The sequence below is a fragment of the Echiichthys vipera genome (genome assembly GCF_963691815.1).
Source record: "Echiichthys vipera genome assembly, chromosome: 18".
Classification (NCBI taxonomy): Eukaryota; Metazoa; Chordata; class Actinopteri; order Perciformes; family Trachinidae; genus Echiichthys; species Echiichthys vipera.
In genome coordinates, this window is record NC_139843.1 from 9,477,890 (window position 1) to 9,548,510 (window position 70,621).

General features: G+C 39.8%; 1 protein-coding gene across 4 annotated transcripts; it reads left to right on the plus strand.

Moving 5' to 3' along the window:
* Positions 1 to 28,230: 28,230 nt before the first annotated feature.
* Positions 28,231 to 58,107, plus strand: pax2b (paired box 2b; the record flags this gene model as incomplete). 4 transcript variants are annotated; one of them, XM_083933454.1, is made up of 10 exons in its annotated part: positions 28,231 to 28,273; positions 29,800 to 29,965; positions 30,553 to 30,750; positions 33,973 to 34,052; positions 34,147 to 34,266; positions 42,496 to 42,725; positions 45,990 to 46,104; positions 54,402 to 54,503; positions 56,788 to 56,874; positions 57,986 to 58,107. In XM_083933454.1, the coding sequence occupies 10 exons, from the start codon at positions 28,231 to 28,233 to the stop codon at positions 58,105 to 58,107; spliced, it is 1,263 nt and encodes a 420-aa protein (XP_083789580.1). The 4 variants fall into 4 exon arrangements, with proteins under 4 accessions (XP_083789580.1, XP_083789582.1, XP_083789581.1 ...); XM_083933456.1 differs by having other exon boundaries at positions 42,550 to 42,725; XM_083933455.1 differs by having other exon boundaries at positions 57,967 to 58,043.
* Positions 58,108 to 70,621: the final 12,514 nt, after the last annotated feature.

Below are 70,621 nucleotides of genomic sequence, written 5' to 3' on the forward strand. Positions count from 1 at the left end.
GACATTAACAAACCTATCGAGAAATCTAAAAATCTTTAGGAGGTGATAAATTAAAATGGTCTAAATGGGTGCTTAGGAAGATTGCATTCAGTATCAAGAAGCTAATTTAAAAAAAAATCTAAACATTTTACAATTGAAATAAGACATTTATGCGGCGCTAGAGGAGATATACATTCTCTTAGTACTGTTTTCTATTTCACTGTGAGCACATCACACTGTATACCTCACTATCTTGTACTGTAGCTTGAACCACAAACTTACACTCTTACGCTCAGCAGGTTAGTTCAGGTTCATAGAAGAGCACAGTTCAATACCAGTCGGTTACACACAAGGACACCTTCTTTATTTCCTATTGGAGCAGAAATATCTTTATTACATTATCTGGTGCGTCTGGCCAAGCAGAGTCCGTGGAGAGGAGAGCAGAGGGTGAAAGAGGTCATGTAGAACCAGACAGGGACACTGGCATGACTCTGTGACATGTTAGGATCCCCTCCACTGAGCTGTGCCTTGCACAACAACATGAAACAAGGAAATGAGCCACAAACGTTTTCCTGAACCCCCCACCCCCCTAGCTACTCAAACACACATACACACACCTTTCAAACAGAAGAATTTGAAATGTAAGGATAACTCTAAATATGAACTGATCTTATTCTTATCATAATAACAGTCTCAGCTACATTTTGTTCAAGGATAATATAGATATTCTGTAAAGATCTCAGGTGGAAATATGAATTCCATGTCCTGTGCATCCAACTAGACGGTAGCACTATGGCCATGTGTTCATCTTGTTTAGTGCACTGAGCTGACAAGACTCCACTGAAAGGGAATTATATGTCCTCCGCTGGGTCTTCTCTCTAAATGAGAGCCATTGCCCCTATTAGATAAAGGTTAATAGTCATTTGGTGAAGAAAACAGCTGATTTTATGTCTGATCCAGAACACAAACACAACCAAGCAATGGTTACATTTGTCGTCCACTTCATGAGACCCTTTCTGTTCTCGGAAACCCTAAATATTTTAATTTTAAGCGTGTGAAAAGATTTTATGTTCGTTTTGTCTGTGCCCTGCAGGCAGGAATCAATGACATTTGAAATAATTGTTGTTACAGGGGTAATCTCTGGAGGGAGAATGGGGCAAAACTGTAGAGAAGATTTGAGTAAATTACTGTGTCAGCTTCTATTTATTTGCGACCGGATTGCCAGAGGCAGCACTTCGAGATAGCCATTAGGAGTCGGGGCAATAAAGATAGAGCGTGTAGCCATTGTCGAAAAGTTAGTGTGTAATGCAGCAAGTTATCATCAAAGTGCTCCCTGTGGAGAGAGCAGGGTGCACACTAGGGAGAATACATGTGAGGAGAACCAATTATAGCGCCTCAAATCTCTCTTTCTCAGAGGGGGAGGTCATAAATAGGTTGCTATAGTTGTGTAGACGCTGTACTGTATATCACTGCATATGGAGATGCTTGTCTGTCTGTATCATTAAAGGAAACAGCCACCCTTAAACTCATGCTATACTTTTGGAGAGTACAGTAAAAGCTGTAAGCATGAAAAAACAACAACAACAACAACAAAGTTTTAAACGGGGTAGTGTTGTTTTAGAAAACTTTCTTGTGTATTTAGATAGATAGATAACGGTGTGACACAGGCGACCAGTATGTGAACAGTTCAGTTGAGACAACAAAAGGTGAAATTAAGTTTAGGCACCAAAACGACTTGGTTAAAATTAGGTTGTGGTTTGGCTTTAGTACTTCCGGGACATGAACACCATGTTTTGGAACCCATCTATCACCGTGACCGATCTCCCTACACAGATTTTGTTACACTTATACTACGTCACCTGATTTCCTTTATTGCTCTTGAAGTTATTTTGAGTCGACAGTAATAAATATGTGGATTACATGCAAATTACAAGCTTCCATTACAAGAAAAAAATGCACTCTCATATCACATACATATCACAAAACCATTTCATACTAAAGTGAGTAGGGAAGAAGTCTGGGTGGATGGGAGGGTCAAACAAACACCAGGAGATCACTGTTTGTGTCCGCTGACTTTTTTTACATACCTAACATACAGTATAACTTAACTCACAATGCATACGTCAACAGATTTATTTCTAAACCATGTATTTCTGAACCTAAAGAAGTGGTTTGGTTTAGTTGTACAGTACAGTGAAGGTATCTCACAAATAAGCTATGCTTCCCTCAAACATCATTGAGAATGTACTGTATGTTTAATTGTCTAGGAGACAAAGTGTAGCACATACTATTGTTCTCTAGATTTAGATCATAATCTAAAGATCATTTCTGTGCATCATATTTAGTTAAGACCATAGCTAACATTGAGGTCTGAAGACATGTCTTTCTAATTGCTTGGTTTGAATGACCCACGGAAGAGTTTTTACATTCTCTAAGTACTGACAAATTAAATATGGAGAGCTTTAATGATTCAGTTATATCACTATTGTATCTAAGCTTTGAGGACATAAAGCCCCTCCAAAGTGAAGTGAAGAGATTTGGTATAGAGATAAAATGTTAAGAAAATGTACTTTAACAGTTAAATAAATTATGCTTAATATAATTAAAAGAAACAACAACAATAAAAAATGTATAAGCAGGTACTTTTTAGTGCTTGGAGCTGCAATCAAGGAATCTGGCCTGTTTTCAAATGTTTCGGGCCGTGCCCTTTTAATGACCATTCTTATTTTAATATAACTGTTTAAGCATCTCGTTGTCCTGGTAATCAATCACTCTGAATATATCATTATGTAACAGATATCTACTATTTTTCAGGCATATAGTCTCAGAATTATAAATATGTCTCTTGGGATATCCTAATTAAAATGCTAATTTGATGAACAATGTGAAAGTACACAATAAGCTCCAAATTAAATCACATGAAGCTGCTTCAAATAGAAGGCCAAGCATGAACTGGTTAATCCTTTTTTACTCTGTTTAAAATGAATCCTGACCTCTTTAACTACATTTCTGAGGATATTAAGAGAAGTAATGGTAAAACAATGAATATGTAAGAAAGTCATAATCCACAGAAAATACACCTTTTTAATCCCCAGCCACTCAAATATGGTATGATAACTAGTGGAGGCAGTGACTTTTAAATCTGGGACTTAAGAGAGGAGGGGGGAAAGGATCAAACAATGAACAGGAAGTGGAGATGAAAAGGGAGGCTGCATTAATTAGATGACAGCGATGGGCTACAGCAGTGAAGACAAGGCCGGGAGAAAAGGGATTGGAACTGTTTGTAGGGTCTGCCAAACAAATGGTGCAGGTCCCTGCGGGAAAGAGATTATTATGGGCTCTGTGTCTGTCAAACATGTGAACACAATACAAAAAAGGAAGGGAGGTGCGGAGGCAGGGGGGGCCCGAGGCAGTGCTGCCGCCTCTGAGGGCCCACGAGGACCCGGGCTCTCCGCAGCAACACTGGCCCTGCCAAAGAATGTCTGTAATCCGCAGGCTGACTGAGGTGATCCCGTGGCTCTCCCCGGCAATGCAGCAGGCTTCCCTATTGTCAGCAACGCTCAAAGAGGACAGGGAGGAAGCCAGAGAGAGGAGAGGGGGGAGGCGGAGGCGCACAGGGGAGGTGGTGTCCCTTTTTCAGCCCAGCCTTATGAGAGCTCCCTGCCATTGTCCGAAAATTACAATTGCACTTTTCTGATCTTTTGTGCACTCCTGTTGACAGTGGTTATTGACTAAGCGGTTGGACATGGAAAGGATATGACCCCCACCCTTACCCTCCACCCCTCCCTCCCTTCCCACCTCTTTTTTCGTCGTCTTTGGGGGACCTCCATGAACAAGAGAGGAAGCAGGTCTGAGGTTTACATGTAGCATTAGACTTAAAAAGGGTTTGAGGAGGCTTATGCGAAAAAGGAAGACAGAGAGGGGCGGAGGCTTTGGTTCTGACAAAGACGGTGGGAGACACAATGAGCAAGACAGAAAATTAGAAGAAGAAGAAGAAGAAGAAGAAGAAGAAGAAAGACAGACTTTTTTCTCCCTTTCTCCCTTCAAACAGATGCTAAGGCAGATGGTGGTGAATTAGCAGAAAATGGGCAAAGAAGAAATGAGACAGTATATTAGAGGTCGGGGAGGACGGACATGACGAAATAAAGATTAAAGTGCCACTGCAGAGGGGCGGAAATCTCACCCAGGGGTTGTGGGAGGTCTGAGGTGTCATCTTGGAAACATAATGTACAGCAGCTTTGGTGATGAGCGATGTGCTCTGGGCCTTGTGTAGCAAAAGACTCATCACGCCGCAGCAGCAGCAGGACACCGTGTTTCTCAGTGTGGGACTCACAGGGTGAAAAACATCTTATTAATGTGATAATGGGGTTAAATTAGATCGGGTTAACAATGGAGACGGACTCGGCAAACGGATGAGTGAAACTGGGAAAAGAGAACATGTTGCCAGTAAATGCATTAGTGTTAATTTATATACACACACTATAAAGCACACATTATTCAAAGGAAATCACAAGGTAAAATGTCATTTTCATAGTCGTCATCTAACCTCTTTTTTGCCTTGTACTACATTCTATAAATCTAAAAATAGAAAGCAGTCCCAAGCTATTTCTGCAGAGTATCCATTAGGTTGAGAGATTGACAGAAATAAAAATAGTGAAAGCGCAGACTAGGTTAAGACTACACAACATTACAACCAGTAATTCTGGCTGCCTATTAGATTTATCTGTTGCAGGCTGAGGGAAAACATGCACTTTGTCTTCAGACATGAAAACAGCATCTCAAGTGTTACAATTCCAGAGGGGGTAAAGTGGAATTGCTGTTTTTACATTTCTGTATCATTTTTTGCCCATAAGGAATATGGATAACAAATGAAATATTCAGCCCCATTGTCTGATTTATTTCTTTTATTATCTGCAAATATCACCCCAGCAATTTAAAGGATAGCTCGCTTCATTCTGGGCCTTTTCGCTGGGGGCTTGACAGCCTATCAACTTTATATCGCATAAACAGGTCAGGATTGTATGAGCATTCCTATGTGTTATTCTTTAAGGTTTTGGAGCTAGCAGAATTTCTAAATAGAAATTGAAAAAAGGGAAAAAAGAAAGGATCCTTGAGGGGATGCTATAAAGCCCCTTGCCCAAGAAATGATAAATTTGCACTGTGTCCGTTTTTGAAACGGGGGAACAAAATGTTATTAATTTCAAACCAACTGGAGACCTCCGTATCACAGTTTCTCAGACTGTAAGTAATATGACTCTCCTGGAGAGGATGATTGACTGACAGACGCTCCAGCTCGGCTTTTTGTGCGGAGCTGAGTGTTTTGGAGCATCCCTACGCTTCAGTTTGTGTTGAAGCAGTCAAACGATATAATAAGTCCCAGTTCTTGTCTTCTGCCGGTACTCTGACTCCTCTAAAGCTATTTGTGTTTCCTAACTGGCCATAAATGCCCAATTAAAAGCCTGCGTCCAGACTGGAGAAGTAAAGAAATAAGGGATTCCACAAGAAGACCTGGGCAAACCAAGGCCATTTGTATTGGAATTGTATTTGATTATTACAGATACACTTCTAGTCTTGTTCATTAGTTTAGCTGACATATTAGAGACCATTTTAATGAATAACTGCACTGAAAATACTGACCTCTAAAGTACATCTGTTACTTAAAAGTGTTCAAAGTGATTTGTCAAAAATATATATATATATAAATAATATAAATATATAAATATAAATAAATATAATATTTGAAAATGTGTAAGGTTTTATTCCATCTAAAGTAGATTACTTTGTCACATAACATTATTTAACCCTGGTCTTCTAGCAGCTCAAATAAAACATATTTTACAATGTTTTATCATCTTGATGCTTCATGACTTTTCCCAATATGAGGGGATTTGGTTTGAATACATGCCTTGTTGTTGTTTGAGTTTCTCAGGGACCCCAGCTGTAAGACATGGATGGATTTCCGTATACTCTGTATCTGTGAGTGGTGTTGACAGCATTTTTACGCAGCACTATTTCTGTTATTGGAGTATTGTAGCAGTTTGTCCACAAGACGTCTGGCAGAGATCGACTGCATTTGATGACACATTGCAAATGTCTTTTTTATGAATGGCTTCTTGGCATAAGACAGGAATAAAAATGTGTTTTTTGTGCATAACATAGAACATTAAATATGCCTTATTTGGTGAAATAACTGTGCTTCATGGTCATTTCCGTATGTCATCTTCCAGTTTGTGGCAACAATTGCAAAGATACCACTTCAATACTTTGCTACTTATTGTGTTTTAATAAGGAGAGGAAGAAAATAAATAATGCATAGCCTATGTAAGAGGAAAATAGTTGATTTTGCAGATATTATTATAATTTGCACGTATACGCGTTACACCAATGTTAACCAAACACAAGAGTTCATCCACAGTGTTTTTCACTCGTAGAAAACTTATATTTGACACACAAACTTTACATCTTAGAGCCAAATAAAAACAGTTTCATCGTTGCTGAGCAATAACTGAGACAAAGTTATTGGACCTTGATCTGCCTCACAATACCCCAGGATGCATTCAGTAAGAAATGTATCATAAAGTTGGCTTAGATGAAAAGGTTTGCCCTACGACCTTGAGAGAAACACTGCTGCAGGTGGCTTCGCCTCTCTGTTCCTTCCAGGTACTCTGTGCCTCATCTCTGCATTTCCAAACACGCTGCATGGCTAAAGATAGTTATTCCACCTTGAACCGATCTACATCACCTCCCCAGAGAGCACCAGTCCCTCCTGTGAAACCTTACACAGTATAGCATTTCTCACTTCCTAAAAGGGGAATCGAATGGCAGGGGGGAGAATATTCAGCAAGCCTCACTTTAAATCAAGATAAAAGACTGAAATGGAAAATAATAGAGGGAACAAACCCCTGGACGGTTCAGGGCCCCTAATGGAAACACATGGCTGAAGGCTGAGGTGTTGTCAGCAGCCAACACTGTGACATTCCTTTTTGATAATCTGGCCTGCCATAAAATTAGAATAGCAAATACCTCCTGACAAAGATGCATGTTCCTCCTCTATTGTGCTATCATAAAAAAAGAAGAAGAAAAAAACCTTACACTGGTGACTCTGAACGCCACAAACTTCAATTTAAATTTACAGCGCTGCGAAAAGAGAAGTGATATGCACTCAAAAATTTTAATAACCCATTAAGTTACGACTTCAATTCCATTTTATGAATATTTTCCTTGGGGAGCACAGCCATCACCGGAGAAAGATAGAAATTTAAAAAAGATAAATAGTGCCATTAATCTACAACATTTCTCTTCCATTATCCCTGAAAATGAGGAGTTATTTTTGCTCAGATCCTCACGTAATTAGCTCCTTACACTTGATTCACTAGCCAGAAAATGACCATGTTCAGAAAATTAAAAATTTGTCATTAAGTGGAATTTAACATAATATCATTTATCTTTATATATTCTTCAGCTGACAAGCGGCAGCTTTGGATGTTGATCAGGCTTTTGTGTGAGGCAGTGTGCGAGGGCTTGGCATTATGAGAGGAGCAGGACTCTTGATGTGTGCTGGGTTAGCAGGTGAATATTGGTGGTTTTAGCTGCATTCACTCAGAATATTTATCCTACTAATGGTGCTGTCATTTGAAACAGGGACTCGCCATTTGCGGTGAAATGAGAATAGGACTGTAACACCATGTTATAGTGTTATATACTATTATGGAGACAGATATCCAGTTATGCGTCCATTTGGCTCTAAAAAGGCTGTAAGGAGATTTAATAGAGTGCAATCACTTTATTCACACTTTCTTAGATTTGAAAAAAAATATCCAACTGAACATTTTACCTTAAGAAATAAAATGACAATAAACTAAATAATGTTATGTACAATTCCAAAATATGGTCCAAAGCTGGAAAATTGAAGTTGGACCTAATTAAAACCACTTTTTGCTACAAAATCATTAAATATATCCATGGTGTTTGTTTTGACCTGAAGAAAAAAGAATACATTTAGGTTTTATTTGTCAGGAGATCCAACCTGAACACACCAGCCTGGACTCCTGGTCAGTCCTAGTCACCAAATGACGTGGGCGTGTTTAACCAAGAAAAACATTTATATCAAAATAACACTACTCCGTGTCATAAAACGAATCGTACTATGTTGTACAGTATGATGAACAACCACACCCATGAAAGAGAAACAGCAATATATTAGTAATCAGTAATATATAAACATAACTTCAGGTTTGGGCTGTGGCTCAGTAGGTGTAAAAATACCATGAACAAAAAGTACCATCTAGTGGCAATTAGCGCTAACATTAGCAAGCTAGGCTAACCAGCTTCCATTTTCCACAAAAAGTTATATAATATCTTATGAGATATGTAGTAAATGCCATGAAACAGCTTTGTATGATAGCTTACGAAATACAAAAAATATTAAATATTCAATGTGGAATGGCAACCAAATCTATCATTACGTGACCAGTTAAGTTGAGGCAACAAGAAATGGCGGTTAGGGTCAGGCATCAAAATGACTTGGTCAGGATTAGAAGAATGTTTTCCTTTGTTGCTCTGGATGTGATTTCTACAGTAATAAATACGTGGTAACAAATACGTTGAATATTTTTGTATAAACAGTGACTGAGGACAGCCCGCCTCTGATGACAAAAACCAGCTTTAGCCTAGCTTGCTAGCTTCTACTTTACGAGTGAAAAACAAAACGAATAGCAAAATGGGTGCTCTCAAAGGTTGAATGTTATAAAGGGGCAGATTTGTTATGTGGACTAGTTGAAAAATTCCACTTTCGTAGACTATACAGGACTATAGAAGCCATGGAAGTTGACAGCACGTCTCGTAGCAACACTGGCCTTGAAATGTCAGTTGCTGCCATGAGGAACGCCCATCCAGAGACCTGCACTGTTTACAGAAATATGTCAAAAGACAATTCTCATATTTTAAGTATATTCTTATACAAAAAGTGAGGAGAAGTTTAATCCCAGCAGACACTGAGAGCCAAGGATTTACTGCTAGAGAAACTTTCATTAAGGCTCAAGAAGTTAACATTAATTTTAAGCACCAACTGTGAAAATAAATGTTCCAAAATAACAAACAAATCCAATAACGATGCATTTGAAATGATGTAATCAATGACTGAAACATATAGAGACAGATTTGAATGGGACATTCAGTTATCTGCTTCTGGCTGTTGTGTATGTTGTTGTTCTTTTTCTTTCATTTATTTAGTTCAACACAAAAACATGGTGGTCATCATCTCACAGCACAGCAGGCTATCCATTAAGATCTAATTGATCATCAGAAGGAATGGGAGGAAGAAATGGGGTTGATAATGGTGAGGGAAACCATTTTGTCTCCCTCCCATTACAGAGTAACAACATTCTTGTTTAGTTATTATTCTCCTGTGACTATGAAAACAAGAAGTGAGGAGCGACACGCTGCACTTTTCTGTTGAAAAAAACTTTTATTTCTTATAATAAGCCTGCAATCTTACAAACCTATAATACTTTCATGAACGCACATTACATGACAGGAAACAATGCAAGATTCATTCACTATTCCAACTCATACAATCATGTAACACAGCTGAGTTGCTTTGCAATGTGCATGATGTCACGGTACTGAACCAAATTAGGGATACATGTAGTACAATGGAGCCTTCACGTCAAGTGGTTAATGCAGGTTCTCGTCACCCATGCCTGCTCCCCTAAAGCAAAAGCACATTACTGCTAGCTTTAAAACTAATAAACTCATTTCATAATAATATGTGCAGCTGGGCTGGTAATAAATCATTACGGGACTCCTTGTTCCCCTGATACAGTATCGAGGCAATGACCCCAATCAAGTGCTTGCAACAAATATTTGGAATTACAAGGTGGAGATGAATAATTTCACCGGGTTCTGAGATTCTTTGAGGAGATAAACTATATTTGCCTCTGGTTTAAGAAGTGAAAAGTCTAGAATATTCTACAACTCTAAAGAGGAAGTGACTAAACTGTTAATAAGTATACTGTTCTTGGAAGGAGCGATAAAAGTATTAAGTTTAGACATCATCTAAAGAGTTTTAGAAAATGTCTTGATCTCTAGTCACCATTTCAAGCCGTTAAACAGAATATTTAGTAATATTTTGTGAGACATCATCCAAGTTTTTGTGCATACGTTTTCAGAAGATATCATACAAACCTGCTGATGAGAATACGCTGTAGAGGAGCATGCAATAAAATGCTTTATGTGCCATATCAAAGTAGAACACTCCCTTTTTACAACTTACGTGGATTTTATATTACTGTCTACTAAGTCCACTTGCCTTATAGTGGGTCTAAGTCCCCTCGCAGTGGCTGAAGTCCCCTCGTAGTGGTTGAAGTCCCCTCGTAGTGGTTGAAGTCCCCTCATAGTGGTTTAAGTCCACTTGTCTTGTAGTGGTTGCTAGCAGGCAGAATTGATCCACTGCCGGATATTGTTATATATAAGTTTTATCTTTAATTAAATGTAATTTTATGTGTTTCCTTCCAATGCTATTAATGTTTTATGTAAAGCACTTTGAATTACCTTGTTGTTGAATTGTGATATACAAATAAATTTGCCTTGCCTTGCCTTGCCTTGCCTTCTAGTAAAATTGAGATAAAGTAATGGTTGCCATATGGCAAAACCATGCAATCGAGGGTTAACTCAAGGTCCATCAAATTTCTGAAATTAATGCCTCAAATCGCCCCTTCATTTGCAAGATTAAGGGACAGAGTGCTTGAATTAACCTTTAATCATTTTATTAATAATATTTAATGCAAGAGCAGATTGAGATGCATAAGGAACATTTGGGGCTTTTTTTCTTCATTCTTCTTCTTTATCATAAATGTACCTATCCAACGCCAGTTCCACCATAATCTCCACATGAAAACTTTAGGGGGCTTCAAAGGGTTTCATTCCCTATGTAAAGCTGCAAACTCCATGGAGTTAAAAAGCCGGATATTAAAGATGACATCTTACGGGAGCAGGGGGTCTGGTTGACACACATTGGGGAAGCGTGAACGTGGTAGTCAATCACTTGTAATAGCAAAGGAACAAAAGTGCATCCTTAGGACGGGCCAAACTCCAACACACACATTTTTCACCAGCCCCTCCCTCTAAACAAAACCAAGCAACCTTACATGCAACTCACATCCATTCAGCTCCCAGGGGTTCAAACCAATCTCTCTTGTCTCCAGCCAGTCTCTCTGCTTCAACCTGCAACAGCCATCAAAGCCATTAATCCATTCGCCGAAGATGACTATGACTGATTTGGCCGCCAAACAGTCAATTTGTATCTCTCTCACTCTCTGGATGTACAAAATATCATGAAAAAGTGTCAGTGGTAATAGTTCCACCAGAGTGAAATAATAGAGTAATAAGGCAATCAGCGTTTGACCTTGGAGGACAGCTAATTCATCTGCCCATCTGTCTTAATTATTTCCCATGAAATGGATACAAAAGACAAACTGAACATTTCATTTGTTCTCAGATAACATTTTCATTTTTTATCTGCTTGTAAGTGCCCCCATTTTTGACATGATGCAACATTTCTTTGCAATGAATTCTGTGCGGACTGAGTAGTTTAGCGGAGCCGCATTTCAAGGCCATGACCTGCAGAGACAGTGGAGAAATGGGTTCTGATTCAACTTTTCTATAGATATCCTCTGGAAACTTCCCTCTGTCAATTTTACAGCAATATTTGTGAGATCTGGCATTTTTTTTTCATATGGCTACACGCAATTTTTTCACCAAAGGGTCAAACAGATAAAAGGTGACAGTAAAGTTAAGCCACCAAAACCACTTGGTTAAGATTAGGGAAAAGGTATGGCTTAGTACTTCCTATGCAGATTTTATAGTAGGTATACTGGGGCACCTGATTTTCTACTGTGCTCCACCTCTTTGATTTCTACAGTAATAAATACATGCATTACTAATTACAATACATTATTTTTCATAGATATGTGTATGAACCGAACAAGCCTTAAAAAAAACATGGCAAACATAGCATATGAAGCACAGAGGAGCCCTTAAAAAAATTAAAAATAAAAATAAAGACTTTTATATATACTGTATATATTCCCCATATGTATCCAACAACTATTCCTGGCTAGCTTACCGCACATGCTAGTGGTTAGCGACGGAAATGTTTACAGATTTTAGGTTTTATCCTCACTGGAGCTTCTGGCCGTAAATATTATGAGTAAATTGTTAGAACAACTGCATTCTGATGAACTTATCATGAAATACCTTTTAAACTTTTAAACTTTTTGGAAAAAAACCCACTAAAATCCAGACAATCACAGAAAGACTGATTTACTAATAAGAACTTAATTAGGGATTTTTGCCCTTTACCGGATTTATTTTATCTTTGTGAAAAAGTACAAATATCCCAGATAGTTTCTACATTAAAATACGTTAATAGAGCTGCGACAGAATGTTTCCATATTGGGAATAAACACAACAGTTACCGTTTTCTTCTTTGACAAAAATGATCATTTTTAGTTGATGTGAAAACTTCAGAGATGTCCTGCTTTTAACTTTAATAACTGTTATAACCATTGTGGCTCCGCCTGCCCTTCAACACTGAATAACTCATGGCTAAGAACTGTCTACTGTCAGCTACAAAGTGCTGGTGAGCAGCCGCTGGAGGCACTTGTAACTTGTCAGTCTCGGTCGGTCTCCATCAGTGGTAGTTTTTTGAGAGTCTGACAGATGATTCAACATGTAGGTTCAGTGCTGGCTGTCGGTCAGCTGAGGGCAGTCGGTGTTTGACAGCTCTAAATGATGCTGTGGACGGAGAGAGAACAAAGCTTTCCGTGACTGATTTGTCTTTTCCCTCACATCCTCCTATTTATCTCTCCACATGCATGATTTTGGATACCAATAACTACACACTGTAGCTCTTGGCGGTGACATTTGATTTGTCAGTTTTTGTTCCTTTTCCTCTGTTTTAATATCTAGCCAGCTACACTATAGCCTAACCAGTTGTTTTTATGTGAAGAACTGCATTAGACAGAATATGTTTTATGCATTTAAAGATACTTTTTGATTTGATTTGATTTTAGATTTTTTCTGACTGAGAAAATCCAGCTAAGCCTTTTCTCAGATGGTTTTCCCATTTGTATTTATTCTCAAAGGTTACATTTATATCATTATTTATTCTCAGGTAAATGCCTTTGTTTTTCATAGAGAAATTATTAAAAAAATGATTTTGTTTTGGAAGAACAAACACAGTGGATATCAATGGGGACCCAAAAAAAGATTACAAAAGGAAAGGTAAGACTAATATAAACTTGGTGGAAGTCAATGTTGATCCAAATAAAAAATAAAAAATTAAAGGAAAAACGTATTTAACCTGGTGAAAGTTAGTAGGAGGCAGAATAAAGAATACAACAGTAAAGGAAAGACTCATTTACACTTGGTGGAAGTCAATGGGAGCCAAAAAAAACAATAGAAAATTAAAGGAATATATTTTTAGAATCCCAGCTTTAAAAGTGCACATTTCTTGTCATGTAAAATAATGTAACGCATCAAATAGATTTTTTGGTTATACAAGTAGTTGATGATAAGCGATTGGTACTTTTATGTCACAAAAATGTAAAGAAATGCATGTATCTTCTATTTAAAGAGTTAATAGAAAGAGTACTGGCTAATTAAGAAAGCAGTACAAAGCTTTCGCATATTTATCCCAGTTGAAAGCCAATGAGGGAAAAAGCACTCAGCAGTTTGGATACAGACCATAACTGTGAGTGTGATATAACCCCGTGTGATGCTGGGCTTCCAGCAGCCGTGGAGATAAAGCAGCTCATAGTGAGCCATGCGAGAATGCAAAGCAGGCCATCTGATAGCACAGAGCAGAAGGTAGGAAGGAGGCATGTGTCTGGGAGAGGCAGCCGAGGAGCATTTGTCAGGAGACAGTGACAAAAGGGGGTTGAAGGGGCCTTGCTCAACGCTATTCAGAGACAATTTGTAAGCCCGGCTGTTGAAGCCAGGCCAAAGACTTGCGAACAGCTGGAGCCCTGCCGTGATTGATAAATGTGGGCCTCCAAGAACTTCATTTTGATATGAATGAAGACAAAAGCGCGACAACATTCTGCGAGTGTTTAATATTACCGTCATTAAGTGGCGACAGTGGACAAACGCCCTGTCCTCAGCTGGGGATACACAACGCCAAAAGGGAGGTCAGTACCCCCTGGTAATTAACATTTTTACGACAGAACACACTTTTTGTAGCAGATTTGTAATTAATTCAGGTTTCAAGCCGAGTGATTAAAAGAACATTTAATCAGGATTTGAAGGTTTTGAAGCACACCGAGGGAATAATTAAAGAAAAAAAAACTCAATTTCATCTCTTTGATGATAAAACATTATTATGGGATGAGATAGTGCGTGAGCTTTCTTTTATATGTGTTCAATATAACAATAAAATCAGTAAACATGCCACTGGTTTGTCTATCCACCCAAAAATGAGTACGGTCTCTCTTTTTCTCACATTGAAATGTATGCACACTAATCTAATTACACTGCAGGCAGTTTGTCATGCTGATCATGCAGTAACCAAATTTCAACACGTATTGACAGCGCGCCATGAAAAGAGTCTCGCTGCTTCTCTGTCACAGGCTTTTGCAGATGTTGTGACCCATGCTGACATGGGTCATTAAGAGCAAGGGTGACCAGCTATGATCCGTTCACTTACTGGGTTCACTGACTTTTAAACCTACAAGAAACATCTTTATCAACAGCAGATTTTTATTTCACCGCGTTACCACTTTTTCATTCACGGTGAAGTTTTAGAAAAATAATAATAAAAGAAACAGGCAGGCAGGTGAAAGGTAATGTTTTTTTCTTATTGATTATGCGTTGGAAAATAAGCTGTTTGAGCAACACAACACTGGATTTCCCATCGCTTTTGTGGAATTGAGAGTAAACTAAGCACATTCATCCCTGACCTATTTAATGGCTGGATTGTGCCAAAGACCTACACAGGAAAATTGAAAGTTTTCCATCATTAAGTGATATATATGGCTGTGACCAGAGTGCATAAAAATTGGGAATTGTTCTATTCTAATTTAAAATTCCATTTCAGACACTCCTCACAGTGACAAAGGAGAACATCCATCCAGTAATACAGTCGAGATTTTGCTGCCAGGATTCACGATGAATGAGTGAATATTGATGAAGTTGAAAACTCCGTCGGGTCCCTTTTTCTACATCACTTCAGTGGAGGATGGGATGGGGGGGAAGGGCCGACTTAAACTGGGTTTCCATGGAGAGGGCCACCTTTCTCAATATTCAGAATCCCAGTGTTCTGTGCCGAGTCTCAAAAAGGAGATCAATCTCACTTTGAAGCACTGGGGGCTTCATTTGTTTGTGAAGGATGTGAGGTGCTGCCTAAATGACTATGCCAATTCTTCAAAACCCACTTGCAGTTGACACTTGGTGCTTCTGCATTCATTGTTTTTTGGGGGGGCTCAAGTTCACAGACACATGATTGAATCCGGCCCATTTTAAGGATTGCTCGGGATAAAGATCTGAGCACTCGGAAGTCTTATTGTTACTCAAGCAAATCCTGAATATTGCATAAATCAGACAACTGAACTATGAAAGACAGTGAACAAAGAATAGATCTTCAAAAGACAGCCTCGTTGTGTCCTTCGTGAGTCTTTTTTGGAGCTGGACATGGAAGAAAAAAGATAATTAAGGGACAATGTAACAAGTATTGTAACTAACTTGAAGAGGACTTTTAAGATAACCTTTTAGATTGACAGTTATGCAGCACAGAAAATGCACACCCAGAATAAATGTACTAATACGAAATATACAGTAAATACACAGCTTTGATGTTTTTGACCCTCCACCAGTGGAAACGATTTCTGACTTTTGAACTCCAGTTTCAGTCCACAGAAAACTTTGAATATCTCTTATAAAATATTGGAAAGTACATGATTGGTTCACTGTCATATGTTCCCTCATGGTGTAAATTCTGTTGTATATGGCTCGCTGTTTTAAAAAAAAAATCTTTCCATATTGTTCTCTAGTCACTTAGGAACCCCCGATCTATTGCCTCTATGCTTTTACAGTCTTTTTGTCAAAAATATCGATGAAAATTGATTTTTTTCGGAGTTAATGTTTCTGTTGAAACAACAATTCAAGAGGAACTCCAAGGCAATGTGCAGAAAGGCAAGTCAGAGACTCTTTATGAAAAACACACAAGCAAACAAACAAACAAAACTCAGCTCGACTGCCAGGTGCAAAACAATGCTGAATAAAGGAAAGCTTTTGTATCTGCAGGTAAGTCTAGAACTTTTAAACATGTTGGACTTGTACTTATGTTTTCCTGTCTGTAAAACAATCCTTGCATATGAATAAAAAAGGCTTGGGCCTTGACCTTGACCTTGATATGACATTCATAGAACAAAAATGTCTTTACACATGTTGCTTTTTTTTCCACTGGGATCAGCACATTTTCTCCAGCCCAGATTTTGGGAAAATTTTACAGCAATGCAAGTCTGCCAGTGGAGCTCCATATAAATAAGTCCTCTCTCAGTCGCCGGCGCTTAAGTAGCAGCACGTCAAGCCATTCTTCTCACAGTTTTAGCAGTGCAATGGCCCATGTGGTTCCTTCACAGTGTGTTTAGAAGAGGACCCTCCATGTCTGTTCAGTTGTGCCTGGTTTACCAACACTATTGATTGCAGGTGATGTTCTGGACAGAGTCCATCTGACCTCTGGAGGGGCTTAAATACATCATTGTCCAGAGAGGGACCTCCTGAGACTCTGGTTATACTGTGTGCAGTGCTGCGCCTCACTCCCAGACACACTGATAAAGTGGCAACAAAAAAAGTCAACAGGACACATGGATAAGCACTTCTTACTCCTTTACAGGACTCTGCAAAATCTAAAAGTACAGCTTGAGGGGTGATAATCTACTCTTCGCTGAAGCTGTTCACACGTCTTAGATTTTTCTTCTTTCAACCTCTGGACGTTAGAAATGGGATATGAGGCATAACATCCGAGCTGGTTCTTGGAGCCTACGTCGCGATTCTTCAGTCACTCCTCAGACAATCTCGCTTGCTCGTCATAATCACACTGATCTTCTCTTCACGTCGCCTTGCTGTGAACTCTAATTGGCGTTATTAATCAGCAATCATGTTAACACTCTCCCTAATCTGTGTGGCAAGCTTTTGTTCCATACACACCTCAGAGCCATTGATGGAAATCCAATGAGACATAGGTTTACCTGCCATGAAAGTACCTCAGCAGCAGTCGTCAACACATTGTGGGGAGTGAGGGGGGAAGTACACTTAAAATTAATTAACATCAGACCTCTTGTAGCACTTCATTTCTGTAAACAAACATTGTAATATGTGGTAATTAATTAGATATGCCAAGCTTCCTCTCTGCTCCTCTTGTGGATCTTTCTTCTCGTAATTCACTTTCTGGGTAAAATTTGAGGGTTTATCTCTGTTTGGGATGGGAAACTACACAACATGTCAGTCCTCTCAAAGGACGCACCTTATTTTCATTTTGAGCTCGACTAATATATATTATATAATACTGTATATTGTACCAGAGGAAATGCAGAGCTCCTCCTCAGATTATTATTGGAATATTTCAAATTATAAGTTATTATATGACAATATTAAAGGTAATACCAGTGCACATGAGACTAGATCATTCAAGATCATTCAAAAATGTGGAAATGTAATATTGTTGATTTAAACAAACAAATAAATAAATAAAGTTGTTAGATTAGATAGCTATTAAAGGACCCATCCGTATCATTTCATAAAATATAATCATTTAAGTTCAGTTCACATGAATAATGAAAAGAATAAGGTTTTACAGTTGATCAGAATTTTAATTACCCTCAAACTAGAGTCTTGCATTCCCCTCAAAGTTTTAAAAGCTTTATTATTGGATGTTTGTCTTTTTATGATTCTTGTAACTGTTTTTAATTCCCTGTTATTGTTTAGTTTTGTTGTTTCTGTTCTGCTGGTTGTGTTCTAGGTTTCACTTGAAAAAGAGGTGTTCAACTCAATGAGAAATAAAAATAATTTAAAAACTAAAATGTTTACTGAAATAAACAAGTCTTTAAAAGCGCCAAAAAAACATGAATACTATAACGCTTATTATAATACCTCATTTTGAATATGTTGTGTTAGGGCTTGCATTTGAATAATAACCCTCTGTTGAATTTTGGTGTTGAGGTGACCCCTATTCAATAATTTAATCTTTATGAAAAAACAAACACACAAAAAAACTTCTTTGTGAGTGTATTCCTCTCTGACGTTTTTCTCTCTCCAAAAAATAGGGGCCCCACATTCTGTTCTCCTGATTTCCATTTCATATCTGCAACACTCATGCGCCCAGCTCTGCATGAGAGCTGCTCATGGCTGATGATTTTCAAATCGATTTGCAATTCTCACAAACGAAGGGCACAAAAGGCTGAGCAATCAGTCCAAGGCTGGCTGCTTTTGGCCCAGAGAGAGGAGAGATACTCTGTGAGTGGAGGGCAAGCATGGCTGATCTGAATCATGAAGAATAATGTTTAGCCTGGCAGATGATTAGGGATGTTAATTTTTTTGGAGAGGGGTGGGGGCAAAGGGGGCTGGCACTTGGTGATGTCACTTTGGCTATCTGAACAATCTGGCAGGGCCGATCCTGGCGAAACGCTGCTCAATTTGCTGGGGCTCCTGCTCCATTTGCCTGTTAATGAGCACTGTTGTTGGAGGTACCCATGTGTACCATGTCATGAGGCTAGCAGGCAGCACCTTCACCTGACGCTCTGACCACAAAGGAAAATGGCAGCCGCCGTGACAGATGTTTTCACAGTCCTGGGGAGAGAGCCATGGGAGACCTGTACAGTCAGAGGGCCCAGATATAGCACCGGCAACAACTGCTACAACATGTGTCTGCCTCACAGTACATCCAGCATGCACCGGATACAAGGAATCAGCTCTTTTCTTTAGAACAACATCAAAATGACAAGAGTGGGTCCATCAGTGTATGAAATCTTCATACGAGCAACAAAAGCAAATTTTTCTGGTTAGAACAGGAGTGAATACACTGTGTTGGTACAAATATTTAAATATATATAGTAGATATATTTGTAACAGTAGATAATTGGCTGTTTCTCTGTGTGTGATTCAGTGGGAGGAGTCACAGGATGGATGGCCGGGGTAAACTCATTACGTCACAGCATGACAACAGCACTTAATTACTAATGAAAGGGTGAGCTCTCCACAGTCCACTCCTGCTGAATGAATCCAGGATTAAAGGAGCATACCAGTGACATTAATGGGTTTTGCCATTTTACTCCAAATCTTGAGTAGTAATTAAGCCTCTATAGGTAGCAACAGACAGTGGAGACCGATGAGAGAAGGAGATGTCATGCAACAAATGTCCCTGGCTGGAATCAAGCAGGCTGAATAATTCAGATTTTTTTTTTTTATTCGTGTCCTTTAGGCCAGTCGTTCCCAAACTTTTTAGGCCAAATTATCTGCAAAGTAAGTCTGTTTTTGTGGAGCATTAATTTAGGCTTTGTAACATCTTGTGAACTCTCAAACTTGTGTTGCGACCCCTTTGGCGGTGCCGACCCCCAGGTTGGGACCCACTGCTGTCAACAGCCATTGGTTTCCATTAATATCAGTATGGCATGAAAATCAATTGGCAGACTCTTGAAACCAGCTTGAGTTGTGCAATTCATCACTGGGAAGGCTGTCGAGTCAAATATAATGCAGCGAAGGATTCAAAAAAACTGCTGAATGATTTTCATACCATTTGGAAATGAATGGAAATCAATGACTGTCTGAAAAGTAGGAAAATGTGTTAAAAAAAATAATATCAAAAAAGTTTACAGCCATGGTTTGGAAAAGTATCTGCAGCACTTTGAAATACAGTGGTGGAAAAAACAAAAACATTGTCTTGTACAGTACAATTTTGTGGTCATTTCCATTGTATGCTACTTTTCAGTTCTACACCAAGATTTAAAATATAAATATTGTACTTTTCACTCCACTACATGCATTGAACAACATATGTAACAGCAAGTTTTGCTCCGTCCCAACCAGCTACATTAAGATACTGATTACACATTATGAGCATTAATAAAATAATATAATATATATAGTAATATATCAGTATGAATGGGACCATTCTGCATAATGAGCTACTTGGAGTCACAAAATTTGGATATAGGACGTGTGCTGAAGGCAACACACACTCAACAGAACCAACAAGGATTGTGGGGAAACAAGAAGCCTCTTGAGTTGAGATGAAAGTTGAAGTTTGTCGGGTTATTTATTTATGCTGTTGAGTGAAATGTGTCAATCGCTGGGATATATATTGTAACACTGTTACATAGTGCCTCATTAAACAAATCAATAAAAACAGGCACAGACCAAATGTAATGACAAATGCACTGATCTGAGTTAAGTATAAATACTGTGTGATTCAGCAAGGTTTCATGCCTGGTTAAGCATGTACATCTTTTGGCGGCCCGCTAACTGACATTACTTCAGTGCGATATTTCAGAGCGCATCAACATGCTGGTGAAATTAACTCTGATGTGTGAGCAGACCCGGGTCCGGCACTCCAAACTGTCTCGTGATTATATCGAGATAGATAGAGCAAGTCCTGCACAAAACTCCCCACAATCTACAAGCTGTCCTGGCAAATTTAAATACGGGAGAATAGGGAGAATCGTTCTCTAATGTTTGTGCTGATGGAAAATAGGTAATAGATGCAACGCCCCAAGAGTGTTTTTGGAGGCAGTTGGTTTTTCCTGTCTGATTACTAAATCCAGGGTTGATATAAATATGCTGCTTAGAAGCCCCCTCCTTCTCCTTCTCCTCTACAATCCCTCCCTCCCTCTTCTCTTCCATCTGGCAGACAATAGTTTAAAATTCTTAATCCATGAGCAACCATTGAACATTAGTGAATTGCAAATTACAGATGTTTTACTGTCTCTGCCTCTTCTTTTTTTTCTGTTTTGATCTGTGCATCCCACTGTCACTCAGTGTCGCGTACGCATCCCTCGCTCCCCTGCATTCATTAGACACCCCGTGCCATCATGGCACCATATGACACTGTCATCATTTGGTAATTAAACCTTTGCTCGTTTAAATATGAAAAGCTGGCAAGGGTGTGATCATAAACAACGTTGCGCAAACCAGATTTCCAGACTAAATGAGAATTGGAGCAACATCATGCCAGAGATGGATTTTTCCCCCCCCTCCATCTTCACTTGAAGCAAAACAGAAATGAAAAACAAACATTGGAAAAGGTTGCCCTTGTGCCAAAAATATCAGACTGTCACACATAAGAATGCATATAAACATTTTATTCAAAGCACAAAACAATGCACTTTAGAAAACAAACTCCAGCTCTGTGTCTGATGTGACACCATAAATGTGTGTATTTGTATGGCCACAGTCACAGATTACACCTCTCTTCTTTCACTCCAGAAGCAAACAGTGATAGCAAAACAGGGGCTGACAACTTCCAACACCAATATGGGAACAATGGCATCACGACGGCATTTTTAAATTCTAATGATTAACACAGGACATAACATCAATGTTGCACTATTCTGTCCCCTAAACACAGTTATGTGCTTGATCATGTTGGATGTCCAGACAATAAAATCTCCCCGGTGCCTGAGGACAAGCATCAACATCTCCCAGATTCTCATCTAAATTCACACAGGCCTCCGTCACTGGAGATTTAGCCAAATGGCTGTGGAGAGGAGGAATGCCCAAACCATTACAAGCCAAACTACTGGCTTTTTATTACCACTAAACAATCTTCCTTGGAGCCGTCCTTTAGCATACCTCCGAGCCGGTGAGAAAGTGCGTGGGAGGAGGCCATTCAGTCACATTATGGCTTTCCATAGATCAAGGTCACAATTTTCATGATCATTACACCACTGAAGGTGACAGGAAGCATTTACAGAAGTGATCAGGAGCTTATGTGAGAGCTGCTCATCCGTAGATTTCTGGAGAGAGGAATATATGTGTACACACAGCCTCACACACACCCACAAACTAATCAGCCAATGTGCAGCTGATATTCCTCATATTATCACATCAACATTACAATGAAGATAACCAAGACAAAGAAGGACAATTAAAGAAATCAACTTGTGTGTATGTGTGTGTGTGTTTTTTCTTTTCGGTGAGTTCAAAGCCTGCCACCAGGAGGTGACTGCTACATTATGCATTCACATGCCATAGGCTAACACATGTCAGCGGCCCACTGGACAGAAGCTCTGGTTCCCATATTGCTGACATGTGATTGGAAGCTGTTGGCTGTCTGGTTGGGACAGAGGCAGCTGGCGGGACACCTCCGAGCCGCCTCAGGGTGATCTCTGCTGCACACACACACACATACACACACACTGAAGGATGCAGACGTGGGATCAGCATCTCCCACGGTGATGGACCCAGGGCCGTATGGGAGGACTGGTGTGCCTTTATCCACTGGCAGGGACGCTTCTGTGGTGGTTGTTGCGGGTGGAGATTTTTCATTGATTTATTTTCTTTGTGAAGTTTGATGACTTGTTTGTGAAAGTAAAATAATAAAATATAATAATAAGGAAATGTCATCAGGATATCATGGTGAACTTTTGTAGAAAAAGTAAAAGATAAATCTGTCACAATATTCCTGACTTTAGTTTTCCAATGCCCTTATCATTTTTACTGTAACGCCTCTCCAGTCTTTGTTAAGTTCCAACCAGAGGGGCACACATATAACTATTCATGTGGAAAGTTTGATGGGGGAAGAGAAGCGATTTAGCCCTTGCTCCCAGTACAATAAATGCAACACGGAGAATACTTTTGAAATGACAAGATACAGTCCTATTTTTAATCCAGCACTGCGGGGCATATTTAACAATTACTAGGAAATCTGCATAATGAATGAGGAGCGAGTGTGTATTTTAAGTCTTCGGCGCTTTATTCCCCAACTTGGTGTGCTAATGCATGGGAGATGGAAAGACGACGTGTGTGAAATATTCTGAATACTTATGGTAATTTATCGGGATTTGGAGAAGAAAGAAATAAGATGCTGCAAGTAGCTTTGATACAGTAGATTTGTATAAGTGAAGTGTATAGAAATAATAATAATAATAATAACAATATTAATAACACAAATGTTTTGTTCTGTAATTTGGCCTTTCCTACATGTTTAAATGCAAATGACATGTTAATTTTTCTTAATGATTTGTTGTACCTGAGGCATGGAAAAGCTCAGAAACTCAACTGTCTGACTGCTTTTGTGCTCAGGGTATGAAAAGTAATTTAACAAAGTGTTTTCTAATCAAAGTAATGTAACCTGATCTCACTTGCATTTGGATCTTTAATACAATACAAAATCACTGGAACCACTCAGTGTGTTTGTGTGTGTGTGTGTGTGTGTGTGTGTGTGTGTGTGTGTGTGTGTGTGTGTGTGTGTGTGTGTGTGTGTGTGTGTTGAGGACGACTAATGACGGGACAGATCATCAGCTGAACAGCCAACCTGCCAGCATGCAGATATAAGAAGAATTGAATTGGAGAAGAGTTTTAAAGAGCAGTAAGAGCAGCTCAAAGTCCTTCCTGTGTGTGTTTTATCATCTGAAATACGACCCTGACTGACTGCTGTAATCTTCTGCATTGACTTTTACGTCTATTCTTAATTTTTGATGATTCCCCATCAAAGACAGTAAACGGTTAAATTGGCTGCATTAAACTGACATATTTATTTAGAAGTTCGAAAAATGGTGAGGCAGCAAATTGGCAGTCGAACCACTAATAAAACAAAACAAAAGAGTCGACTTTTGTTTTATATTATAAGGCTCGAATTCCCCTTTTTACATGTGTTTCAGCTTTTGAAAATGTATTCTACAAGAGAATTCAACATTTTCACAATTCAAATGATTTACTCACCAACACACCCCCTGAACTCAAGGAAGTATAAATAAATAAATAAATAATTTTATTTTGTCAATGTGTGAGATAGCATGTGCAATTCTGCCTGTCACGTGAACCGTGTGAAAGTTATAAATGTGTGTGTCGGTTGTTTTTGAGGAGTTATAGGTTGAAATGTGCTTATTATTAGTTATCCTAATTATTGACAGAATATTTAATCAAAAAAAGGTTTAGGAGCCTGACAGCTGTTTGCAAATTAACGATTCATTCAAAAACAATGCAAATAATAACCCTATAATAAAATCTGTATTTTGTAGATATTAACAGAAAATATGTAAAAATATTTCCTACAGAAAACTATAGGAAATATTAAAGCGATTTTTCGTTTTTGAGATGCTGATGGGGACCAGTGTGTGCGTGCTTCCATCAATAGGCCACATTCTGAGGTTATAACGAGTTTATAACTAACGATAACTATAACGATATTAATATAGTTACTGCACTGTACAGGAAACAGACGCTGAAATAATATACAATCATCAGAAAATATCTATTTTTTTGCTGTAGCATGTTCCTCCACAGGACAATTACACAGATAAGAAAAACATAGATCACATTCTAATTTTACATTTAAACGAGGGGATCAATGGAAAACAGTTGTAATGATCCAATTAATTATGGGCAAAATTAAAAGCAAGTGCAAAATCAATCTTTCACGGTGTCGAGGATGGAATCAAATTGATGCTCCATCTGTTCACGCCAGCAAAGATTTGTAGCCCGGGAGTATTTTGTAGCTGCTCGCTGCCGGAGCACATGGACACAGTGAGGAAAACCAATATACAGTAACAGCGTCAGGAGATATGTTTGTTAACGTTACAGGATTATGCAAAGGCGGAGGCTGCAGCTGAACTTCTGAAACCCCTGAAACCTCCTCCCGCTTCATTCCAAAATAAAAATAAAATATTATTACTCATTTGCATGTGTTTTGAGAGCAATATGTGACGTTTAATGTATATTTTCTGACACATTTATTCAAATAAAGAGCCTGAAAATGACTGACTTAATGAATTATGGTTTTATTTAAGCATACATATTGAAATTATTCTCATTTAGAGAATGTGCAAATCGTCCAAAATCGGTCTCACAAATTCATCCACATCACCCTAAGTGTCCTGACAGACCCCTCCCTCCCTCCCTTCAATCGAAAAGGATTAATATTCAACTTACAACCAGTGGTGGCAGCTCCCCTCTGCAGGGAAACTCGGATCGATTGGTGACGTTGGAATAACGCGAGACCACCAGCAGCAGCAGCAGAGTCTACACGAGAGGAGGCAAAATAAACAGAAATGACACCTCTCCCACCTCTAGAAATAAAAGTTCTTTATCACCATAGAGACACAGCCTCCGCCATCCTCCCCACAGTTGCCTGAAAGTGTGAGCTGATGTTCGGCGGGGCTGGAGCTGCATGCTGGACCCTGGGTGGTGTTGCTTCTCCCTCCTCCTCCTCTTCCTCCATCTCCTCCTCCTCCATGCCACCTCTCCTCTGCACAGGCCATTAGGAAGCGGGGCAAAAGATAAATTGCTCTCTGTCAATACATTACACCTCTCCTAATGGGTGCACCCGGGCTCCAAAAACATTTTCCAAACTCTTGACATGCAGTGGCATCGTCTTAAATACTGCAGCTGTGTGTCACAGTGGACACGAGTAAGTAATTGGATTCAAATTCTCTCGAATGTAATTTTTCTGAAACAAAAGTGGGCTGTTTTCTGGCCCCAGGGGTCAGATGGTTAGACGTATTAGGATTTCATTATTAAAGGGTAAACATGCAAAAACAACAACAGCATAAAAGACAATCATTGATTCCGCCTTTGTATTGTTTAAATGGCTTTTTAGGAGCTGTGACCCCGTGTTGTAGCAGCTGAATGGAGCGGCCCCCTTCCTAAAAAGAGAGAAAGCCCATCTGACCGCACGTGCTGTTCAAACACAAACCGAGTAAGCGCGTGAAAGCGGTGTATTCGTTTAGATGTGTCAACAACAACAACAAAAAACACAATTTCAGCATTTTGTTTTCCACCCCTCATCCTCTTCATTCTGCTTAATTTTTGCAGTGGTGAGATCAAAATGTGGGGAGCAGGAGGGCACGAGAGAGAACACTGAGGGAGGGGGTGATGCTGATGATGGTGATGGTGGTGGTGGTGGTGGTGGTGGGGGTCTTACAGGGGGGAGAAGGGGGAAAAAAAGAATGTAGCTTTAAGGGAAATGTGCAGCCGGCTGTGAAATTACAGCCTATAGTGCTACATATTGTACCAGAAGCTCACTCCAAAAACAGTAACAAAAAGAGAAATCATCCCCTAACCTGACCAGGAGGCACAGCGCGAGATGTGGCCGTCTGCCCCAAAGAGATGCCCCCCACCCCCACCCAAACACCCCCCCCCCTCCAAAAAATAAAATAACAAGGAATATTAATTAGTCACCTGAAATTATTTTATTTTTAAATGTGTGGATTGTTTTATTTTCTTTTAAATAATTGCTATTATTGCCACTTTGGGATGTAGACACAGTCGATGACTAATTGACCGAAATTTCGATAAACATTAGATTTTAATTTATTAATTGTTAAGCCCTTTATTCCATTTTTTTTAAATTCATTTAATTTTTCACTTAATTATTTAAGCTTTTATTGCATCATTTTTTAGTCCCCATTTAAAACATTCAATACATTTGTTAAGGAAAGTGCTAAACAAATTAAGCTTATTGTTATTATAGGCTATATATTGAATTTATCATCCATCTACAGAATTATGAGGGGTTCAAGTGCAACTTCTTCAACTATTAATCGATATATTAAAAATACAATATGCAACCTAAATGAAGCGCCCTTACTTCCATGATGTATTGTTTAGGTTAACTTCCCATTTACAGATGACAGGTGCAGGTGTAAGTCGTCTGCTGGTTAATTCCCTGCAACACTTTACATGGATCTGCATCTTATGGATTATTGCTACAGGAGAATATTTTGACTTCTCAGTTGATCACATGCACCCCCCCAAGTTTTACTTTGTTGAGCTATACTTTCACAGCACCTTTAGATTTGAGAAACTATACAGCGCCATCTACAGAAGCGAAGCGGCACTGCTGCGTGCAGATCAGCTTCACCTCCAACCTCCAACCGCCACCACTGCTCCCAGTTTGGACCGCTGCAATCATCACACCATCAGCTGGATGTAAGAGGGTCAATACATCAGTTTTACCTATACAAGCCACAATTTGACACTTTATGTATCGAATTGAAGTAATAAATGCATTATTTTAGGCCTACTTGGGTTCCAGAGTGGACATACCGACAGGTAAGCAAAACAATGAAATAAAAAATAAAATTCAAAGAAAGGATCGAGCTAAATCCGAATTGTGAGAATGCAGGTGTGTTCCCAGGGACAGGCTGTTAGTCCGTGTAATAAAGGGGAAAAGATCAGAAAGAAACACACATTTAAAAAATAATCTCTATTTCATTGATTCAAAACTTCCAGTAAACGAGCATATAACTCATGGCTGTTATAATGTCTAATAAACTCGGATATTTCTAACTCCGAATCCATCCCTTATTTATCTCCCTCCCCTTCCTGCCGGTGTGTCAGACCCAGAGACCTCCTCATTTGGACCCCGTTTTTTTTTTTTTTAACGTTGGCGAATCACAAAGTGTTGGCATCTATTGCCTTTGTCTGACAAGTCATCCATATAAGCAAAAGGGGGGTCTGCAGAGGGGAGGAGAGGGGGGAGAGAGAGAGAGGAGGAGAGGGTTGCAGCTTTTAGAACCACCGACACACAGAGAGGCTTCATTCCCAGCCCAAAGATCCAGGCTAACGCACCCAGCGCTGAAGAGAAACCCGACGTGTGCGTGCGCGTGTTTCCTCCGCCGTTTTGACGCGTGAATCAAGGCCACCAGGATTGAGGAGATACCGGGCCCTGCACGCTGGACCTTCATTTCTAAAGAAACTGCTCGCTGACATGCTGTGAGAATTACCTCTGTCCACCCACAAGGCTTTTCTTTTTTGAAAAATACCGATAAACTAAACACAGCAGGTCGTATTACTGAAACAATCCTTCGGTCATGCTGCGCACCTGCCAGACCTCCGCTCCCGGACCGGACTGTTGAAGAAAAAGACAGGCAACTTTTGGGGGAAGAAGTTGCCATCCGATCGGTTGTTGAAGCGGGGGTGGAGGGGGCAAACTAAGTCCCTCCATCGAGTAGATCCACCTTTTTTTCTTCACATTTTCATCCTTGATAGGAAGGCGAAACGGCGACTTCAGTTGATTATCTCTCTTTCCTTTGCTATCCAATGGATATTCACTGCAAAGCAGACCCCTTCACGGCGATGCACCGTAAGTAGCACAACCCGAGTTTCTCCGCAGCTTTGACACGCATGCGGACACACATGATAATATATAATTTCTGCACATTACAATGGCCCGCAGCAGAGAACAGCGACTTTTATGGTTAACAGCATCCTGCAGCTTAAAAACATGCTGATAAACTGACATGCAGGCAAGCATGGGAACACAAGGAGCATAATGGAATAAATATCCTCCTCATACCTTACGTGTGCACATTTCAGCCAATATTCTGCTTTGTAATTATTTAAAAAACATATAATAAACGCCAAGAATAGTTCTGTGCACAAAGCAGCAATGTGCAGAAATTAAACTTATCATAGTAAACAAAGAACATGCGTTGGCAGCTGTAATTTACACGTGTATCACCCTTGAGCTTCCCGCGCAGTGTGCGTGTACGTTAGGCCTACAATAAGTCAGTTATTCTAATTATTTAAATCATTCAAATAACAGCAAGGTCTGTGAGTCCAAAACTTAAGTCCACACACACAGGAGCCTACTTGTAATTTGGTGAATGTGTGTGAATAATTGATGACCTCTTCGTTTACTAAATAATATGTAATGTGAGTAATCAAAGCTCGTTCAATTATTTAAAATTACCGTGCGAGGAAAACGAGGGAGCTTGTAACTTCATAGCCATAACAGGAGCCGTGGAGCTGCTCAGAAAATATGAGGTGTGACTGTGGGGAACTTTACTGGAGACTCAAATATATAAATATTTGTAATTATTGTCAGAATTGAAAGCAGTTATGACATGTGCAGATTGTATTTATTCCATTAATTGCACAATAACAGAGTAGCAGATGAAAAATAAAAAATATACTGTATGAGTAGCTGCTCAGCACTTGAATTAAGCCTTTTTTTGGTTTACAAAATGCTTTAAAGGTATTGCAGGCTGATTAATCGTAATTTAGTTAGAGATCAATAGTTTTAAACACAAAGGGAGGGACAAACAGGCTACAGACCAACCAGCATGGACCAAATATAGATAAGACATGTCTTCAGCTGCCATGTCCGTTTTGTTGAATTAAAAAATATAAACATGTACATTCCTTGAGCACACAACAGTTATCTCTACTGTTTGCTTTCTCTTAAATCAGCAAAACACCCACCTCCTTTTTTACCCATCAGTTATTGTTATTATATTATTATAATGACCAAAACATCATTTAATCACTGTGTTGCATTTATAAAGCGTTTAAAACAAAGAGGAGTGATGCGCTGCACAACATTATAAATCCATACAATTAAATAACACTAATTATAATATGTATTTTTTATTAACAGGTTAATTTCAAACTGTTTATTTGCAGCTCTCGTGCATCCTTAAAAGTGTATTCACAATACTATAAATACATATAAATACACCTGCTCCATAGAAACAATTCCGTCATTTTTGTTCACATTATGATAATAAAAAAAATATCTACAAAAATAAAAACTCACCTGTCCTCCTCTCCGAAACGACTTTATGTAATGTTACGGTTGTGTGTGTGCTGCTGTTGTATCCCACGTAGGGCACGGAGGTGTGAACCAGCTCGGCGGGGTGTTTGTGAACGGCAGACCCCTCCCGGACGTGGTGAGGCAGCGGATAGTGGAGCTGGCCCACCAGGGCGTCCGGCCCTGCGACATCTCCAGACAGCTGCGGGTCAGTCACGGCTGCGTCAGCAAGATCCTGGGCAGGTGGGTGAACACTCTCCGGACAAGCCCTGCAGCCAGGTACACTCTGCTGGGTGTGAGGAGGTGGATGAATATGCACGATGTATAAACAGTGGTGGAGGTGGAGGAGAGAGCTCGACCTACAAAACTCAGCTTTTAATTATTAAATCACTATATTTTAGTCACCCTAAATTATAGATTACCATTCTTTTAAAGGTTAGTGGAGTTCAGGTGGGCTTCTCCTCCATTTTTATATGTGTATTGGTGTTTAGTGGAAATATTGAATAGATCATTTACATAATGCCATTTTGCCGTGTATTAATGCATGCGCTAATGCGTTTTTCTTGCACTTTTAAGCAAATGTGTGTTTGTATTGAGATATTAGGATATTTGAAAATTGCCTGTAAAGACCCATAAGACCTTTAAGTTTGATATTTGGCTGAAGAAAAGTTTGACTTTTTGGGGACTTTCTTGTAAAAAAAAAAAAAAAAAAGTTCTCAAAAATAATATCTGCAAAGCTTGCATCGTATGAGTGTATCACTGCGTTTAACATGATGTTAAATATTTAATATTGCAAGCTATCATTGGGTCATGCATTATCATTATTGCAGATACTACGAGACTGGCAGCATCAAACCAGGGGTGATTGGTGGGTCTAAACCCAAAGTGGCCACGCCAAAGGTGGTGGACAAAATCGCAGACTACAAGAGACAGAACCCCACCATGTTTGCTTGGGAGATCCGAGACAGACTGCTGGCAGAGGGCGTGTGCGACAACGACACTGTCCCCAGCGTCTCATCCATTAACAGGTAGGACACAAACATTGAAACACAACCGCAAAAATACATGCAACATCAGGTTTTCTTGATTTTTTTTTTTTTTTTTTGCTGCAGGATGCAAACACTTTAATGAATAAAGTATTTGTTATCACAGTGGAGCTTGTCTGTGCGCACTAAGCGCACCACCCACAGCAGAATATTGTTTGGCCAACTTTGCTGCCCGGCACGCCGAGGCTGCCTCCGGTCTCTGAGGTGCAATTCAATCTTTCAGACCAAACTCCCTCAACAATCAGCAGTACATCCAGGACTGAGTGAATCTGTCGAGATGAAAACCGATCAATATTCGGTGACCAGATCCCGTGGCGCTATAAAGCAGGCCAATTTTCTTTAGCACATCTAATGTGCTGGAGCTGCTGCTGCTGCTGCTGCTGCACAGAGAGAGAGAGAGAGAGAGAGAGAGAGAGAGAGAGAGAGAGAGAGAGAGAGAGAGAGAGAGAGAGAGAGAGAGAGAGATAGATTGTTTTGCAGGATTTTGTTTTATTTATTTTATTTTGAAGAAAACGGAATTAAAGAGAAGCAGATTTTTAATTTGGAATATTTTTGCATCACTATCACAAATGATAAAAAAACGACATTAATAAGCCTTAAAAACCACTTCCCGTTTATACTTACGGCTCCTTGTTTAAATCCTTGCATTAAAATCCGAGGTGATATCTTGCTGTAATTAATATTGATGCAAGATTATGATGATGCATAAAAGTGTGGCATCAATTTTGCCTTGATCGTGGCTTTAAAAACGCTTATGTGCCAAATTACCAGGTAAAATACCCATAATTAACATCAACACAGTAATTTTTTATGCTACAAAGCTTCAGTTGTCTTAAAGAAATTCATAAACAGCACCATAGTTTCTACAGTGGCAGCTACAGGAGGACCCAGGACACCCCCCATCACCAGAGATCCCTGGTGATGAACTTTGGTTAAGAGGCACTGTTCCATAGAGCCAGCATCAGCATTACATTTTAATGAGCTGATGGGAGAGCATGGACAGCTCCACACAAGACATCTTTTAAATAGAGAAAAGGCTGAAGAAAATTCATTTCATGCTTCGTGGCTGCTTAAAAAGCCCCATTTAAGGAGGCTCAGACACATGTATGTGATAAATTCAGAATGTACATTAATATCATTAAAAGAGGCCTATAAAGTTTTTTCAATTCCAATTAAAGCTTTCTATTTTGGACTGTGGAAAGGGGGGAGGGGGGGGGGGGGGGGGCTTGTGTGTCTTTGTTTATGTGGGAAATTAAATTGTGAATACAAAGAACTGTAATTCTATCAGCCAAATATGAGAGCTACTTTGAATTTCTATTATGGCTTAATGCTGAATATTTTCTTTTTTTTTAAAGCAGAAGATTTCATTGTGTTGGTCTGTTCCACACACACACACACACACACACACACACACACACACACACACACACACACACACGCGCGCATGCACACACACACACACACACACGAGATGCATTTGTTTTGATTTAGCTGGAGGTTAGTATTTCAATACAAATTGCAAAAAAAAAAAAAAAAAAATCAATGAAAACATCTTCAGTGTTTCAATCTTTGCTCCAGATTACCTGATGCTACTTCAAGTTTATGAAAAAAAATCCCTGAAAACAGTGCCTCAAAATAAATGAGGAGATACGTTTTCATTCAGGTGCAGAAACAGGGCTTTCCCCAGTTAAGACAATTCAGGGGGAAAAAAGCAAAAGACTGGAGCCAAAGTCTTTTCCGGTTGGATGATTCTGACTGGGGCCAGTCGTGGGTTCCTGTGGCAGACTGTCTGACCTCAGGACTGTTGACAAAAGAGGACGCTCCATTTAAACACCTTTCGCCTGCATGCATTATTAAATGCTACAGAGATAGTGTTGTACTACGAGCCAGGGCCACCACAACCAACAAGTAACGCTACCCTGTTGGCAGACATAAAAAAAAAAAAAAAAAAAAAGGTCCTCAATGGCGCTCGATAGTATTGATCCAGAAGGAAAGCAATTTTAATATTTCTTCGGGGGATTTTCAGAAACAGCCAGGTTATTAATTCATTCCCCCAAATTGCTTATTCAATATCGTGAACATGGATACCAAATAAAGTCTTTGAATTTATGTAGCACACGCGAGTCGAGGGGTCGAATAACTGTTATGAGGAGAAGTGGAAAAAATTAAAACGTCAATATGCGCTCTCTGGAAAGGCTTGTTGTCAGGTAGCTTTGCCTCCAAGGAGAGTTTTCTTTCTTCGTTTTTTTTTTATTTGTGACAGATTTATTCCTCTGAAGCCTTCTGGCACCTAAAGTAACATCAATATCCAAATCATCTGATGTATTTCTGGACAATATGGAGCAAATATAACAGCAATATTTTGTTTCAAAATTGTAATCTGTGTTGCTTTATCTGAGCGGGTGAATATTATCGCTCTGAAATAAAACATGAAAAAGAAATAAGAACAAAAAGGAACTGAACTGTTCAAAGAATCCAACGCTAAAAAGGCTCCACAGTCCTCACCGGACCTTTCCCCTTTGTGCTCTAAAATTGCTCCTGTGGCATACGTGATGAATAGTTTTAAAGTTTACAAATTATTGTGACAGCTCCCTTTCTCCCCAAGTGCCATTCAGATTAAAGGAATCTAATGCTGGCGTAAGCTTGTGCAAGGCAATAAGGAACTATTGCTTTCCTGTCACATATAATTTATAGCTTTCTATTTGCATCTGTTTGCTCGTGTGACTAATCCCCAACTTTTTCTCCCCAAGCCCCGATCAATACAACCTCATCCGCATTGGCACATGGGGGCCGTTGGTTCTACAGAGATGTTTGATCTGGGAAGCAAAAGGCTACTATAGAGCTGTGATCGGCCCCAGTGAAACCCCCTCCACAGTGGGAAAGGGAGAGGGAGAGAGAGAGAGAGAGGGGAGAGAGCTGATTAGTGAGGGCCAGGTAGAGTCAGTGAAGCTGATCATTGAGGTGAATTGATGTGATTTCATGCTTTGTTTGCAAGATCACTCAGACCAAAAGTGCAATAAAGTCTTTTCTCCAGACCTCACATTTAAAGGTAGAACCACTGATCCTGTCTTGCCTTTGAGTTGATATCTTAGTCACACAATATCTCCATAGAAGTTGCAGTTAGGGGCACTTCGGAAATCTACGGAAAGAAAGGTCAGTCATTGAAAAGGAGCAGTGACATCTGCCTTTTCCTTTGTTCCCCAGGATCATCCGAACAAAAGTCCAGCAGCCTTTCCATCCATCTCCTGATGGGTCATCCCTGTCGACACCAGGCCACACCATCGGTAATACTGCAGCTCACAGCATCAGCTTCATACTGGGCATCAAATGGCATCACAGCACATGAATTTAATTTTTTTTGTCTTTTTTCCCCCCCAGTACCAAGCACAGCATCTCCGCCTGTAACCAGCGCATCCAACGACCCTGCAGGGTCCTACTCCATCAATGGTATTCTGGGTATTCCACGATCCAACGGTGAAAAGAGGAAAAGAGATGACGGTAAGATCATTTTTTTTATCTTGAGGAGAAAAGAAAAAGCTCAGCTCAGGATTAGCATGCAGAAAATATCTTTTAAAAAAAACAACCCTGTGCAGCTTTATACTATAAAACCCACTTTGCTGAACTTGCAATTACAGCATTAAAACCTGCTTCAGTTCCAGTAGATGACCCTTATAAAACACCTAAGTCTGAACTCTGCTACACTGCTGTGTCAATCTGCCAAGGAGTCTTTTGATTTGAAGACACGACCTCCGCTGTTGTCTCCTGCAATTAATCTTTATGGAAGTGATTAAAGGGCTTTAGATAATTACATGTCAAGATGATGTAGCCAACCACCCAGGTCAGTCAAGAAAGCCGCTGTAGCTCTGTGGAGGCTTTTTTTTTCTTCCTTTAACAAAAGGGGCTCCACTTCTGCCGCTGAAGTAGTAGGTTAGTGGATATAAGGAGGGCCTGAGGCGATATAGATTATTGGTTCTGTAAGCAATAGGCTTCCTTAATGTCACTACATAAGTCTGATGAGAATAGCTAAACAGATGCACTCATGTTGCAAAGCATGTGTGGGTACGGAGGGATGATGTGGCTGCTGAACAGGGGCAGTTATCTCAAACAGGGTGGGGAATGAGTGCCTTATTTCTGCAGTGCTCTGGAATGAGAGCTAATCAGAGCACGGCAGCAGTTTACATAGCATCTTCTTTGTTATGGCGTTTGTTGAGAAGCACGGGGGTTTGCGGGATATTGAGTGGAATTGATGTTTTATGTGTGTGCAGGGAGGGAGGAATGACTAATGACCTGTCAGAGGTAGATTTCCTGGCAAAGATATAAAAACCAGCATGACGTGGACATGGCAAATGACATAATCAAGTCTTTCCCTGTAAGAGATGCAATCGCAGAGGCATAATGCAAACGTCTGGCATTTTCAAGGGTTCATTTTCAGTCGTTCGAGGACCTTTCATATTAGCCAGGGTGTAATGTCTAGTCCCTGAATGATAGAATGCACACATTTCTATGCAGATTGCTACTGAAGGGCAAAGAGGTATTAAAGGGCATGGAGAGGAATAAGGTATGTGTGTGTGAGGAGGAGAGCTGGCCTGTGTTGTGGAGGTCTTCCAGGTGACAGCGCCATGTTTCTATGGCTATTCAGTCCCAAATGATTCCCCTGATGTGCTGCCATTTCTGTGATTTAGGTGCTCGGCCAACATTACGATGAAAGAGAAGAAAGCTGTGCGTGTGTGTGTGTGTGTGTGTGTGTGTGTGTGTGTGTGTGTGTGTTTGCATCAGGGTAGGACTTGTACTGAGGGTGACAGAGGGAGCTGTGGTTCTTATATACTCTCTCAACGGCCAGCTGGTGCCTACCTGGAACCACAGGGTCAGGGATACTTTGTCTTTCCAAAACATAAACCCCAGGCCTCGACCGCACACACACGGTTGCAAAAGCAATGTCTCGCCTCGAGCCACAGTTTGTGAGAATAGTACATTACATACGATGTTACCCTGTAGACACAATTGTCTTCTCTAAAAGTGCACCTTACCCCCCCCCCCCCAAAAAAAAACAACAACAACAAAAAAACGCTCAGAATTTCTAGATTTTGCAGCTGTTAGGCTTAAGTGTCTATAGCTGCCATTTAGGACAGACACTCAATAATATTGATGTGAGGTTTTTGCAACACTGAGTAACATTTAATTTGTGTCATCAGGAAAATAGTGAGGAGTTTGATTTTTAAATTTAGGCTGCAGCTCCAGTATGCCTTAACCTGGAGTGTATATGGCCATGCATAAGCGTGTATTGTTAGTTTTGGAGGTTTATTGGTCATCAAATTCATCACAAATGCCATATTTCGCCCTTTTTTCCATTCACTGTTTTGAGGGGCCTTCTTTCTCTGCTTCTATTCAAGCATTTTTAATTACATTAACATTGAAAAAACAAGACATTTGGTCACTTGTTAAGAAATACATCTGGAAGTGACCAAAAGAGTACTGGTTAGTCTTTAACCTAACAAACAGGGCAGAAATATTTCTAACGATCTACATACAAGCATCAGTATTTGGAAAATCCTGCTTCTGAAATCAAACACATAGAAGTAAGAAGCATGTTTGTTCTATCGTGCAATCGTGGTGTTTCATGGTCATTTTTGGGTTAAAGCAGTTTGGGTTTTTTTGCAGAGATATGTGTTTAAGTGTTTCTTGTTTGCAATTCAGACGTATTTTTGCTTCCCTTAGTAGGCAGAAGTCTATAGTCAGTTAATGCTTGGATTAAATTTCCTCACAGCACAGTAGCTTGCCTGAGCCCTATTTAACTTGGTAAGCCTCATGATGATTGTGGCACAAGCAGTCATTATCGAGGGTTGAAAACATGAACAAAAATGAGCGAGAGTAAGGGGTTACAGAGGGGAGGGCGGTGTGCAACACAAGCCCCGCTGAAATGGATTGGCTGTGTGGCCCAGAGTATTTGTTTTAGGCAGTAGCTGTGGCTCTCTGCCAAGCAGGCAGACAGCTCCTAAGTTTCCAAGTCAGCACTGCCCTTAAAAAAAGGTCCCCCATTAAAGGAGGGATGTAGAGATAATGTAGTGTGACACACGTTATGTACACTGGGTCTCGGCAAGAGGAGCTTCAGGGACACAGGTGTCATAAGAGCCATTAATCTGCTATCGTCACGTGTTATTGCAAATTAAAAGTAGCATGTTACACTTGGCAGCCATTGTTGCGGACGGACAGTGTGGGGGAGAGCAAGAGAGAGACCTCTGGAGATGGTGTCTTTGGTGACCACGGCTGTCCGCACCTTTTACAAAGTGACATATATTAGAATTTGCAATTCTGTAGAGAAAAGCTATTACCTCGCAGATTAACATCCAAGTACCCCACATCCCAACCCCTCCACCCCCACTGCTTCTGACACTGTGGGCTCCAGAAAAGACAAAGGAGAAGCTGCTTCTCTCAGGGTCAAATACAAATCTGTCATACAGGGTGTGGTGTTTAAGTACAAATCTGCTTTAATGGATGTTTTTGTTCACATTCTTGTTATTAGTGAGCGTTTGAGTGAGTTGAATTGACCAGAGCAGACAGCTTGGAGGTCTGTTGAGAACATGCGTTGTCCATGAAGTGTGTCCGATCTTTCAAAGTCATATCACTCGTCCTTTCAGAGCGTCCCGCAAATTGCACAATCAGACCTGGAGATGATTCTTAATTTCAGCCTTTCTGGTCGCTTTCTTGCTTTGTGACGGGCTTTCTTCTTGATTTATGAGAGTAACACCGAGAGAGAAATTTCATGATAAGATGATCATCATACAGTATATTTCAAAAGCCAACAACAATAGCCAGTGGCAGTCAGAATGGATGCGATGCTGTGCTTCAGTAGCTGTTGAATTAATTATTTCTCATCTCTGAGCGTCATGAGTCTGAACCGATGTGTGCAGATAGAAATGAGTGATGGAGCGGGCTGCCGTCATACCGCTGCTCTGTGTATCAGCATCTGTTATGGGGGAGATCAACACAGGAACTCAGAGCGCAGCAGAAATGTCAGCACCTAAGTGCAACCTCCAAATTAAATTAATAAAGACTTTAAAAGCTCAGGAACATCAAAGGAAATTGATGGCCGACAGAAAGCAATGTTCCCCTTATGGGGATCAGACATAGGACTGCAAATAAGGAATATCTTAATCATGCAATGTCAGAGAATGCTAATACCACTACTAATGTTCTTGTTTTGTTTGACAAACACCCCCCAAAATTGAAATTTACAATCATATAAAACGGATTAAGGTAGCAAATTCTCACATTTAACGAGCTGCAAACAGAAAACGCTATTTTTCCATTAACCAATTATTGAAATGTTTGTTCATTTTCCATCGATCCATTAATTCATTTATCGTCCAATCCAGTCAAACACTACTGACAGATCTTTGGTGATGCAGAACAAGCATATCACAGTATTTCAGTTATGTTTACATAATCAAAACACTCAATTAGACAAAACAAAACGCGGCTGAGTTCATCCAATTTGCTTTAATTTGATTTCATTTAGCCAAGAATTGAATCAGGCGGGAAATTATATAGGTGTATTATTGTGAAATACATAATGTGTTAAGGGATTGAGAGTGTATGTATGCTGACATGTTATTTAAACAAGGAGCAGACTGAGAGGGGGGTGAGCTCATTTATCTGAGGGGGGCTTTCATGACCTCAAGGTGCCAACTCACATCCACGTGCCTCTAACAAGAACTTAGAAACTTGGTTTTTACAGCGTGAAAAAGTTGAAATTTTTATTCTGAAATCTTTTTTTTCCCTCTATTAACGTCCAACTTTAACTAAAGGCTACTATTCATACTCAACCTGCACTTCATTCATGATAATGGTTCTGTTTTGTTTGGCGGGCAGTGGCTCAGACTCACCCCCAGTCCGAGAGTTGCCTTGGCTAAAGGCCCCTGCTAGGGGTCGTGACCTCTGGGTGCCAAACCCGCAGAGAGGAGTCTGCTTTATAGAGCTGGTTATCTGATCTGATAGAGGCTGCTCCCTCGTTACCGGAGTGTTAATACAGACCGATGTCAAGATGAATACACTCAACTCCAGCGATGATCAATAAACGACCACAGAGCGGGACAAGCGCGTAACGCACCGACAAAGCCACTGTGGTCAAAGATTAGTATCACCGCTGCATGATAGGCAGATTTGGACATGTCCAAATCATGGATCTGATTTCTTGTAGTGACAACAAGAGCTTATAGATTCAAATTGTAGATATTTCTTTTTGACGTGTACTATTTGTTAATAAATAAGCAAAAAACAAAGAACCAACATTGGAAAAAACATATAAGAGCATATAATTTAAAAAAAAACAACTAAGATCGCCAAGGAACTAAACAAATCTGTGTTATCTGGTCTGTGCGGATGACGCTAAAGGGATTTAAAGGGACAGTGGCATCTTCTGACCGACGTACTAAAAAAACAACCCATCACGTTTTTATATTTTTGAATTCTGATTCAGGCTTAGAAGTACCATGGCATCACCCTTTTTCTGGCAAGTAAGAGCACATACGAAACACAAATATAGAAATCTCTAATGTGAAATAACCAGTATTCTTCTTACTCGTGTCATATGGTAAGAAAATGAAAGTCATTCACATTAAAAGTGTTAAATGTAAAATGGTTTTGGTTAAGGTTTGGTTAGGGTTAGGGAAAGAGCGTGGTTTGGCTTAAAATGACTACTTTATCATGATCAGGAGACCATCGGTAGGAAACGGAAACAGTTGTTAACACTTTGTTGCACTATAATTACACCACACTACTTCCTCCTTTGCTTCCGACGGACAACTCATAATTTCCACAACACCTTAAAGCCTGATGACTGATGCGATATTTTCTCCTAAAAGGACAGTCTCATAAACTTGATTTACGCTCGAGGAAGCTTAATTAGCTACTTAAATGTTCTAAATGTCACCAGAATCATCTCCATCACCAAAATACAGTCGTTGCTGATTTGTCAGATGGGAGTCAGTAGTTGGGAGTGCAGATGGGAATGTCCTCAGTCTGAGTGGGAGGAAGAGTACGTAGGTTGACCCAGGATGGTTTGTCTTGTGTGTGGGAAGTGTATTCCACAGTGGTGAATGACAAATATGGTGGGGGGCGTATTGATCAGCTGTTGCGGCTCGGGCCGGCTGATGGAAAGTAATTAATGACTCTATTTGCTTTGATCGCAAAGAGAACAATTGAGTTTGATAAAGTGACAAGCAGCAGCTATAGTAGGTGAGGGCCAGAAAACGAATATTTACCTGAATGGAACAATCAGAGTTGTTTTTTTCTCTCTTGAGGCAGTTGCATTAACCTCCCAAAGGAACGGTTTAACCTATACGCTTTCTAAGACAGGGTTAGCTTAGCATAAAGACTAGAAGCAGGGGGGAAGTGGGCTTTAGAGGGGCTGGAAGGAAGATCTTTTTTTTACCTTTGCACAGTGCCAGTTTTCCCCTGTTGTCCAGTTTTTATGCAAAACTCATCTTCTGGCCGTAGATATATATCTAACATGACATGAGAGTGGTAATGATCTTCTCTTAAAACTATCATGAAGATTAATTTCCCAAAATGTCAAACTATTCTTTACATTCTACTGCACCCACCAGTGTTTAGTTTTTAAAACATGTTTAAGCTAGATGACAAAGCTTTTTCGGAAATAACCTGAAAGCCACTTTTCACTGGAGAGTGACATACTCTCATACAATGTTGCAAATGATTTCCCCCCTTTAATATAAAGAAGACGTATGAGGAAATTTGGGGTAAAATCAAGACTTCCACAAACTAAACAACAGATGATACTGTAAGGGGTAAATGACTGTGATTTACTGTGATAATATCGATAAATCAAACTCGGCACCCATTGACCCATTATCGTTCTGATGACGAGTAGGCTTCTAGGCGCAACAGCCAATATTTCAGCAGATATATATGACTTCCTCTTCCATGTGCCGGTCATTTTTTACAGTCCAATTAGCTACTTGAGACGTGTTGAAGATGAAAGAAGATATCTACGATACGGACTGTTTACCTGTATGCAACCAAAGACTGCACAAATGTGATGGGTCAATGCGACTTACAATCAGAAACCAGTCTCCGATACCAAAATTGTGTCCAGTGGAATACAAATTCTGCCAAAACCTCAAGTCAAAACCTCAAGTCAGGTTATCTGCTGACCCTGAGAACCAATAATCTCCTTTTCCCATAATCAAAATGTATTTACCTCACCTGAACTCCTTTCTTTATCCTTATATAAGGTATGATCAGAGATTACTGAGCCACCAGAAACTGATAGAAAAAGCCGTTATAATGACATTGGTGAAGGAACCAAATCCGTCACATCATGGCCAAAACCCAATTTACCCAATAAGACCAGGACTCCCTTGGAATAGGGATGTTAAGTCTCAACGAGAATATTCCTGGTTAAATAAAGGGTAATGAAAAGACCGGTATCTGCACCGATAACGATCAAACATATAAGATCGGTGCATCGCTCGTAAATAAGTCCTGCTTTCATCTGTGCAGTAAAAATAGAATAAATAGTTAACAAGACACTGCTAACAAACTCGTGCTTGACATTTTCGCAGCTATCAGCACAATTTCAGGTTCCACACGCACACACACACACACACACACACACACACACACACACACACTCACACTCTCTTTTATAGCTCCTTCATGGGAGAGTCGGGTTCATCCTCTGGCCTCAGCCGGTGAAAAAAGGTCAAGCAGCAGAATAGAATGGCAATAACCCTCCCAAATGGTACTATCACACAGACATGATTGATCAATTGAATTCCATGGCAGAGAAAAATGTGGGATTAAGTAGAGTATTATACGCACAATGAGTTGAGGCATGATGTTCATTTCAAGTTCATTTCAGCTCCCTCTTGCCACCAGATCAGGCAATCAATAGGGGCCTTGCATATCATATATCACCACTCTCCCACTGAGGGGAGAACATAATCTGCCACAAATTTAGAATGACAGATTTGTAAGGGAGCTGAAGCTTTCTGGGATCCGGGGAGGAGACCTACAGACACAGACACTGCAGCCAGGAGAGGTGGGGGGTGATGGAGGGAGGAAAAGGAGGAAGGGAAGGATGTACGGTAGGGTGGTCTGTAAAGGTGTTAAAGTGTCGTACGCAAGTGACAACGGGAAAAGCTAAGGCATCCTTCTCCCAACAGTCGGGTAATCAGGTCAGGAGTCAGGAGAGGATTCCTGTGTTTGGAGAGCAGGATGATTGAACCAGACTGTACGATTTTATTCAGCTTCTTGTTCTCCGCCGCTGTTTCCAAATGGAACCACCACACTCGCAGAGAATGAAAGCAGTATTGAATTGTGAAAGGGAAATTGTGCTTTTAAAAAAAACTGCTCTTGATTTCAGTGAGCACCAAGAGGGTTTTGGGGAGGGAGGGAAAAAAAGGCACTATAATGGGATAGCTTAATGGGATAGCTGCTGCTTTCATTAGTATACATGCTTGCCACAACATGTATATGTTTGCAAGTGAAGGTAATCCATCAATTACCAGAGGGCATTCAGATCATGATGGTGTTACTACTGTGGTGGGGGGTGCAGGGAAAAAAAACTGTGTGATGTAGCCAGTGGCTCACTACAGCCATTAAGGAGTGGAAAACCTGCACTCCATCCCCTTCTGTCCTCCTCAGATCCCCCACAGAGGTGGTACAGAAAATACATGAGAGGAATATAAAGTGCATAGCTTGAAGTAAAGGCCAGCTTCCCGGGGTCAGTATCTCGATTGTTGCTCTCTCTTCTTGTAGATGGTTCAGATGGTTCTGGCCCAAACAGTGATTCTCAGGGTAGTGTGGAGAGTTTACGGAAACACCTTAGGGCAGATGCCTTCACCCAGCAGCAGCTGGAAGCGTTGGACCGGGTCTTTGAACGCCCCTCGTACCCTGACGTCTTCCCTACATCGGAGCACATCAAACCTGAACAGGTTAGTAGCACTGCAACTCACCACTTCTGCTCTTTCTTCACATACATGTCAATACACCCACATTGTGCATGTTAAGGTTGTCACGATACCAGGATTTGAATCTTTGACACAATACCAGCAAAAAGAAACGACATTCAGAACCTTTTGATAGCACAGCAAAAAGTCCACTTTAGGGTCAACAAACGCAAACCAACACACAGTGGATTTCCATCCCTGTTGTTTCATCTGTGCAGCCTTTGAATTGAAATTGGATTGTAGATCTGTTTATTTTTATAGCTTCAGTACTTACAATACTATCAAATGTGGATATTCTATCATTTTGAAACAAGTATTAAATATATGTGTATCATTTTGACAACCTAAGTACATGTGATGCTGATTCAAGCGCGGGCTGTGTGATAATTCATTAAGATAATTTGTCATCTTTCAATGGAATCGATGAAAAAATCACATCAAGATTTCGTCATTCACAATTTGGTTGTCAAAACTCACAATTATAAGCACATTAAGTCATACTTCTTAAAAAATATTATTTGAAATACCTAGTTTTGGTTTCAGAATCAAATAAATTTTATCACCAAAATGCTACAAATATCTATATTTTTCGATATCGTTTCCATCGCAATGTGGAAAAAAAACTGTAGCAGAACTGTGTTACAGCAATAAATTACACTATTTGGACGACGCTTTACGTCCTGATTCTTGCATGTTATGTCAACTTTGCACTTAAGTTCTTAATAAAAAGAGAAAATACTCAGCACTTTTCATTGTAAAGTATTTAATTCACACAGGAGTATACAAAAATAGGCTTTACTGTGTGGATGAGACATGAAATGACCTATCGGAATTGAAGATTTTGGCTATATCACCCAGCCCTGATTGAAGCACACAAAAAAACACCTTTGTCACAAATATTCCCTAACCCATACCCAGAAAGCTAATTAAACAAATGTCTGAGATGTCAAAGCGCTGGATTACAACCAAGCATGTATAATGCTGCAGGGATCACCAGGAAAACTCCCACACATTATTGATTTTGTGATGAAAAACACATTCCTTGTATCCCCTATAATTGAGAATAACAGTACATCAACATGAAATTAATCAATACCTAGATTTTTCCTCTATTTTTGCTGTGTTATTCAACTGCTTCTTGCCTTTGCTGTCCAACTCTGTGTCGTATCTGGATGTTTAATGACTGACGCAGTCTCCAAGGCTGCCTTTATTGTAACATGTATTCATGAAATGGATGTATGAAAGCATGTATCCCTTCAGATATTAAAACAACACTCGCCATCCATCCTCGTTTCAAAAATTAAGAGGCATTTGGGGACCAGCGCCCTCAACGTCACAAACCACCGTTTATTAAAAGCTCTGAGTTTATTACAATGGATAACCTTTATTTACTTTCATTATACTATTAAACAACAAGAGACTATTAATTTCTCCCACCGAACTACAAGTCGGACCCATAAAGCAAAGGCAGTCGCCTAATTGAGTTCATTTTAATTTCTCTCCAATCGGGGCGAATTACGCAGGTGATAAATCAGTGGGACAGGCCTCACCTCCAGAAGAGGGCCTAATTTGCAGCTAATTACAAAACTGATTTCTACTGGAAGATCAATACCAAAACGAATTGGAAATGACTTGCAATCACAAAGAGCGTCAGGGAGAGTATTAAAAAGGCAGCAGAGAAAAGGGTTAGACTAAAAAAGAGGGCAAGTAAGGAAAAAAGAAAAAAAACTGTCTAGAAAAATCAGGTTTAATTTAATGCAATATTAATCAGAGCACTTTCCCTTTCATGGGTGCCTCGCATTTCTTTTTTTCTTTTTTGTGGCCCTATTAGCCAGTGTCTGGGTTCTGTAGCGAGGCATTAAAAACCCATTCTGGAGATGCAAAACTCAATGGATTCACCCCTCCCACACTTCTGCTAGCCATTTGGTCATCCCTTTCAGACCTATCTTTTCAGTTTTCCCCCTTCTGCCCTTTATCTGCATGATAAAACGTCTGTTTGGCGTCTGAAGCCTCCGAGAATAGAGGAAAACATCCGACATTGTGCCAGTGAACAGTTGTAGCAGACAATTAGAGTTTATCGGTGATAGTGGCAGACAAGAGCGGGGTCACGGGCGTCCCCCTATGGGAGCGCGGCCCACTGAGCCACTCAGACACACACTGGGCTTTGGAAAAACATTGTCAACACTCAGACTCCGGAAGTCTCATCTCATTAAAAAAAAAAACTGCTAACATCTGCCACGAGTGTCTTTTAGTGGATTTACAAAAAGAAACATGATTCAGACAGACGAGATGGGAAGAGACTATTTTTAGATCAAGTAAAATTTGCTTGTTTTTAGGTCAGTTCACCAAAATTGAGAAGTTTGACTTCATTTGTTAAATGAAATGGATGACTTTGTAAAAAAAAAAAAAAAAAGTAATGATTTTGGTATTGGTACACAGGTAACTTGGGTATCAAATTGGCATCAGTATAGAAAATAAAGCTAATAATTTCTTTTTTTTGTTTGCTTGTTTTTTATAATCTTAGCAGCACAAATGCACTAAATCCATTCAGCAGGTGGATGTTTCAAAACCTGAGCACATACAAATACAGTTATTTGCATTGTAAGATACTGCAAGTGTTAAAACATATGTTTTGTGTGTGTGATTTGGGTGAACTAGACCTTTAATACAACATCTGAATGATGAGTGAATAAACAGCAACAAAAAGTTCAAGTTGTACAAGTGATTCCATTCAGTGATAAGAGGTAATGAAATTTAAAGGTGGTTTAGACTCCAAATTAAAAGCAAAAAGCAAAAAAAAAGGTGAATGGTGTCTCTCAAACAGGGCCACATGGTGAGCCTGTAACAAAGCAGAACTGCTTTCTCCCTTGGCTGATCAGGGGTAGGACTGCAGTCAAGCACAAAGGGCCAGCTGACGCCTTGGCTTTTCACTCATCTCAAAATCCCACTTCCTCTCAGACAATACCAAAATACATTCATGATATGCTTGAACTGCCACCCTGCAGCTTGAACACACATGCACGCGCACACACACACACACAAACACACATACACACACACGCACACACACACACACACACACACACACACACACACACACACACACACACACACACACACACACACAATGCTCTCATACAAATGTATACTCACACTGGCCTGTGTGGAGCGCTTAATGGAGGAGGAGAAGGGAGGATTTCCATCTTGGTATTGTTTGGTTGTGTAATGATTCAACTGTCCTTTTCCCAGGCTAATGAGTACTCGCTCCCTGCCCTGAATTCCAGCCTGGACGAAGTCAAGCCCAGTTTATCCTCTAGCGTCAACCCAGACCTGGGCCCCAGCGTGTCGCAAAGCTACCCTGTAGGTAAGATCAAGTGCCATACAGTACGCCTTTATGCTGCCGAGCCACAGCTTCAGCTGAGGGGGTTTGAACAATGTAAAAGAACAAGAAAAACAACTAAGAATGCTTGTGCAATTGACAAAAACAATGAAATGTGTGAAAATAAAAGCAAACCCAAAAAGTTAAGTGTGAAGACTTTTTTAATATCATTTCACTCTGAGCTGAAAAGGTGGTACAATGATGCGATAAAAGCTTTGCAGCTGTTCTCCGTCTGGTTCTTTGCTGAGCAAGCAGGGTGATAAGAGAGATTATGGGGTGGGGCAAGAGGGGGGTAAGCTGTTCAGTCACCGCTGGACAAGGACCTTTGGGTGTCAGTACATCAGAACTATGACTGTGTATCAGAGCAAGGTCTCGCAAAAAAGGCCACCATGCAGGACTGACTGCTTGTTGGCTGCTGCTGCTGCTGTGTTGCTCCTGTGATTTGTTCACCGAGAGACAGTTTGTGTGTCTCAAAGCACGAGTAATGTGCCTCAGTAAATACGCTCTGGCATTTCTGCCGCCTAACTCTAACACCATGATCATTTATTTCACCCTCCTATCTCTCTCTCTCTTTCTCTCCCCCCTCGTTGTCTCCTCTCCTTGTCACAGTTAATGACTGCCTGGCTAATTGAAATATTGTTTCGTTGTTGCCGTGTTATTACCAAGAAGAAGGTTAAGTTTACTGAAAGTTTACGATGACTGTCGGGGGCCTGAGATTAATACACAGAGCTTTTATTAAAATTCATATAATTATGCAGCAGCCATCAAAGGCAACGAGTTCTGCGTGGGGGAGGACAGGGTGATTGAAAATTGCTGCAGCCCCCCTTTCTCAAATGATAGCCAAGCAGTCTTATGAGAAAAGGGCCCTTTTCTCATTAATATGTGGGAGGTAGATTTTCCCTGTAAGGCTGGCCCCCTGAGAAGAAAGGTGTGTGTTTGTCCTTTGTGCACTGATGGCCCCGTAGAAAGCAGGTCTGGTTGTGCGGTAGGCTTTGTTTGCACCTGGGATATTTTAGATGGTCTCTGGAGAGAGGGTCTCCTTACTGCTTTACAGGTGCAAAGACACATGTAGAGGAAGAAAGATTGGATTGTATGCATACCAGTGTGTCTATGTGTGCCTGTCTAAGAAAAGCACATGAGTTGCTTTTGTGTTGATAAATAAGTTTATTCCATGCCCTTTTCTGGTGGCAGAGAAGTAAAGCATACAGAGGTCAAACTAATGGAGCAAACATCACTTCCACTTGGTAATTAGTATTTGGTTAGTGGCTCTTCTGCTTGGTTTACCCTCAGTGGCTGCCTGTGTGGATATTAGGTGATATTCAGGTGTGTGGTCTCTCTAATGGCTGAGTATTACAGTTTACTTGCCAGCGATAAGCCTACCAGAGGAATTTTAAGCCATGCAAAAAGTAGTAAATTATCTGCAGTATTTAGGCCGAGATCCAATTTCAAATTAATTGTGTCTTTACGGGGGAAAGAACTGGAGATTATGTTCATCCTTAAAATGTTTTCCAACACCAATTAAAACGCCTGCAGTTATTGATCTTGTTGATTTTATGTCCTGGAATTTGCATAATCTATTAAAAATGAATGATTCATGAAGTGCTCATTGCCAGAGATCGGGATTCTCAGTGAACTGAAAGACTTGAGAGATAGAAATCTTTTGTGTCCTCTGCTTATCCTATTAAGGCTCAAAAGCACCTGCAAAGCAGGCTCAAATAAGAAAGGGATTTAAGGGCATTGTGCACATCATCGAAATTCAGAGGCGAGGAGCCACTTCCATTAAAACTGCTTTTTTCTCTCTCCCTCTCCTCCACATTAATGCTGTATTACCTGCTAAATAGTCCCTCTTACCCCATAAAAACACCAAAGGGTTCCATGAATATGTGGATAGGACAATTGCATATTGTGAGGTAATTTCTATTGTTGATATGGGAAGTCATTTCTTTGATGAATTCCCTTCGAGAGATGGATTTCATCTCAAGTGCTTCTTATTCTTGTTCATTCAAACTGCTTAAAATTCAAATAGTGTGAGCCGTGGGTGAATTTATGAATAGCAGAAGGAGGAGCTCGGAACTTTTTTTTGTGTATTTTGAGAAATAAATGGAAAGATGGCCTTGATAGGGCCAATTGTCCACTATTTCTATAGAGAGTTTCTGTATTTCCTGAATTTAGTCAGGGCCCACCTGTTTTCTTGATGGTGCTTCAGGCTGAAGAGCCATCTTCGAGCGTTGATTCCCTTGAGCTCTCAGTGGGAGTTTTACACACCTCCACTCAGGGACTGCGTACTGAAGACTCTTTAAACATATTCCCTGCTGGGCCTGTTAATGGAGGCCTCCAAAGACTTAAAGCCCCCGTGTCAATGACACTTCTCCTCCTCAAGCAGCTGTTCTTGTACACTCCTGTCAATTCTCTAAACAAAACTTCATCCAGCAAACACAACTATCCACACTTATTCAATTAGGTTGAGTGAGTGCTCTCAGGGTGAACTACACCGAAAGTATCAGGACCTGCTGTTGTCTAGTGAGCAGCGAACAAAGATCAGACAGCGAACCTGCCGTAAGTGATGTGTGGCCTCATGACAAACCGCTCGCCTGTCTCCCCACTGGGGGATACGTAGGCCCAGGCTCCGAAATTAATGCTTATTTCATCTTCACAAAAGCAAACTAACCTTTGAGCACACATTTGATAATGAATGACTTTCAGTCGGTGTTTGGGGAATTAAAGCAATTTGGCTCTCCAAACATTCTTTACTTAGTTGTAATTAATTAGGGTGCTGAGATTTTTTGGCTTGTGATAAATTGCCCCATTCTGCATATAGCCTAGAAAAACGGAGGTCAAAGATTTTCGGTTGTTGTTGTAGCAAACATGAAGGTGTCCCTGTCATGCTAAATTTAATACTCTTACTCAAGCACAAGAGTCGTTCACAAATGACTTTGTTCCTGTGCCAAATAAAGACAAGGTCATCTTGCCTTTCTGTATCGACTGAGTTGATGCTAATGCAAAAAAACGTGCATAATAGTTTCTCGTCAAGTTGGGGTTGAGATAATACTCATGAATCTTCTCGCAGTATAATCAAGTGTTGATGTTTTTTTCAGTCACTCTATGTAGTTAAAGTCCAGAAAACTACCAGTGGTACTGTCACTGTGGCATCGTGTGTTCTCAGTTTGCCAAACCTGCAAAAGCACTTAAACAAATTTGTTCCTAAAGATTCAAGATTCAAAAAGCTTTGTTTATCCTGAGGGAAATTATTGTGCAACAGTTTCAATACAAAGATGGGAAAGGATCATAGTAACAATAAGCATAAAAACATAAATCAAATGAAAATAAAACTAACGAAAAATAAATCAAACAATAACTAAGTGTGACAGAGTGCAACATACATTGTGGTTAAGCGTAGGTTTATACAATATACAACAATACGCACTGTTCAGTTTAGCAGCATATTGAAATAAAATAAGTACAAACTAAATAAGTGGTAAGGACCGATAAGGGATAACAGTGTTAAAAATGTAGCAGCATTTCCTACAGAACTAAGTTACAGTAAAGCACAGTAAAGTGTAGCAGCAGTAAGTTACAGTACCACTAAATAAAGTGATGAAAATTCAGATATTTCAAGGCAAACTAAAAGCAGGCTGAGGTGTACGGGATTCCCAGCTCAGCAGCGCAGATTACAAGCCACCTCTGAAATTAAGACAGAAATCAACAGGCTTTCGTAACAGCAAATCAAAAAATCTTTGAATTGATTTTCGCAGGGACGGAAAAAGAGGGCAGAGGAAAAATACAGTAAATAGCTTGATTTGCTGGCGTTCAATCTAAGGGGACTGTCAGAGGAAACAACAATATAAAGAAGCCCATCTTTTAATGAGAATCTGGACACACATCTCTGTTGTAAAAACAACAAAGGCTAGGAAGCCTAATGAGGCTATCATTGCTGTACAGAGAGTCCTCTCAACTGGCGCCTCTCAGAAAGAGGCTTTAAAGGGGACATAAAGCAACAGTCACAGAGCTGCTGGCAGTCACTGCCAATGCTAGCCCAGAATACACAAAAAAAGATTCAACAGAGGCTGCAATTATTATTATTATTATTATAAGAGTCATCATGTGATGAGAAAAGACTGAAGTTGATGGCTATAGGCTGAAATTAACTGATTTCTTACTGGGTAAGAATCTGCATCTCCAATCTTTTGATTTCCTATATTAGCACATTAAAATAACGCTTTTACCAAAAGACCTGCAATTTTCTCTCATCAACAACCAAAAATAAAGCAAAATCAACAAACACCTAAACCTTTTATTGTTGCTACTTGAGGTTAGAATGAAGACTGAAGTCTCCAATGAGGGTTAAGTTGAAAGTATTGATGCCCTGATCCAGTACACTGGATCGGTATCACGGCTAATATTGATCAGGTATGAGGTAGAAGTGACCGACCCATATTAATTACAGTTACTTAGGCATTCGCTGATGTTATAAAATTGTCCAAACCAGAGAGGTCTAACTAGCTTTGCCCAGGGGGCAGTTAATACACAAACAGTAATCTTTATCAGATAAATTAATAAACATTAAAAAGGCCCATAACTAATCTTTTTTTTTAATTCTTTATTTTTAAATTACTGAGGTTGGGTGTAGGCAGGGATGTTCTAGGATCTGAGGACATGCAGGACTTAGTCCAGACCTATTCTGAGGGGTCAGTGGGATCCTCTGATACACAAGCTCTATGTGGGTTTTTTTATGCATTCTGGCACCATGAAAAAAATCAATTTCTTTTCATTGTGAATAAAAAAATCGTCTGCGGTACACCGTGCAGTCTTGTTGAGTATCACTTAAACAATCTAGATTGATGGATTAATGGAATTTGGCGTTTGAGAGTCACCACTTACAGTTAAAAAGTGATGCGTTAATACAACCTCAAAATTGGTTTCTAAAGAGGGAAAAGTAGCGGAAAAGACCCGATTGGTGAGTTACAATTAAAGCAACTTTCTAGGTCAAAACTGCATTTCTAGCATTGCAGTTTGGCCATATTTTGAAGAGATTAAACTCAATGTTTCCCAAGAGTAAATGCAGGCTTTAGGTGCTCATTATGTATTTCATCTTTTTAAAGCAAGGTAATGAAGAGATAAGAGTATTTGCTTTTATTAAAGCTGTACGCCTGCTGTAGCCACTGCAATAAGAATGAAGAAAAGATTGGGTCTGTGTTTGCTGAGACAGTTAGACAATAGTTAGCAAGGTCTACACACACGCACACACACACACACACACACACACACACACAATGACCTCACCCTTGCTGGACCCCCCACCTACAGTACTCCCACGGCTCCCTTTGACTTATGTGCACTGGCTTGTAGCTAACTAATTCGTATTATAAATGAAAGGTCCGGCATGACCTCACTCTTCTCTGTAAAGCTCTTTAACTCTACAGCCCTCCAGTCTCGGCGCTTTAACCAAAAGTCACATTTCAGCAGGCGTCATACAATACAGCGATCAGTGCTGAGATTTGCAAATAATAGAGAGCAGTCAGACTGAATGGTTTCTTTATCGTACAACTCATGATCACAAATGGAGAAGTTCTTTTTCTTTTTTTGGCATGTGTTTTAAGTGAGAATAGATTTCCCATATGAATTTTAGGTAATATTGTGTAATATAGTGACTGAACAAATCTCTCTTTGGCTGAGCAAAAGACGGACAAACCTGGAGGTGCTCCACAGACAGCCAATAACTCCGACGACAGTATGGCGCTTTTATTAAAACTATTTTAGTATTCAGATCATTTACTTAAGTAGAAGTAGCAATGAAAAACACATCATTACAAGTCCTGCATTAAAGGTTGTCTATAAGTAGATCTGCAGAAGTCTCATGAGCACTTCAGCACTTCAGCATCAAGTCTCCCATTATGCAGAACTTTTATTAACTATTATTATATACAATGTATTTTATGTCTATTTTCACTATAACAATAGGTGCATAGATTTGTATGTGCTTTGTCAGTCAAAGCACTTTGTAAACTTTAGTTTTTAAAGACGCTATAATACATATAAAGTTTAGTATTATTATAATATAAATCCTAATCAATTATTGATTTTTCATGACATGCTTTTAAATGTAAATAGCATTTTAATGAAGTAGCAAGACTGGGTAGAGCTAATTTCTAACGCTTTAAACTCCATTTAGTACTTTCAGATATAGAAATTCTTTATTCTATTAATAGATCATGCAGTGTGTTGTGTTTTTGCACTCTTAATCTGCAAAGTAACTAGTAACTGTAGCTGTTAAATTCATTTAGGGGAGTAAAAAGTGCAATATTTCACACTAACTAGTACTGTACTTAAATACACTACATTGCTTTCTCCCTCCTGTTGCTCTAGTTGAGTATTTTTACATGTTTGTGGATGATTTTATTGTGTAAGATTAGTGGGATAGCCATACAAGGCTTCCACGCCTCATCCGCCCCCACTGCACTAGATTCACCAGCCATTTCACTCATGGGACGCCCGCGGCCCCCCATTGCAGTCAGTATGTATCCTGTAATAGCAGGTACTACAATATCCAGAGGGCTCATTCGCTCACCCTCAATTAAACAAATAAGTTACACCGGATATTGTATGAATTGGATTTTTGAGTCAATCTAGATTTGCCTGTGGTTTATTCTCTCATTAGCCAAGTTAATTGGCAGTCAGTTTTCAATATTCATATGGATAACTGTGTTTTGTACTTGGGTGGTTAAAGGGTTGCAATAGTTATATTCTCAGTATGAGGCATGCCATATATTTTTGGATTATTTTGCAGATTCTTTTGTTCTATTATGTATTTTTCTTTGCATATCCCATATCTTTGCATAAACACACCATTCGGGGGGGGGGGGGGGGGGGGGGGGTTGCAGTGTACCGAACATACCTTTGGGCGTTCTCTACCAAATGTGTAAATGCTGTCTTAATTTTATCCAAGTTAAATCTGATTTGGAATTAAAAAATATTTTTGCAGGAGAAACTAGGCCAAGAAGTCAACGGTCACGTACAAAACAATACACACTATGTAAAGTTAAGATGAATAAACAGGTAGGATTTCCCCATACTATCTTAAATAAAGTAGCTATCACACTGAACGTCCTGATCTTGTAGTGTGATGAAAAACAGAAAAACTACTTAACCTTTTTTATATTAAAGGATGTAAAACGTACTCTCGTCTCCCCCAAGCTGTGAATAAACTTAGTGATACACTGTTCCATAAAGAACATTATTTATTATTATTACAACAATCATTTTGGACCATCATGATAAAAGTTTTCCTGTAGGTAGTCAGGAGTTTGTTTGTGAAAGCATGGACAACAGTTTTCTTGTGCATATCGTCCACTAGTCCCTCATTAAAGCTCCATTGGGAGATGATTTTCCCTTTGAGTCCAAGTGGCCCTCACAGCTGACAATAAAAACAGGGGCCTCTCCTACCCCGGCCCCTGTGCGGATTGAGGTTACGTGCTGTTTTGTCCAAAAGACCCTGTGGCCAGCGAGGACAACCCAACCGTCACTCTCAATTACAGAGCTGAATATCTTCAGCCGGACGGGTGGCGCTCTGCAGAGGGGCCAGTGTGCTCGGACTTTGAAGGACACAGAGGAAGAGAGAGGGAGGCTGCCATATTTAGACAAGTTTGAACTGTGTAATGAGGAGACATATTTATGTGACCAGTATTCAGTTGGCTCAAAGCAGCAGCTGTTATATTGTTTTTAGTTCAACTGTCAGAGGCGGACTGATACTTTCTGGTGTTTAGTAACGAGTTTTAACGACTCTACGTTCTTCGAAACGTTCTCAAAACTACAGTGAGAATCAAGTTGTTGTGCTGACTGACTTGTGGTGGTGGTGATGGTGATGAGTAACGTTGTGAAATGGCTGTCTTATACAATTGCATTAGTTGGTTTGCAGTTTGAAATTGAACACTTAAAGCAGAGGCAGAGAGTAACTAAGCATATTTACTCAAGTACTGTATATTAAAAGGTCCCATATTGTAAAAAGTAAGATTTACATGTCTTTTTTTATTATTATAAAGCAGGTGGAGGTGTGATTTTTTTTTAAAATAATAAAGCATATCATGTGTTCCATTACAAACCAAAAATACCGGCATGGACCCAAAAAAATAGCATAATATGGGACCTTTAATTTTAATTAATGCTGTATTGCTTCCTTTACTTAAGGATAACATTGTTTCTTCCACTAGAATATTCACAGTCACAGATTAAAACTGGAAAGCACTGATGAAGGGCTTTTTGTATTTTGTTTCATTTTGTCTCTCCAGGTCGGGATATGTCCAACACAACTTTACCTGGATACCCCCCTCACGTTCCCCCCACAGGGCAGGGCAGCTACCCGACTTCCACGCTCGCTGGAATGGTTCCTGGTGAGTGAGAAGGCGACGTCACAGCTTCATATTGCCCTGAAAATGAACAGGTGTACCAGCTATGGAAGCAGAGTGAAGAGACTTTAGCACCAAATTATGCAGAGAAGCGATAAATATTGACCTGCAGAGCGAGAGGCACACACATTCTTATATTAGCTCTGCGTGTATGATTGGATTAGACAGGCTGAATAAGTGATCAGAGACAGGGGAGAGGACAGTCCTTATCCCTTCCTTCCCTGCTTTCCTCTCTGCCTTATTGGTTCATTATCTAACCGCGTGGCCGTCCGCACCGACCGTCGATAAACAGGACTACCAGCCCTCCTCAGTCTCTGTGGTCCAGAGCATGTCCCTTTCCCCTCCTCTACTTAACCTGCAGTTCAGGTTCACAGCAAACAGTTGAGGGTCAAAAGGCAGAGGCATGGGAGCCCAGTAAATATTCAAATCGCTGTCTCTCTGAGGAGGTCAGGCTTGTGTTTCACTGCCAGGGATGCAGTTCTGGTGCTGGGCTTATATACGCTGCTTTAGCTCCAGCATCACCACACACATTTTCACCAAACCACAGCCGGCATTTTGCTTTGATGTGATTAAACCACATGGATGGGGTAAACCAGTGGAGTGTGTCCTGTGTTTGCATATCATTTACCAATCACACAACCCATCACAGGCACTGGCTGCTTTTCTCCTTTATGGAGAGCTGCGATGACGCGTTTGGTTATCAACACAGCCAAGAGGATTATATTAACTGTGTTAATTTGTTTTTGTTGGTTAGTTAGCAGGTGATTTTTTTTTTTTTATATATATATTTTATATCATTGAAACTTGAACATGAGGGCAGTTAAAAAAAATACAAAGATGCAGGTTTTATTTGTCCATCTTGTAAAATATATTTTTTTCCTGCTACTTTAATACACTTAAGATGAATGGAATGATTGTGGGGTTCAAAGCATAAAAAAAGTTGTTCAAATGTGGGTGAGCTGACCCTTTCAAATTGTGAGACAGCATTTCAACCATTTTTGCTATAACGACTTCAATCAAAAATCTGCATTTGACCATGCTTTGAAAATAAGTGGAATTTGATGCAGATGTTTCCAGACATTTTATATTCAACTGATTATTTATATATCAATTACTCACCCTGTTTTACCTTGAATTCTTGAAGAATCGCATGCCTCCACAGTGAATGATGAACAAATAATTTAAGTACTTTGACACAGCCCCCTATTACTTCAATTCATTCTCCGTTTTTCAAGAATTCAAGGTAACATAGGGTGAGTAACTGAGTGAATACAATTGATCATTTTGAAGGTGGCGTATTCCTTTAATATAATCCATTTAGCATTTCAGTCTAATTAATCTAAATAATTCTTTGGCTCGTCTTTTTGGTTTTTCTGTCTGCATCAGTTATGAAAAGCTGAAAACACAGATTTTTTTTTTTTTTTACATAGTGTGCAAACTGTTGAGTCTATTGAACAACTACCAGTAAAAACAGGAGGAGATGTGGTCGCACCCTATGGCAGTGCAGTCGGGATTTACTTTTGGATTTTGACTAATACAACTGTTAAATCATGTCAGTGGAAAAGTGTCAAGTCAAACATACTTTTACTTTTCATTTGTTCTTATGTGGCACAAAGCAAAAGATGAGGGCCTTAATCCCATGGCTTGTGGTTTTGTGTTACAACCCTTTCGTCCTATACACAACCACTAAGATTTAGTGACAGGCGCAAAACACTGTTAAAGCAAAGCCATTTCTCACCAGCTTCATATAAAATCTAGCCTTTATAGTCTCGTAAAAGAAAGAACCGTGTTGAACTAACAGCAGTGCTCACTGACATGCTCCAAGTTAGTTCCACTGCAATGAAATTCTGTCGCACCAAACATCGGAGCTCAGACCGGAGGGGGTTCAGATTGGAGATGTTAAAAAATCCTCCAAGAAAGGCTGCAGGATTTATTGCAGCATATCAAAAATGTATGCATGAAACTGTTTATTACCACTCTGTATTTATTAGACCGGTTTGGAATATAGTGGAGGAAGAAGAATGGGTAGATATCCATAAATGGGACAGGGAAAGCCGCCTTCAGTGTCACATCCTGTATTGTTCAGTGTTGCATAACTTAAGTGAAATGAAAAAGAAATAAATTACTTGCCTGACTGGTCGCACATCGATGACTATCATTTTCCCCCTCAAATTGCATCCTGTTTTGAATGACGAGAAATGACTGCATGTGAACAGGGTAATGGCTTGATGCATTGAAATGCTAATTGATTTGTTGTTTTGTTTTGCAGGGAGCGAGTTTTCGGGGAACCCCTACAGTCACCCGCAGTACACAACCTACAATGACGCCTGGCGATTCAGCAACCCAGCATTACTAAGTGAGTGGAGAGTGAGAAACTGGATTAATTGACTGTTCGCTAAACCCCTCCCCAAAGAGCGATTGTCCAATTTTAGCCTTAGCAACCGTAACTAGGCACAGCAGCTTTGGATTTCAAAGGGCTGTTATAAGAGCGATAGTCTGCCTTTTAGGAGTTTGGAGGCTAGGCTTTCCAAAACCAAAATAACAAGAAGAAAAGTTTAAGGAAATTGATCAAACAGTTTGTCTATCTGCTCTATACTGAGCCGCAATCCTTAGCATACCTTGCTAACTAGCTTACTATTTAAAGACGCAACTTATAAAGCCAGTATTAGGCCTACATTATAACAAACTACAGTATTATGTAAGGCAAAGGTTACATAAAAAATCCCTGTCATGATTAGTAGACCCACTGTCTGAAATCTGGTTCTGGATGCTATTAGGGTGGAGGCTAACGTTAGCGGCTCGGTCCCGCCCTCTGTTTGTTATCCGAGACAGAGGGTCATTTAGTCCCAAGCGGCATCAGCCGGGGCTGAAAAAGGAAGCCAATGTGGAAGTGCCAAAAGCTGCAGTTCTTTCAAAGGGCCACTTGAGGCCGGCTCCAACAGCGAGTCCTTTCCCATAGACCCTCATGTTATAATGTCGAACTTTACAGCAGAAACTAACATGATTACAGCCTGGTACAACAAACAGTTGTAGTCTCTATAGCTAATGTCCCTGTTCATGACAACTAAGGCCAGCTAGAGCTCCTAAAAAGATATGTTTACTGTCCCATGCAGGCCAGAAATAAAACACCTGCTTGTGTCTGTCTCTGTCTGCAATCAAGGACCCTTGGTCTCAAAAATATAAAAAATTCAAGTGATAACGTGCCTCCATCATCACTGTAAACTCCACCGTGTGCTCATCCAGTAACTTAGGGGGTGGGGCTTAGCGAACACTCAATTAACCATTAACATTTCAAGCAAAATACTTTTTCAGAATGGAATAATGTGTAATACGGCAGTGTATGTGTTGTTTTATACATTATTTCATTACACCACTGCTAATGATCAAATATTTGGTAAATGGTATTTTGTTGTTGTTACAAATGGTTCGTTCTTCTGTTAACTTTCAGGTTCCCCTTATTATTATAGTGCCGCATCCAGAGGCTCCGCCCCACCCACTGCTGCCACTGCCTATGACCGTCACTAGTTACCATGGAAACCAAATCAACCTGCAGGACCATGGCCTTAGCCTCCATATTGCCCCGGTGTGAGCGGCATGGTCCACTGGACACTGAGCAACTGCGCATAAAATGTTCCCGGCTCACACAATGAGACACTTAACGTTTTTTTGGGGGGGGATTTCCAGACGACTCCTCTCTCCTCACAGCTTTTTTGGACACTCAAAGCCAAAAAAAAAAAAAAAAGAAGTTACAAGAAGATCATCACAGACACCGAAAGTCACTACACATGATGAAGAGTGTGGCTAATTGCAGTAAAAAATGGAAAAAAAGAAAAAGACTAAAAACAAAATGATCAGATTTATTTCCCCCCCTGTGGCAGTTTCACAGTTTCCTCCCATCACGGATCAATACTGTACATTCCTTTACTTGACGGCTCTCAGCAGGGACGCTGTCCGGAGCTTAAAATGTAGCAGCAGCCTTTTTTTTTTCTCCTGTTTCCATTCGTCTCCTACTCCGATTCAGATGGCAGCGCAGTGAGATCCGAGGAGATTAGCAGCAGCACATACAGGCTGCAGCAGGCTAACGTTGTTTTTATCCATCTGAACAGTCGCCGACCAAACATCCAGCATGAGTAAATCGATCGCTTTTGATGCCATGAGAAGATTAGGACATATTCTCTGTGATACACAATCAAGATGTAAAAATGAAAATGAAATAAATAAAGAAACATCCGATTGAAAATAGAGGGAGCCATGACAATATATCCCCATGGCCCGCTATTTGCAAGATTTCAAGAAACTAGTAAATATATTCTTAAAATGATTTTTTTATTTCATTTTTATAATTCGTAACGACTAAACTGCAGACTGCTTGGCTAGTGTTTTACTATTGCTTATTTGTCAGGATACAAGAGGTCAACAGGAAAAACCTTTTGGTGTTTTTTGTTAATTTTGCACTATGTTGGAAGTTTGCAACACTGGAGCGTTATTATGCAGAAAAATGATGATGCATATTTGCTTTATTTGATGAAACTGACTGTAAGTCTAACAAGTCTCGGTCTGAAAAGGCACTTACAGCTCCACAGTTTTCCCGTAATTCAAGGCCCATCATGTCACTGCCTTGACGTGCACTATGTTCTCACTGCTTACATTTTTATTTGATTAAGTCTTTGGCATTCAACCACAGAATACGGATATAACAGCCATCCCAATTCAAACCAGTATCATTTGTCTAGTTTGATGCCACAAGCATCCAGATTCACTCCGATCCTCCAATAACGTCAAAAAGCAGGGCGATGATTTCAGCTAAATGCCTTAAACATGTTCCCTCCTAACTTCAGCTCTCACACGTGTTTCAGGCCAAGTTATTTCTTTTCAAATCAAGCTGGAATGATGGTTTCTTCATCTGTCAAGTGAATGTATTTGCATTTGCCAAAGACTTAGTTCTCGTTCATGTTTATTTACAGGCCGCCTATATGCATCATGAGAGCAGTATTATTATTATTGTTATTAGGAAAAACCCACACTGTTCACGAGGAAAAGTATATGTATAAATTCTATGCAGTGCAGAGATGGTCATCATATGCATATTCAGCTGTAAACCTAAAGGTAGGTGGAGTTAATTTAATTGTTATGTTATTTACAAATTGTTCATTTTGTAGAAGGATTTTTTGTGTGTGATGTGAAGACACTTCTCTGTAAATACAGTAAGAAAAAATGTCTTTCATGTTCATGGGTATTATCACTTTCATTATGCTGGTCTCACTTGTACAATAATAAAAGTGTCTGAAATCTTTTACGCAAAAGGGGCTGCATGGTGTTTCTGACTGTCTGGAGTAGAGCTGACACGATTACACGATGATTCATTAATCATTCAAGTTATTTATTGAGGAACACAAACTGGTTTCAGCTTCTCAAATGTGAGGATTCGCTGCTTTTCTCAGTTTTCTATCATTGTAAATTGAATATGTTTGGGTTTTGGACTGTTGGTCGGATAACAAAGCAACTTGAAGGAATCAGCCTGGACACTGTGACAATGTTTTTCACCATCATGACGTTTTATATTCTTATGGATTTACTACTTAGTTGCAAAGTAATCAACAGATTGAGAATGCAAAAATGTTTATCAGCTTATTCTGATTGATCTGCCAATACATTGATATTAAGTTAGTTAGGTAACACTTAATTTAAAGCCCAAGTATAAAAATCCCTTAATAAATTAAATAAAAACAATAAATAATAATACAATAATAATGAATAAAAAGTTTTTTTAGTACATTTATGTATGTACTGTACCCAAGTACAATTTCTAAAGGGAAAACAAAGTACGTTTTATTCTACTATATTTATCTGACGATTTAAGTTACTTATAATATGATACATTGTTATTAAAGTGTTCCACAGTGTATAAAGTAGCTAACATTGGATTCACAATGACAAACTACAATATCAAAATGCAACTTACACAAAAAGCATCATAAAAATAATTAATATGTACAGATGCTTGATAGGAGAAGTTTGAGTTTTTACTGTTTTTTGTGAGAAAAGGGGTTGGTACATGGCGGTAAAGACACTTTTACAAGATATGATGTAGGAATTAAAAGTTAAACAAAACAAAATGAAAAGAAAACATGTCACCGTCACAGAAGATCTTCATAGTGGTCTTTATATAAAAAGGTCACAGGAAGAAGTCCATCTCTACCAGTGCATTTTACCCAATCTTTCAAATCTGGAGCTTTGGCTGTTTTACAAATGCCTCAAAATAATTTGCATTTTTGGGGCGAGAGATGTGATCCCAAAAAATAACCTTAGAACCAGAATGGTCTCACTAATGACACATCCTGTGTCTATTCTGCAGAAGTTATAATTGTTGAAAAACTCTTAAAATGTCTTGATTATTGCTTCCAACTGCATTGCAATCTGAAAAGTGTTTAAACACTGCCTATACATGCCAAATAATGGGTTAAAATAAAGTTTTCCATGTTAACTTAAAAACAAAAGATGAAATAAACAATGGCAGAATGAATTCAGGTACCTAATGAGACTATTTTGAGATGAATGTATTTATTTTCCAGGTATAAAGATCACATGGTGCACAGGGGGGGCTACAGTGAGAATGCCTCTAAATGTTTTCTCCATGATTCGGATCACTGAGCAGCACATAAAGTGTTTAACCTCTCCTCGCTTTGTAAAGCTGAATTAATTTTTCTAGCAGTGTGCCTGAATTCAATTTGTGCTAAGTTGCAGGCAGAGATTTATGCATGAAATCCCTCTCAGAGCTTATTTCACTCTTTCTTCGCTCCGTAATCCCTCCGCCGCTGCCGCTTGTATGACTCAGTTATATCATTATTGATTTACAACAAGTGGACACTGTCCTGATTAGCGTTGTGTGATTTGCAAAGGATTTGGGCTGCGGGAGCACACGATAAAGCTGCGTGTACATCTGAAATGGTGTCAGACAGAATGGGAATATACTGTATATAATACAGTTGTGGAGCTTTTTAGTTGTTAAGTCTGACATTCATTTCTTGGTCCAAACACTATTTTCAATCTTGTTTTAATGGGAAAAAATAGTTTTACTGTTTGGTCCTGCATGGATAGCAGTGGTGTGACATCAAATGAAAACATTTATGAAGTTTCTGAGGTAGAATACTCAGTTTCTATCGTTCCATCACAAATTTTCAAGAATGTAAAAAGAGAAAATAAGCTCCTCTAAAACATACTGAGCTGAGCTGTTTTGGTGCACTCTGATGCCTCTGGGTCCACGAGGAGAGAACCCTTTTTGCTTTGTAATTCAATTTCTCTGCCTGTTGTTTATTTCATAGCTCCCCTGTGAAGCATCAAAAACGGATGTTCTGTCAGCCCCTAACTGTCGTATATGTTTGTCATTCACAGTCCTTGTTAAAGGAAGAGGGAAAGAGCTTGACTCTTTTCTCCCCCCAGCTGAGAATTCCCAGTAGCAGAATTATTCTATTTAGATGGAAACTTTTTTGTCATTTTCCTGTCTAAATTGGCATATCTGGCTCTCCCCTCCGAAACCAATAAACTGTGAACCTGGATGTATCTGTCAATCAAGCTCAAATTGACTGCAGCAAGCCAGATGACAACAACATCCTTTGGAATATAAATATATATATTATTTACTGTATGAATATATATAAAAACATAAGAGCAGTGGGATGGTCTGATCAGCACCTGTCACTGTCTTTGCTCATCAAACGTTCAGTTTATCAAAATCTACAGTAAAAGCACAAAAATGACCGGTTGTTTCAGACCGACTAAATCTATAAGTTGACATATAAAACTGCATATTTTATTTGAAAAATATGGAAAGAGTAAAAATGAAACACAGTATTGTATAAAGACATTATTCTTCAGATGAAAAACTAGTTCAGTAATCAAGTTAATGCACGAGTGGTGAAATCTTGATTTATGCACATTTTAGTTTAAAAACAGGCCACTCTCCAGCTATGACTTTTCTTATTTCATACTTAACTTTTTGCTCCATATATAACTGTGACGTTAATCATATTACTCCTAATTTAATAAACCGTAATAAGCCTAATGTGTAGACCTCATTCTGTAGATTGCTCATGAGAAAGTTGAAGTATTATGTCTCAAAAGTTGTACAACAAGAAAGAGAACATGTTAGAGCTGTGTATTGGCAAGAATCTGGCGTTTCTGATACGTTTTACGATGCAGGGATTAAGATTCAATATATTGTGATACATTTACCATAGTAGTAGTAATAGCTATACACTATACCGACGATATTTTGCAATCTAATTTAAGGAACACAAATCTTTGCATGTAAACTGTTACTTAAAAATCAAGGCATTGTTTTTTTAGGATCAACGTACTTCTTACGCCCCTGGTACGTATGGAATGATTTGTGATATGTTAAATAATGTTCATCATTCATTTTTTAAAACAGGTTGGAGCTCCACATGTGGTAGGACATGTGTTAAAATATGGTTCTGATAGCAATAGGAAACCCCATTCTATTTCAGGTATTACAGTATAACAGTGAACCTCATCATGCATAACTTCAAACCACAGTGTCAGATCTAACTGTTGACCTTTGGAGCCGCTCCGCACTAATACATGCTGACTGAACACTCTCTCTGTGCGATTTGTACAGTGGTTCTATGAATATGCTGCAGCAACTGAATTATAATTTGGTTACTGGTGTGTCAAATGTACAATAAATCCTCAGGATGTTATCATTTGCAGTGACACACCAAGACGAGGGGAGGGGGTGGGTGTGTATGGAGAAAATATGAAAATGCATTTCACGTCTTTATATCTGAGTAGTGGTTTGGATGTTATGAAATGAGGGAATGGATCTGCTGCTTTATGTGCTGTATCTAATTGGATATGGCAATATATAATACGATTCACCAGTATCCATCAATTGCTGTGTTAGACCTGTTTGTATGGCCGTGTCACTGGGGCAGCCTAGCTTGTTATGATGCCTGAGCAGCAATTATGAGGTAATTTTTGACTCTTGCTGCGTGAGGCCATCCAGAGGATACTTGAGGGGAGGTTCCTAATGAGTGAGCATTGATTGATTGGACATAATAAGTGCACTGCTTGACTGAAAGCGAGTGTGAGAAAAAGGGGAAAGGGGGGGGGGGGGGGGGGGGGGGGATCTTGGATGACAGGATATTTCCAAATGAAGCAAATGACCAGCGATTAGATTTGTTATAGTGTATAGGTGAGCGTCACACCTCTGCCAAAACGAGGCCACTAGCTGCCTGGCTGGCTCAGCCCAGCGCCAAACCTCATTTACCCTTCACCAGTAAATAATTACCCTAATGGCTATTGTGTGATACATGATGCAATTAAAGCCTAATGCAATGCACCCCTCTTAGTGAACGTGTCAGGTCCCACATAACAGGAGCTGGTGGTCCTGGGCTAACGGGGCTTGCTACCTGACTGGCCAGTAATGAGGATATCCTCCAAAGCAGACAGAAGAGCTCCCTAATCAGCTGGATGTGTCAGCCAGGCGTGTTTGTTTGCAACTGAAGGAGCTGGGAAATATTCAGAGAAAAGTGAGGAGGGAAAGCAGAATTTGATGCAGGCTATTCCTGTTAGCAGAAGAGGGAATAATAGAAGCGGGTAGAAGAGAGGGCACAATCATCAACCCCCCATCCTCTTCCCCCCTATAACCCCAGCTTCTCCTCCAGCTCCCCTCACCCTAGCCTCCCCCCACCACCATGCTCCCAACACCCCAGTCACTGTCAGGCCAAACACATGATGAATTGCCCTGTCAACAGAATTCATTCAGGGACCAATTAATTCAGCAGAAATGAACTAGAGCCATCAGTCGCTGAAAAACTCAGAGCAAAGAGAGCAAAGTAGCTCTCTTTGGAAGAAGGAGAGACAGTGTGTGTGTGAGAGGGGGAGAGAGAAGGAGAATGAGAGAGAGGGTGCCAAGGGAGTGCAGTGGAAGTTAGCCTGACAGGAATTGGTCATTTAATGCTTTAGCGCACTGGAGACAGCCCCTGTCATAGAGGAAGCCATGACAGGACTCCCCTGGTACTTTATTTATTAATTATCCAGAGCAGCAAGGGGCATTTAACTGTCTCACTCCAGGCCTGTCAACTCAACTTCTTGTCATTTCCTCTCCATAAACAGGTCCTTTAAAAACAAACGTGAATCAAAGCAGGAGAGAATGTAATTATTCACAGAGCAAACAAATATTTGTCTTGTGACGGCTGTTGCGTTTTGAAAGAAAAAAAAATCAATTGTCATGCTCGGGGTTGTTCAGAAGTGTGAACCCGCTTTGAAAGTTGAACCACCTGATTGTCGTTGAGGAAACAGTATCTGTCCTAGTGTTATGTCAGCTGATCATCTGTCAGCAGTGAAAGGGGAGTCAGGTCCCTCTCACGACCTCTTGACACGAAGACAACACAAACATAAACACCCCTCCAAGAACGGATAGTACTGTTGGCAAAAATAAATGTATCTAATATTTGTGTGTTTTTATATGTGCTTGTGCATGCCTGTGTTTAAGTTGTGAGCAGTTTATCCAAAGAGAGAGACCTGAAGAGGTAAGATTTGATACAAATTTGACAAATAAAAATGGTTTCATGTCAGAGAAATTAAGTTATTTTCTACCAAGGTGATCAGCTCATGACCCTTTAGATTCATCTTGTGACCCCTTCTGAGGGTCCCGAGGTCCATGTTGAGAACCGCTGATCTTATATATTTTCTCTGACAAAGAAAAACAATCAAAAGAGACACATTTAAATTGAATGTTACAAGCAAACATAACGGTTGTTCAAATTCTGTACTTATGTAATTCACAATTTGGGTGAGTCAAACTACTTTGTGAGTTTTTACAAGTAAGCATTTTAAAAATAACCAGCGGGACTGTTAAGAGTACTTGAATATTATGCTAAAGTGTGAGTACTGTTACTTTAAATATGTTTTACTCAAATACCGCTGCTCTGAATAAATGTTACTGCATTGCATTTTCAAAAGGGAAAGAAAAGTGGATGAAGGGTAAAGAAAACAATGTATATGATAATGATGTTATATGATAGACCTATAAAAGAAAATAATGCATTTAGGCTACAAAATATAGGGCATTAACATACACATCACACCATGGGGCCCATATGTCCAAACAAACAATTCCACTTAATGTTCCAAAGACGATACTTTGCAGTCTGTGCATACAGCTGATTATCAATTATACAATGGCCTTATACTCAGTGCATTACCAAAATTACCAATTATGTTGTCTAAATTGATGATATAAGCCATACGTACTGTGTGTATTTTGTACATAAGTTCTTAATAAAAAAGGAAAAATACTAAGTATTTTTCATTCATCAAGTATTCACATCACAGGAGCATAAAAAATAGGCTTTGCTATGTTATTTCATTTATACTATTAGTTATTATTATTTTATTGAATTACCATAAACCATGCTGTAGACCATTCCACAGATGTAAACATAAACATCAGCTGACTGGAAGTAAATAAGGGCATGGGATGTCGCCTTGTAACGGAATTCCATTGAAAAAGGTCTATATGTGATATGAAATAACACAATATTGGGAGAGAAGATGTTGCCCATATTGCCTAGTCCAGGGGTCTTCAATGTCTTTTAGGCCAAGGACCCTTTAGCTGAAAGAAAGACAAAGCAGAGACCCCCTACTACAAATATTGTATTGAATTAAACTGTATTTTAAATTGGGCCTATTATTGAGGGTGGCCTAAAGCCAATCATTCACACTCACACCTATGCACAATTTAGAGTCATCGGTTAACGTTAACACGTGCATGTCTTTGGACTGTGGGAGTAGCCGGAGAGAACCCACGCAGACCATGCAAACCAGCTCGGTTTCAAACCAGCAACCTTCTTGCTGTGAGGCGACAGTGCTAACCACCACACCATATGGTGCATACAATATTAAGATATCACAATGATCATTATTAACATATTCATGTATTTGGAAGACTCCAAATACTTTCAGCATGTCTACCTTAGTGGCTACCTTGCCTATAAGCCAGTAAGCCAATCATCAAGGTTGTGTTAATGTATTTATTTTTTCACAGATGTGTCTAATAATACCTTGCATTCATGTTAATGTATATTTTCAGAAGAGATATATTTTCAGAAGAGGTTGAAGATCTCAAGCATAAAACACAGAGATGTATTTCAACATTAAAGCAAAAGAAGTTACTTCTATGTCTGCACAGTTTTAGCACAACTGAAGACACGCAACTCTGCATTGCCTAGCTACAGTTGAGAATTATCTAGGATTTCCTTTCTTTTACATATCTCCTAAAAAAGAACAAAACACTGACTTCTTAACTATAATTTGATTCAATTGATTCGTATATTGTCTTATTGGCCCTTTGCATCAAATCTAAGTCACTCTGTTTAAAAGATAATCTGTGACTGACTGACCAAGCTACTACAGGAAATGCTTTTCGCTTTAAGGGATGACATCAGTTTAAGGTACAAAGGTGCTTTCACAACAAAGCTATAGTGTGATCTTTGGTTGCAAAAGAAAAGCATGTAAAACAATAAAGAAATAACTTAATGAGATTTCCACAGAAGGAAACAGTGCAACTGTTTTCTTCCTCTGGCTGATACGGTTCTGTTTTCTCTGCTGGAAACTCAATGAGTCTGGGGTTGACCTAGTCAGTCAAAGGCTTGATCTTTTCCCATTGTGTTGTGTCGATCAGGTGGTAAATATTTGATGAAACCTTTTCTTCCGCACATCAGGCATCCTGGTGTAACAGGAGGAAGAAGTGGCAGCTGGGAAGCTACTTATGCCATAAGGTATTCCTTACCAAGATGACACAACAACTTCACCTGCATTACAGAGCACTTTTTATGAAAAGGAACACACATAGAAACTTCCTCTTAATGTTCAATGTCTCACTGAATCCCTCATTCGCCGTGGGAGTCACAATCGTTGAAATAAACACCTTGTAATGTTAAATTCACACACTTTTACATTAGTCCAAACCTAAACTGAGCAGCAGCACCTCTCTGAGAGCTGATCTTCTCTGCAAGTTTGAAACAAAGACGATGAAATCCTAAGGAAGCCATAAATAAGGAGATGTGCTGCAGTATATAATTAATTAAATGAGACTAATTAGGAACATGAGAGCAGGTGCCAGGCTATGGGCTGACAGCACAGACAGCCAGACAACAGGAAGGGGAAAAAAAACTATGGGTAAGGGGTGTAACGTGACAAGAGGAGGGACAAAGCAACTTTCTGTGTTTTGTCACATGAAACCTCCAAGGAATATATATGTGACAGAAACTGTAGACCCAGACGCCATGGGGGTCTTTCCCTTTGTGTAAGACAGATTTTCATTTCGCCAATTTGAGGTTGATGTAAGCAAGAGATTTTCCTCCTCATTATTTCCGCACATGGATTAAAAAAAAAAAAGAAAACTGTGCGACTGAGGGAGTAGTATATGAACATGTGCAGTAGCTCACCAGAGACATGGCATGCATTTAGAAATACTCTGCATAGAAATGGTAGTGCAGGGCTTCTATCCCCGACAACACAGCCTCTGGTGTAATTAAGATCTCCAGCATTTTAGATCCAACAGAACTCCATGTTGTTTTTCATCATTCTTGGCTGATAAAAGTTATTTCTGCTCACCAGTTCCTCTTCCAGAGTGATATCAGTCCCTCCGAGATCACAGTTACTGATACAAGCATTCTGTTACATGAATAGTGTAGGCCTACAAGATAGAAGAAAGCCTGTATTTCTGCCACAAAAGGCACATCTCATCCTCTTTTTCTTCCACACCGATGTGATTCCCAATGTTATGGAAAGTCCAGCTTGTGCAGCCAGAGACGCTCAGAAGGGACATCAGCCTATTTTATCACAATTTGCTCGCTAACCAGTTACAAATGTGGCATGTGATGACAATAATGAGGCTTGATGTCACTTAGCCTTTGGGCCGTGTGTGTGGAATAGCAAAGCAGGATGTCAGGGTGCTGCAGGTCCTCCACTCTGGCACAGAGAGGCCTCCTGCACGCGAGGTGACAGACACTACGGTTAGAGAGAGAGAGCCACCTCTCTAACAGCATTATAAATTACTGTAGATCCTATTTGTGTCAGTGGAGGCAAGTGAGGGGAAAATTCAACATCAGCCTATTTATTCATTTACTTATTCCCTGGCTCGGTCAGGCTCAGTGCTGCTGGAGAGGAGCTCTGCGGTGCCACTCTGCCTCAGAACAAATGCTGTGTGTTTACAGGCACACATGGGCATTTTATTTTAGAGGCACTGGTGATACCAGAGTCAATCAGGACAGAAAAAGGGAAAGCATTAGAGTACCGCTGATTTTTCTTTGCCCTGTCTGGATGGAGCCTGAATTTCTAAACAGCCATGAAGTGTAAATAAACCTACAAGCTTACAGCATGTCCACCATGGGCAAAAAAAAAGTCCTTCCTGAGACGTGTTGAGACAAATTCACTCACACATCTTTTGAAAAAATATATGTATTTTCAAATCTGCATACCGAAATGACAAAATGTATGTGGAAAGTGTGTTAATCCACTGAATATAGGTGGGAGCACTCGGGAAAGTCTCATTGAAATTACAAATGCCCTTTTTTTTCGAGAGATGCTCTCTATTCTGGCCAAGACAGGAAGCAATAACAATGAGTTATAGACAAAAAAGCATGAAACTGATAACACAAAAATGGGTCACAAGATCATGATCAAGTGAAAATATGTAAATGAATTAAGGGGAACCTTAATAATAATCTAAAACCCCAAAAATAAGAACAATAACTTGATGAGACAATAAGCACATGCAGATTGTAATATTCCACAAAATGCTGACAGACAGAACACGTTGCTTAATAAAAGTCTTGGTAAGTGAGATTTTTTTGAGCCGATGCTGTATGCTCAATATACAGACTCACCTGACTGAACGTTCAAAACGAGAATGTTAACAGTTCCTATTTTGCGTAATCAATAACAAGTGACAGAGAATAGATTCGAAAGAAAGTAATTTCCCAGCTAACAATGCTACAAGTGATTTCAAGGAACAAAGTGGCCGCAGCTCGATATGTTTTTGTGTACACCTGTTAATTCACAAAAACAAAAAAAAAACTAATACAGAAAAAGAGATGGAGCTTTCGTTTAATTATCAAGGGATGACTTGGACTGTGCATCATCATTAGTTTGACTAAATAGCGTCGGTCAGTGACTCAAGTAGTGGTAAATGGCACAATTAGCATGCTGAGCAGGGAGAGGTATATTCAATTTGAAAGCCTTCTTTCTTGATCCATCTCCTGTGATCATGAGAAATGCTGAGCTATGGGCTTTTTCGCTCAATGACATTAATCAGGTTAATTCCGAGTAAAATGTCAACATTGTAATCAAGAACTAGCACACTCCAGCAAAATGTGAACGTCTATGAACGCTAAATTTTAAATGTCCAACAGCTTTTATCTGCCTCATCTCCATCTTAATGGCTTTCTGCAGAGATACCTCTGTTAGTAAGTTGGCACACTTCCTCTTCAGCTGGGCATATTTGATTAACAGGAGCAAAAAAAGAAGCACATATTAGTTTGAAAGCTACATAGCAACCAGAAACAATGAATAGCTTAAGTACAGACACCAGGGAGGTGTTGACATGCTTCCTTAACATGAATCTGTTGTTCCCTGTTCTTCTCCCGGTGTCCCAGCGCTTAATCCCTCAGTGCACTTGCTCTGTAACCCCAGCAGGTGCAGAGGGAATCTATAAACACAGCTGGTGCGTCTCAGCGTTGAAACTCCCAGATCTACCCTCACCTCGCACCTCACCCCACCGAAAACCCCCCAGTTTACCCTGAATACCATGCATAACCCAGATTCATGATGCTGGCGGATTCTTTCATGAGAGTTCATGTCGACTAATTACAAGTACTCAGTGTTTCCATCAGGATTTTTAGAAACAGCTTAAAGACCATTGTGGGACACTAAAACTCTGAGAATGGAAGCAGTAACACATATTCAATGTTTGAGGGAACTGATACATTATGATTTTAAGCAACAGATACAAAAGCATGAACGAGAAATAAATCCTACATGCAGCCAAGACACTGACAAGACTGATGTAATCTCAT